Below are 72,089 nucleotides of genomic sequence, written 5' to 3'. Positions count from 1 at the left end.
TGATCCAACTTCATGGGGTCCCTTCTATAGGAGAAGTTGGGCAAGTAAGGAGGCAGGATGAGATCTCAAAGGAAGTACAGGCGTTTGTGGATACATATAAACAAGTAGCCCATGCAGAGGACATGTCAATCACCAAAGAGAATATCACACGCTATGTGGTAGAACCAGTGACGATCTACACCAAACTGGTAACCCTGAATAACCAGGTTCATGCCGAATAGACCACCCTCTTCCTAGATGCACTTGAGTTCCTACACAAACATGATGAATAGAACCACATATCGCTCCCATCGTAGTAGAATACAACCTATGGCACACCTATTTGACATAACAACTCGATCTAGACATCCAAAAACTTTCCATTGTTAAATTAATAAGCTAGGTTGATAGCTTATTTTTGTGATGTATGTACTTTGGTAGCATAGAATAGTTTATGAATACAAAAGGTCATGAGGGAGACCAAAAGTCATCAGGTAGATGAAGAGTCATGAGAAAGTTCAAGAGTCAAGGGTAGGCCATGAGTCACCCTCACTCTATAAATACACCCTCATGCCACATTTGTAAGGACCTTTTGCTGAGGACATTTTTGGAGATATTATATTCCTTAAGAGGACTTATGCTCTTCTAATTTATGCAAGGAGTGATTGTAAGATTCCACTATTGGATTCCTAAAATCTTTTATGTCGTAATACCATGAGTATTTTCTTCACTTTATGGATCAGATGTTCCTGAGAGTCCTGTGGTGTGCAGTCTCTTCATATGCTGTCTCATACTACAAACTTTATGTTGCTTCACATGGATGGTATTTGATTCATTAACTCTATGCTTGTGCTGATGAATTGTTTCGTTGGTATTGGTATAATCTATTTTGACTGCACGTTTATTTATTCTCATAGATGTTTGATCATTATGAGTTATTTTACAATTGTTAAGAACTTTATCTTGTCAAGCATGAGTTTTATTTTAAGCCTGCTAACAGTTACTTTACATAAGGTTTATGTTGTTAATAGTCTGGTTATTCATGGTTTGTACGTTATAAGATATTTGTATTAGTTCCTTGTGTTTATTGAAGTCCATGATTTCAATTGATCTCACATCCCACCTCTGTCTGAAGCAAGCTCAAAACACCTGAATGGTAGTCGGGCCTACATACTGAAAGGGATCCCTAACGCAAATGATGTAGGCTCTATTTGGGAATCTATACTGGGGATATCCCCTTTGCTGTTGCTGGAAAATTCCATCTTGTCAACACTGCGCAATGTATAGTGATTGATAGACAAGCTTAGTGAATTGCCTAGTTAATGAATTCAATGATAGAGAGATGATCGCTTGCTCCCTGGAACTGTATAATTCATAGTAGGAGGCTCACATGATGAAGGGAACAACACAATTAGGCAACTCAAAAATGAGGCATGATTACTTACTAGAATTACATAATGCATAGTGGCTAAGGGGAAGGCTTAGTAAAATACACAATTGGGTAAGTTAGTAACACAAAGAGGCCTAAATTCCCCACTGCAACTACGTAATGTGTAATCCAGGGAAAGAAAGAACAATAATTGCGTAGTTGACGAGGTCAAGAAGCTAAATTGATGACCTAGGTTTCAAGGTTGCTGAGTGTGCTGATGGAGGGAGACTACCCATTAGGACTATGCAGTGGACAGTTTCAAGAGATAGGAGATGATTCACTATGGATTGGGAATGCACAGTGCACGGTTCCAAGAGGGAGAAAGGTTAGTTGACGGTTGAGAAAGCTGCAAAGATAATGAAAGATCCAAAATAGAAAAGTGTGAGATTAGTGAGGCAAGAGAGAAAACATGCAATCCAATCCTGAAATGGTGGTCTCACACTTGAATAACATCAATACACACCAAAATACTCAAAATTGACATGCATACCTTGAAATGACAACAAAGCGACACTTATTTCTAATTGTGACAATTGAAATGTCACTTGTGACACTTAGAATACAAGTAACAACAAGAGTGTCGACTACAACAAAAAAAATGTGCTAAGCTATGGGAAAGTGTCTAACACATATTATTATGATATATAGCATTGACTATTGTATATTAAAGTGATAGGGTGGCCTCTAGTGGTGCATTAAAATGCGATACACGTAAGAGTGAAAAAAACCAAAATCAACAGTTGCAATAGTAAGAGAACATGAAAATGCCACTAAAAAAATCTAAATAAAGTGAAAGAGACACATGTTATAGCGAGGAGAACACAAAAATGCCACTTGTGAAAGTGAAAGCATGCAAAAATGATAGTTGCAAAAGTGAAAGTGACAATAATCAAAACCAAAGCACACAAAGGCGACAATTAAGAAGACTCACTCAAGAGATGATACAATTGGTACTAACAGTAAGAGAACTACCAACTTTGGGCTGTGAATTTACTTTCTACAAGGATGGCAGTCTATGACTCTATGAACTACAAAAGCACTATCTCTTGGGCTTGCGTAGTCATCATCCATAGAGAACTGCGTAGTCACTGTTCTCAACATTTGCACAGTCACTGTCCTCAGCATATGCATAGTCACTATCCTCAACATCTATGTAGTCACTATCAATGAATATTGCACAATTTTTGACTTTCTAAGGTAAACATTAACTGATAGGCTTGCTTGAAAGAAGAGCGCTTATAAATGCCTCAAAGGATGAGAATGTGTATGCAAGTGAATTTAACAATTAGAATCTTAGGAAACATCAATCGACCGTGGAATGAATATGTACAATAAGGGAACACTAGGTTATAGGATCACAAGTAGGCTCCAAAATTCAAGTGTAAGACAAATTTTCGAGGGTTTTTTTCGTAGTGACAACACTTGGCGACACACTAGTAGGACTCCGGCTTCTCTAGCCTAGATCTACTTTTAAGCCCAAAGTTTTAGTCCTTCAGATAGTATTGATTCATCATGTGGATTTCTTTGGATTCCCCATTTGACCTAGTTATAAATATAGGATCCTCTATTTTCTTTCTCAATTGAACCCATTAAAAAAGCTTACCATATTATCATTGTTTCAATCTAGGAGAAGGGTAATATGTAATTGCAATTTTAAGATAATCCAAGTCCTAGTTTTCATATTTGGTGTTTCTTTTCTTCCAGCGAGTCTATTTAGTACCCTGGAGGCATCACTATATGAACACAAACATTGCTTCACTTCTAGTGAGCCTGGTTAGTACCCTGGAGAGGTTGCTTGCTTCACCTCTCTGCGCACGAAGCCTTTCTATTCTTTCACCCTTTATTTTATTTTATTTCAATATGCTCATTGGAATTTTATCAACGTTTATATTTCCAAGGTGGAAGAGAGATCCTGACTTATTGAGAGCAGGAAATGTTGTTCCTTTAGAGACAATTATATATACCTTTAAAATTGATATGATTGCTATTGATTTTCCCCTTGCCCTTCTCTACTTGATTGGATTAGCATGAAAAACATCACTTAATTACCATATCGAGACAACAAATGAAGATCCTAAAATATATAGGGACATCATGGTTCTTCTTATAACTTTCCATTTGAATGAATCATATTTTCCATTCAAACATCATTGGCCTTAAAATATATGTAGGTTGAAAAAAAGAAACGGAAGAAAAATTAGCCAAGTGTTTCTCATCATCACAATTTCCCTTTTCAAAATTCACCACATTGTCTTTGAGCCCAAAAGGAACAACTCCATGCTGAGTCTTATTAAAAAAACATGAAAGAAAAATCATAACAAAACCATGAAACAAAATCAAAATAACAAAGCAAATTTGGAACTGAACTGAAAATTAGGATGTGAGAAAAAAGTAATAATACAAAAGAAAGGCTAGAGGAGAGAAAGTGTAGAATGAGTGAACAAGGGAAACTAGAATACAATTATACCTACTCCTAACCTAAATAGCTAGAAGGTTAGGGTTAAGTAATGAAATTTTCAATGTAGGCACCATAGTTGTTCTCGACCTGCAAACACAAATATATGAGAAATTAAAATATATATAAAAGGATGTGAAAAATAAAAGATAATAACTTGAATAGCTTGCACAAAATATTGAAGGTCTTTCCTGTCAGCAAAAAGATGTGCCATAACAACTAGCTTTAACCAACCTACAAGCTTACCTTTTAGAATAGAACAAGAGTCATACCAACCTCAAAAAATTCTTGTGAATGTACCTTCATTTGTGTTTTCATTCATAGCAAACAACATGAAAGATCAAAACTTATTGTGAGGGACATATATTTCTAAGTAGGATGTTTCCAGCTAATCATAGATTCAGTCATGAAATTCAAAACAATCCTTTTGAAATCCCTAAAATCCTTGAAAAAATAAATTTTTAATTAAATCCATGGAATTAGGATGAGAATATTGTGAAAAAAATTGATCTAGTCATGTTCAGAGGTTTTGTTCAAGATAGTGAGGACCTGACATAACCATCAACAAAGGATGAAGTGCCAAAAATACTTGATAAGTATTCAAATATTGAGATGATAAACCATAAAGATCAATAAAAGTAAAATAATTATGATCAAATATACTAGTGGGAAAATGATAATAAAAATGATAGTTATTAGACCCAATTTTATGATTAGGTTGGTGGCTTGAAATATAATATCCTTGATTCTCGATCGATTCCCTTTGTGTCGAATTCATACTAGACCAGTAATATGAAAGCTTGAGGAATTAAAAGCAATCACTAGCCTTGTAAATATGTGAAAACAATTAAAACAACATGGTGACATATGGTTATAAGTATATATAAAATCAAATCTAGTATTTATATTAGCATGGGGGGCCTTGATCTACTAAATGATTCAAGAAATTAATGCTACTCAAAAGGATTGATTGGGCTAGAAAAAAATTGATTAGATTCATCACATTCACAATAAGATTAAGAGATTATTGTTCACAAAATCACTTAACATATATGAATTCTTCGGCAAATGATGCTATTTATCATGGAAAACAGGAAGATATGCTTCATAGCTGTGTGCATCCATGAAAGGTGTACATTCAAATATTGAGTTTGATGCAAGAGGTTTACATGATTATGAATTAAATAAATCATGATCTTTTATTTGATTGGAAACCCAATCTTCAGAATTAGAAAAACTTTCCCAAAAAATCCTAAAATCCATCAAGAATGAGTTTGCGTCCAGTGAAATAATATGAAGGAAAGAGTTTAGCAAGGAAATCCATTTTAACATAGTTCGAGTATCTCATTAGTATTATGAGAACCTAACGCAACCATCAATGGAAGTTTAAGTGCCTTGATTCCTTGACAAGTTTCAGAACTTTGAAAAGATGGATAACTACATTTTGGGAATTGAGTCAGATCGAAAATTACATGTGGACACCTACTATTAGTTAAATGAACAATATCACTATTATCTAGATGGAAACCATCTACAGCACTAGTTTGATCATATTTTACAACCTAAAAAAATAGATTACTCAAGTCATAAGATTCTTTTTATTTCAAATTTGGAAATATATAAATCATAGAAATATCATGAGAAACCTGATTTGAAGAATTGTCCTCATGCAAAAGATGATATTGCAAGGAATTGGATGGATTCTCAATGATTTGATTTTTATCTTCTTCATTATGTGCAGTCTTACTACCTTGTGTCAATTAAATATCCTTCTATTTGAATTGTATATTTGAAGAGCATGGCATATCTTGATCACAAGTTAATTCTTTACAAGTAGTAGGACACAAGGAATGGTGGGTTGAGGAAGAGGTGTCCATAAGAAAATATTCTTGATAAATCAAAAGATTGGCCGATGTACCTAGGAAATATTCACCATGTATATTAATGGAATCATGATCATTAGGATGATAGTTTCGTGAGGCTTTCTCTTGGCTAAGAGTTTTTATTTCATTTGATTGGCTATTGAGGTGAATAGATTTCACATCAGCCAAGAATGAAGGAACACCATTTGGACATGGAGGATTTTGAAATAGGGAAGAGATATGAAAAGTATCTTCACCTTTCTTCTCCTCTACCTATAAAAATATGATCACTTTGTACTTGATCACAATATGAACCAACATATTGAAAATAAAAAATACCTGAGAGACTAGCTGGTGGAGTAGATTGATCAAGTAGATCAAGGCACAAAGGGTCATGAGGTGTAGATGATAGAGCCTAACAAATGTCCCTTGAAAAAATAACAATTTTAATGATCCCAGATTTTGGTTATGTTCATTAATTTGATCTAGGGGAATTAAGGGATCAACCTTCAAACTAGGTTCCATGAGATTAAGATAACATTCATAATTTTCCTGGATGAGACCTTGATCATATTAAGGAAATATAGTTAGGATAAATGGATCAAAAATTTGATTTTCAGGTTTCCTAATGCCAAAATTGAAAGTGGGAGGAAAGGGGATAAAAGGAGTGGTAGGTTCCTCCTCTGAAATTAAAGATGTGTCATGATCAACATAAGTTTGAAGAGAAAAATCATCTAGGGGTTTTGATTCAAATTGCTTAAAAGAGATTTGAACCAAATACTACAACTTTTCAACCATGAAATCACAATCCACATCTTCTTCTGAAAACTAATAACAAAGATGAAGAAACCAATCAAGAAAATTGTCTAATGTTTCATTAGATTTCATTCGAACTTGATTTATCATTTAATATATATCTTGATAATCATAACTGTCAAAGGCTTCACGAAGGAACTTAACAAGTTGTTCGAATGAATGGATGGAAGCAGTTTGTAATTTATGAAACCATTGTTTGATATGTACTTCAAAAGTGAGGATGACCAACCTTCTCTAAACATTTTTACAGTGAATTCGATTAGAGAGAAAAAAATGAATGAACCAAAAGAAGTGTCCAAGGATAGTTAGTTCACCCTCGCCATCAAACTTAAAATGATACAAGTTATTCATTATTCTTGCAAGGAATTTAAGATCTACTCTTTAGAAAAACACCCCAGAATTATGATTTGGGAATGAACCATTCAAGATAAGAGATTCAAAACAGGCTCAACTTTTCGTTTGTCCGTCCTAGTTCCAACTATTGACGATGTTGGAAATATTTCAACCAAGGGGGCAACTCAATGTGAAGTCCCACTTAGACATCACACCATTTGGAGTAGGATGTCCATCCAAAGTACTAACCCAACCACCATAACTCTAAGGTTTTCCTTAGCTGCAATGAATAACATAAGAGAGTATGCACATAACCTTTGAAATTAGCAAGTTGACACTATGAAACACCAATTGGAATGTGTAAAAGAAGGCTTTTAAAAGAGGCAAGTAAAGAATGAGTCTCTAGAAGGAAAGTAATAGCACTATCATAAGAGAGGCACACGAGAGCAAGGAAAGATTCATTAATTATATAGCGAAATAGTTCACATAGACACAATGATCATTAAAGAAAATACAACACATAGCACTATCATAAGAGAGGCACACGAGAGCAAGGAAAGATTCATTAATTATATAGCGAAATAGTTCACATAGACACAATGATCATTAAAGAAAATACAACACACATTCGACAAGATAAGCACCAAATCCAATGAAGTAGTTCACTTTCTTTAGTATATATGAACATAATATATACCACAAACATCCAAAGAATAGTTTTACAATATTGATGATACATGCATGAAAATGTGTTAGATCAATGAGATTTTGATAATTAAGTGAAAGATGTAAGTATGCAATTACAATGGTGAGACACTAACTCCAATAGTGGAACATTAAGTCACATATTTCTTCTCCAAAGAACAATCTTCTCTCCGATGCCAAGCTAGAGAAGCCAAGGTTAGCTCTCCAAAGTCTAAGCATATGAAATCCCTTTGCTTGAGTTATGAGGGTGTATTTATAACGAGAGGAATGACCTTTCATATACCCATGACTCTTGAACATCCCTCATGACTCTTTGATTTCCTAAGTGACCTTTAAACTTCTATTGACTCTTTGGTCCACATGTGACTTTTCATATTCCACATGTGACTCTTGGACTTCCACACCTTTACATTTTGTCATTTTCTTGAAAATACATAATTACATTCCACATCATGTGGCAAGACCCATTGACACATATGACATTTTGATGACACTTGTACAAGTCATAACTTGGCAATGATGACATGGAACTTCATGAGGATGTGGAAATTCCAAGCTACTCTCTTTGCTTCTTTTAATTTGACTCCTTCATGATAGATATTTGCTTGTTCTTTATTTTCACCCTCCAAAGGGTCTAGGTGAATGTTGAATCCTTCCAATTCACTTCTTTGTCTTGATCTAAGGTTCCTTTGTGTTCTTAATGATGGTTCTTCCTCTACTCCATCTTCACAAGTACTCTTTGGTAGCCTCTTCTCGATGGACTCTCCTTGATGACCTCTCCTTGATCACCTCTATTAATAATTACCTTGTTATTTTTTGATGATGATACTTACAAATGGTGACCAATCATGATAAGTCAACATCAGTCTAGAAAACACTTATTCTACCTCTTCTTACTCATGGAAGATGTTGATTGAGATGAGACAAGATGCAAGGGTTTTTAGAGTAGGAGGCTAGGAATTGTGTAGTTGAGGGCTATAGGAACTCAAGGATGCCTCATTGTTGACTGAAACTGTGCAATGCGTAGTGAGGGAGTCTAGGAGGTAAGGTACTGAGCTTGCTGACTGATGACGTACAATCATGAGTGCCCGATAAGGAAGAGACAAAGATTGCATAGTTGGGAATCACAGGCACTAAGGGAAGGCCTCATTGTCCACTGGAACTATGTAATGCACAACAAGGAGCAAGATAAGACAAGGCATTGCATAGTTATGGGTTTCGGTCAACAATACTAGTCATTGTAACTGGACAATGTGCAGTGATTGAGAGACAAGCTCAGTGAATTATGCAATTGAGGACTTCAATGACACATAGATGATCCCTCTCTCTCTGGAGCTATGCAATGCATAATAGAGGGCTCACCTGATCAAGGGAAATGCGCAATTAGGACACTTAGAGAGATAAGGAGGTAGGGTCACTTACAAGAATTTCACAATGCGTAGTACCCAAGGGGAAGGCTTAGGAAACTACATAGTTTGAAAATTTAGTGAAACAAAGTGGCTTGTCTTCCCACTGCAACTTTGCAATGTGCAATCCAGGAAAAGAGAAAATAAGAATTGCACAGTTGAAAAGGTGAGGTAGATGAATTTATGGGTTAGGTTTCAAGGTTGCTTAGTGTGCTGATTGAGGGAGACTATCCTTTAGACTGCACAATGCATAGTTTCAAGAGACAAGAGATGCTTCATCATGGCCTGGGAATGCACAATGCACAGTTCCAAGAGGGAGAAAGACCAGTAGAAGGTTGAGAAAGTTGCAAAGAAAGTGAAAAATCCAAAATGACTAAGTGTGGGATCAATGACACAAGAGAGAAGACATGCAATAAAATATTGAAATGGTGATATCATACTTGAATAAAATCAATACACACCACAAGAAGCAAAATCAACATGCATACCTTGAAACAACAACAAAGTGACACTTATTTCTAAGTGCGACATATAAAATATCACTTGACACTTAGAATACAAGTAACGAAAATAGTGTCGACTAAAACCAAATAATTTAATAAGTTATGGGAAAGTGTCTAGTGCATATTCTTATGATATATAGGATCAACTACTATAGAAGAATGCACTAGGGTGGCCTCTAGTGGTTCACTAAAATGCGACACATGCAGGAGTGAAAAAAATCAAAAGCAACAACTACGAAAATAAGAGAACATGAAAAGGACACTTGAAAAAGCTAAAGAAATTGAAAATGACACATGCTATAGTGAAGAGAACACAAAAATGCCACTTGGGAAAGTGAAAGCAAGAAAAAATGGCAGATGCAAATGGTGAAAGTGAAAGTAAGAAAAACGATAGTTGCAAAAGTAAAAGTGACACTAATGAAAACCAAAGCGCACAAAGGTGACAATTGATAAAAAACACTAGAGAGATGGTACAATTGCTACTAATAGTAAGAGAACTATCAACTTAGGGTTGTGCACTGACTGTATACAAGGACTATGCAGTCTCTGTCTCCAGGACTTGCGAAAGCACTGTCGCTTGGGACTACATAGTCATCATCCACAAAGAACTACACAGTCACTGTTCTCAACATTTGTGTAGTCATTATCGTCAGCATCTGTGCAGTCACTATCCTCAGCATCTACGCAGTCAATGTCCTCAACATATATGCAGTCACTGTTAATGAGGATTGTCTGGTTCTTGAATTTCTAAGGTACACATTAAATGCTAGGTTTTCTTGATAGAAGAGTGCTTGTAAATGCCTCAAATGCTGAAACATCAACTGACCATGAACCGATTATGAAAAATCAAGGAACAAAAGATCATAGAATCTCAAGTAGGCTCCAAAATTCAAGTGTAAGTAAAATTTTGGAGGTTGTTGTCACAATGAAAATAACATGTTGATTGGGTACCACGTGGCCTCTTATGGTGGTGCCACATGGCACTACCAGTGCCCCTTTTTTCCTATTTCCACAAAAATTCATATGAGCATAACTTATCATACAAACCTAGTTTGTGGTTTTGTTCACACTATTGGAATCGTTTTGAAGAGATGTATGACTTGGTGTTGGTTTTGTTGAGAATTTTGGAATTCAAATTTTGAGCCCTTTAGATCCTCCTGGATCAAGTAGTCATAATCTTCCTTCCTCTATGAGATTCCTCTTTCTCATTGTGATCTATAGTCAAGCCTTTGTAACAAGATATTTCAATCAAACTATTACCAAATACTTTACTAAGCTTCTCCATGGCTTAGTATCTTCTCCATGGCTTAGTATCCTTTTATATTTCCCTTGATTCCCTCCTCTGTAAGCTTCTCTTGAGTATTCCTTGCTCTTCTAGCTTCAACACTTTCCTTGCTCACTTCTTTGAGAACTTTTCTTGTCCTCTTCTTTGCAACCTTCAGCCAAAATAAGTTATTTTCTACAATCTTCAAGAACTTTATTTGGACTCGATTACAGTCCTCTTGTGGTAATGATTTCCATCATTGATACCTACAATTTCCTTCTCAAATTAGTTGAAAATAAAAATACCAAATTACCTCTTGTCCATTCTCATTTGAACATGTACTGTTGTTGTAGTTTTCTCCTAATCTTTCTATTGGCTTTATTGTTGTGGTCCTTCACTATTCTTTCTCATTTGAAGAACATTCTTCTCCAAATTTGATTTCAAAGCCAAATCGATTCTACTTTCCTCCCAAATTAATTTCCCTTTCTTTAACCTTGAAGAAATTTAGCTTTCTTTATCAACCTTCCTTTAAGAGGTTAATCCATGCAGTCATAAATTGTTTTTTACAATATAGATTACAAAGTAAAACAAATTCACCTAACTCAAAATTTCCAAATATGAGATGCTACAAGCTCTAAATCTCCTCCAAAGAGTGTATCCTTTCTCTAATTTCCTTTCCTAAAGGGCTTACTAGCTCTGATACAACTTAATACAAGAAAATTCACATTTCCTACAAAGTTAAGCTTATAAGGTCTATAATTTCAATTAATACCAAAATATAATATTAATTCTAGGATAAAGTGTATCAAAGGTTAGGGTAAAGTGTTGAATTATAAAAACACATTTTACTAACAAAATAACCAAACAAACTCTTCCATATCATTGATTGTATAGCCATCCAAAAATGGATATAAGATCTAGAGTGGACCCTTTGAAACACTAAACAAATCTAAACATACTTTTGAAGATTCAACACATACATCACTTAATTCCCTAAGTTAGAGACTTCAGAAAACACATTTCCTTTTCGATGTTGTGAACACATAACCAACCCAAACCATTAGTTAAAGGATTTGGAGCCTCATTTGCAAAATTGGAATGCATATTCATTGGATTGACTGGTGACAATTAGAAGCTTCAACCATGATTTCTCTTTACAATTAATCAATCACAAATTCTAGATTCAATTGGGTTGAATCCCAATTGAATTGGTTGTTGGATTTCTCAATCACGATTTCTTTCAATCATTCACTACAAGAATAAATCCTATGATTTTCTACTTCAACACTAGATCAAAGTTTCCCTCTCACCTTCATCAAAGGAAGATCTATTCTTGCACACATAAAGCCCTGATCTAGAACTATCGACTTCTCTTTATCTACATAGAATTTCTTCATCCTATGTTTAATGATCAATCAATAGAAAGAGTTCATTTCAAAATAATACCATTTAAGCACATAGAATTCATGTAGCCAATTTATATTGAAAAAAACCAATCAGTCATCAAAACTACCGCATATATATTTTATTACACAAATAGCTTATAATTGGTTTCCCACAAACATAGTATTTCATCACCTTGCTAAAACTACCTAAGATATATTCCTCGAATTACACATGCACTCACCACTATCTAACGAATTCCTCTTTCATTATCTCCAAGTTTTTCTCACATACAAAATCCTCTTCAAATTCCTAGTCTAAATTTCCTCCTTACTGTGGTTATACAAAATTCCTTTCTACCTGTCTAGCAAACAAACTTCCTAATGCATAGATTCTCCTATCCTTATTGTCTCAAATCCTTGGCATAGGATTCAATTCACTCTATAATATATTTTTCTCAATCTATCATCTATTCTAAATTGGCATATTCATCTTTGAGTCACACAACACAACACTGAGAAAATTACATAATCAACATTCCTTTCATTAACAAAATTGTACATACATATACTCAGAACTGCTCATTCCTCTTTATGGTCTGATTTCAAATTTTTTTGGCTATTTTGATGCCCTTAGAATTATAATATAATTTATAAGCAAAGCTTATTTGTCTAGATCCTAAAATCACTCCAACAGTTTCCAAGATCTTTAAGATCTTTTCTACCTTAACAACCCAACCCTATGCATAATTATTTTAGAACTATGACTCATACCTCCTACAACAAACAAATAGACTAAAATTATTTACCATAAGGAATTAAGAATTCCTTCTCAAATGTCAAAACATCATATTTGGAGTTTTTCCTTCTAAAAGCTTGATTTGTCAAAAGTAATTTGGAAGTTGGTATGATCTTGCATCATGAGACTACTCAAGTCACTAGTTAGGCATGCCAATCATCTCAAGAATCAAATTAACTAACAAAAAAAATGATGATGATGATGATGATTAACGTCCACTAAAGCCAATGTGGTCTATCAAACCTCAGGAAAAGAAAAATAATCTAATTTTGACTCTTCAAATATTGTTTCTATGATAAAAAGGAAGGGGAATAAGGGATCCAATATCGCTATAGTTGGGTTGGCTTAATAAGTCAAGAAGATTGGAAGTGTGGCACATTTTAGGGAATTGAGTGCAGATGTGAGTAAGAGTCGGGCTGTCTAAAAGGATCTGTTTTTCATCTTCCACCTTCTTAGTATTGAAAATTTGACACATTCTATCATCCCATGGAATCGTGGGATTAGACCACCACCCGATTTCACTTCAAAGCTCATGAGAATTAGTTCTTATCTAGCGATGTTCATTTTTTTCTTAGTGTTGGTCAACACAGAGAGAAAATTCTGGTTATTGAGGGTGGGGTTGATCCATCCTTATAGTATCTTAACTTTCTTTTATTGTCCATCTCCTTATCATCCCACAACTTGTCCTATATATATATATATATATATATATATATATATATATTTATGAATATATAAATTTATATAATTTAAGTATGTATGATATAATAAAATTTTAAAATATCTATATTCAAATATAATAAATGACAACAAAATTTAAAGATTAAAATGTATTTTTAATTTTCATATCTTTTTTTTACATATTTAACTTTTATATTTTTTTGAAATATTAAACTTCTATTGTAGTAAATATATATAATTTAAATGTGTGGGGTATATATATATATATATATATATATATATATATATATATATATATATATATATTCAAAAGTAATAAATGACAACACAATTTAAAGATTAACATATTTTTATATTTACATATGTTTTTTTAATTATATATTTAACTTTTATATTTTACTGGAATATTACACTTGTATTATAAGTCTTTATAAATATATCAATTTATATAATTTAACTTTGTATGGTATAAATAAAAAATTAACACACACATATAATTTCAAAATTAATAAAGGATAATGAATTTAAATATTAAAATAATTTATTATTTTATATATGTTGTTTTTTTTTTTAACTTTTATACTTTATTAAAGTATTACATTTTCTGTTATAATTCTTAATAAATAGATGAATTCATATATATATACATTTTTTTTCTTAGCTAATCTCTTACTTTCTTAAGGTCCAATAGACCATATTAATTTTAGTGGATGTTAATCATAATCTCACACAATATAAATAATGACAATATTTAAAATATGTTTTTTATTTTACATATGTTTCTTCGAAATTTTTAACTCTTGTATTTTATTGATGTATTAGACTTCTATTATAGTTGTTTATAAATATATAAATTTATTTAGATATTAGATTTCTATTATAACTATTTATAAATATATAAATTTATATAGTTTAAGTGTGTATTGTATAAATGAAAAACTAACATATCACAATTGTGAAGATAAAGATGAATAAATATAAATGATGCATATTATTAAAATTGTAATGAAAAATATTATTAAAAAAAATTCTATGTAAATTAACAAAATGACTTCCAACATAATCCCAAAATTAACTTAACCTATATTATTATCTCCCTCATTGTCGAGTTTGTTTGATATTTAGAGACACCATTCATTAGTTTAGTTTTTTTTTTTTTTAATAGGTTTTAGCCTTTAGGGTTTTATTGTCTTTTTAGTTTTTTGCATTGATGCTTTATGAGTCATTTAATTTATATGGCTATGCTAGTTTATATAGTTGATCTAGTTATGCTAATAGGCATGTCTATTTTGGAATAGAGCTTCGAAAATTTTAACTTAATAATAAATAACTATTAGGTGTATAGAGAGGTATAATATCCGTAGGATATTCTAGAATATTCTTAATGGTAAAGGAAAACCAAAAGTTTAGATTTACTTTCAAAGTAGTTATCTTTTTTTTATCATTTTAATTAAAGTCATTAATTAGAAAAATGTGATATTAACAAGTGTTATATGAAATGATTTATGGTTTGTTAAGCATATGGTATTGATAGGTCATGATATTGGTCCATGGTATTATAATAAAATATATATAAAAATTAAGAATCTCCAAAATAATAACAATAATAATTTAATTAATTTTTGTGATTTTTAAATTTTAATAAAAAACAAGGAGCCACTGCTGTGGCGGTAGTCCCTGCCGGGGTCTGCAGGGAAGTGCAGAACTTGGAAAAAATAAATGGAGTGAACCATAGATAAGTAATTCATATAATTTGTTGTTTTGACATTTACAGCAATAAAATGCCAGGGCCCTCCTGGACTCTCCTTCCTGCCCTTTGGAACTTGCTGGGAAGATTGAGCCCATGGATAAAGCAAAAGAAGCCATATTATTAACCTGATATGCAAGTGCGAGAGAGCGAAGTCCCCCATTTTCTTCCAGCGGGATAGATAGGTACTCAATTTGAATTTACAAGGGTTTTTTTTCAGAGAAAACCAGATTTTTGCAAGTCAAAATGGATATAAAATGTTAAAACTTGGCAGTTTTTTATATATTTTGGAGTGCCATCCCCTAAAATTTGGGGGATCTCTTCAACTGTGTCCAAAACTCGTTCGCTCAATCCCCAAATGGGAATGAAACATAATATAGATAAATATTCAAAACCCTATATTTATATTCTTGCCAAGTAATTCTGTCATTTAGGCAATTTTCACACCATTTTTTATAGTTGATTGGAATGCAGGCCTTGCTGGAAGAATGAACTCAAAATACAGAAAGCTAGTTTCCCTGTACTCTTTGAGACTGTTCTGAGTAGAAAAAGAATCAAATAATTGATCAGAGTACGTCTCGAGTCCTTAAAATTATGATTCTCCTCTATCATCTATATTGTATAAGTTACCTATGACTAGGCCAATATCAGAAAATTAACAGCATTCTAATCATAGATTCAATGAGATTCAAAACCGTAGGAGCCTAAAAGGAAACGATTCATGAATTGGAATAGCTTCCAGAATTGGAAGCGCTTACTAAATGATATTATAATCTTGAATAAAGGAATAATTTTGTTTCAAAGGTTTAGCCCATGAGCCAATACACATCCATGCTTGCTTCCAATAAGGCTTTTGCAAAACCACGTCGATCCATTCCATGGCATCACACACCGCTATGCCTTCACAAATCTGCCATTTTGAGATATGATCCACATAAATATATTAGAGCATCATCCATTGACATTGCATTCAAGCATGAATTGACCCTCTTGTTTTAAATACTTAGCGCAATATGGCTTGTATTTATTAATACCTATCTGTAACCACGGGTTCAAGTTGCCATTAAAATGAAAAACAGGAGATTTTTCTATATCAAGCTGATCAATTCCAAAGTCATGCCCTAAACCAACTGAAAGCCAAGAGTCTTGCAGGCTTTGGGTCATATTGTAGAATGTAATCAGACTTGCAGGCAATGTCCCAAATCTCCACGGAATATTATACCTATTTTGCTGTCGAACATGGAAAGAGCAACATTAAGATCAATAATATTCAATCCAGACATCCATGCACACACATTTCTATCAAAACCATTTGGGAAAAACTTTGAAGAGTTAAGGTACTTACTCAAGTGATGAAACCTTACTTCACAAATCACCATGGCACCATTTACCTTCCCATGCAAATTAATACTCCAAAGAGGTGACAGGTCCCTTTGCACGACCACATCATCATCTAGAAATAGCACTTTGTTCAGTCTTGGAAAAATTTCAGAAACCGAAAAGTGAGGATGATTGAAGGTAGACAAGTATTTACGTGTGTACCTCCTGAGAGTGGATGCTTGGTTAATAATATATCCATATTTCCATGAGTCGTGCCAGAGAAGTTGTAACCAGTGTTGGAGTCAGTATCTTTGGAAACTATATATGGCTTTGTCTAGGAAATAATAACCTAAAACCATTCATTGGAATGATGTAAATATCTGTGGGCAATCATTAAGGAAAGTACAAAGGATGGTACATTAATAGAAGTAAAGCAAGATAGTTTTTTTGCGTACATTTGTTGCAGAAAAATTTGAGGTCTTTGTTACAACTTCATCTTTGGAAACCTTTGATAGTTCAGACCCCAATTTGTTTAGATCATCGAGATGCCTAGAAAGATTTCTCTACAAAATGGAGACAACAAAATATTGCTTTAATCAGAAAATTCATTTTAAAATTTATAATTTAAAAGCCCAGTAATATCAAAATCCATTTCTTTCATAGATCACCGATGTCAACAAACCAACATAGTATGGAAACAAGGATATATTATTTAATAAAGCAGTGAAAATTTTACAAAAGAACTCTGGTAATTATGAGATGGGTTGTATTTATGATGGGGTCAGTGCCATATTGTGAAAGTACATTGTATAACATGGATTCATTAGAATTTGATCTTCTTACCACCAATTGGCAAAAGGCACGAAAGAAAATTGTATTTAATACATAGCTACTAGATCTTGGTGAAATCTTATGTAATAAACCTTACCTCTATTTGTTGTGAAGCATCATCGTGTTTAGACAGACTGACAGTCCTAGTAAAATCTGTTTGGTTTTGAACACACCAAATGTAGCAAGTAAAACATTAGAAAAATTTGATGACATCATTACAGAATTCAGTACATATACGACTTGCACAGAGGAAGAAGAAGGAAAATTGACTAAGTTATTGACTTTGGATGTCTTTCCTTCAAATTCTTAATGTGAAGTTAACAATATATTGATGTTACACAAGTTAACAGAATGTATACCAGCATTGGAGGGACTTCATCATTGATATATCCTACAAGAGAAACATACAAAAGGTTACAGAACAACCAAATGACTTCTTTGATGTTGAAGAGATAAAGAGGATTCAAAATTTCAGAATAAGATCAAGCTGCTCAAAGGTACTCTATCACATGCAAGTTCCTCATCGCAAAGCGTTTCTAGTGGCTACTGAAGATGCCAAATTAAGCAATCCTACTACTGGTTAGCAGTTGTCATCGCCTAGTCACCACTAAACCAAACTTACTCTATACTTCCATAAAAAAACGAATCCTCCTTCAGACTCACAAGACAGATCTATCATTATCAAATGACACAAGGTTGCACCAAGATGGGAATGACACAATGGGCATCAGATTGGGGACTACTACTTTCTCTCTGGCTCAGTTCTACTTAATAATTTTAGGAGCTTTAAAGAAGGGCAGCTTTTAAGAGTTCAGAAGAATAACTGTAAAACTAAGAAATTGTTCAGTTAGTATGCTCCTCAAGAAGCTGCATTTGGCATTTTTGTAAATATAATGAAAAAAACCCACAAACCTATTGATGAAATCCTTGAATGCACACAACAGGAATTGAAGTCCATTGGCATTTGTGTCTAAGCTCTAAGAAAATAGTCTTAAGATTGCGTGTGGGTTTTCCAAGGAAGATGCATTCCATTTCAGTATCCAAACATCAGGGTTTAAGGCCTCGGTGTTTTGAAGCCCTAATCCTGTGTTCTCTAATCTTTGGCATCTAATGTGCACAAATGCGATAGCCTTAAACTGTATCTGCCCTCAAACCTCATACTCACCCTAAGTAGCTAAACATGACAATGCAGAAGGAGAGATCAAAACCCTGAGCCTACAAACTCATAAAGTTCTGAAATAAGCCTCGCAGTGCTTGCTTTTCAATGAGATCTAATACAAACATTGGCCCAAAATATTCCACAGTGCTGAGGATCTAGGCAATCATCAAATGCCCATTGTCTTAGTATACAACAAAGGGGAAAAATGGTGCAAAAAAATGCAAACAACCGACTAATGAAAAGTCCATCACATCATAATGAAAATAAATTGACCTGGTACTTTTCCAAATATTGACCTGGGATGGTGTGAGAGCATTAGTTGCCAGACTGTAGTAGTTGCAACTGAGTATATGAGATAGTAGAGAGCCTCAAACTCCATACCTGTAACTGTTACGATATATATGAAAAAACCAAACCACCTTGTTAGATAGATAGATTGAATGACAAGTTCACTTATGAATTTTAAACATAACAAGAAAAACAATTACCTTCAGCAAGGACGGCGCTAGCATCTCTAGCATGACTGGAACGAAAGCCCTGAGTCGTATAAGAATTAAAATATGTTTCATCTAAACCTTTACCTTACAAGTAAACATGACTAAGCGTAGTAAAGAGGTAGAATAGGAAGAAATTGTGTATGCGTGAAGAAAATGGGCACCAAAATAATATTTGTGTGCACGACACATGCGCATACTGAACTAGTAGTCAAAAAAAGTTCTGGGTGAACTGTCCCCTACAGTCAAAGCATCAAGAATTAAAAGCTACAAAAATTAATGGATGGGCATAGCTATACCTCCATCAATAAAATCTGTAAGCAACACAATCTAGAACTGTGGGCACGATAAGATTTTTCGGCCTCCTGGCATAAATCACCAATAAAAATTCACCTCAGGATCATTGTAAAATCGAAACTAGTAAGTGGGAGGAAAAAGAGAGTACCAGAGGGTTGGGACGAAAACTCGTTACCCAAACAAACACAATAAAAGTTTCTCCTCTGCTGAAGAATCAACGAGGAAGATTAACCGTCTACAACAACAAAATTAGGGGTTAATCCATTGCTGTAGTAGATGATTTTAAACATGTGAATGATTACACGAGACCCTAATTGGAAGCATAAAAAACCATAGGGAACTCGGCTAAACCAACCAAATTTCAAAACTTACTAGTAAATCAACGTGGAGTTATGCAAATGGCGGTGCAAAAGAAAAACCATCCGAACGTATCTATCGTTCAGGAATTTGACTTCAGGGCACTATGTTGTCCTGTGTAGGCCATTACAAAAGATAAAGGACAGATCTACTCCATGTCCAGGTGGGTTTTTCGTCGATGCACACGGATTGAACCCTCTTAGTTAAACATGGATAACATAACTAATTTCCGTCACACAAATGACGAGAAGGAATTAAGTTAGGGTTTAGGATTGGAGGAATAGCTAGCAATCATTACATCACCTGGATCAGTCTGAACCATCCCCAAAACCCAAAGTGTGAAAAACATCCCCCTCCATCTGATATTCCGGTGATGATTCATGGCATGGTGAGAGAAGAGTGGCATGCTAGTCCCCAGGTGTACCATAGTAACATAAAACACTTGAGCCATAGGCATGCCATCTGGTACCAGCTACTAAATTCGTGACAGACGCATTCAATGACAAGGGTTTGGATTCGTGCCGATCACGCCTTACGACAACCCAACTTACCGTCCTTTGCATCGAACAATGTGAAGCTCGTAATAAGACTCCAATAATTTTCCACACCAAAACTTTGGTTAGACTTAGGTTAAAATGCTAATATAATAAAAAATACAACGGTCAACCTACGGTCAGCGATCGATTGATCGCAAATAGTCCCAGGCAGGGACTAATAAGTTACGATTTGTTAAGCATATGGTATTGATAGGTCATAATATTGGTCCATGGTATATATATATATATATCTATATATATATATATATATATATATATATATATATAATCTCCAAAATAATAATAATAATAATTTAATTAATTTTTATAATTTTTTTTTTAATTTTAACAAATTGAAATATATAAATAGTTTGATATATATTATAAACTAATATCTAACATTTAATTTATATATGACTCCATTAATTATTATATAACCATATCAAAATACATGTATGTAGAAAACCCTCCCTTTCACTACTCTAGAGTCCTCGAATATTGTTTCTGAAACAGAGTGAAAACATCATTCAGTTAAGCCAAAATAATAATTTATATGAAAAAAAGAAAAGAAAAAAAAACTACGGTAGATTCCACTCACATTGTAGAGAGAAAATGCAAAGACTTTCTATCACTTTTCGTATGGGACACATTGGAAATGATTTTGAAAACCTTTTCTAGTTTCATTTAATTTATTTTCTATTGAAATTTGTCATTTAATTTTAGATAAAAATGGTGGGTCAATTAAGGGTTTCTATCTGCAACTAATTTTGCATTTTTTTTAATCCTTTGAGTTTTGGGTTATGTTGGTAAGAAGAATGAGTGTTCTGGAAAGGGGTAACTAGAACCCTCTCTTTCAGGACTATAGTGGTAGGATCTACTACTAATTCAGATAAGGGGATAAGACAGAAGCATTTTCCTTGAAGTTTCCTGTTCTTGGTACGAAGTGACAAGTTAGTTTACGAGGGAAATGTATCCCTAAAGCCCTTAAATACATAACTTTTGTAATTCCACAATTGGAAGACTGCCAAAAAATATGAAATACCACACCATTATATGTAAATTCATAGGTGGTTGGCATACGGAGAAGGATTTGGAACGATGGATTCTATAGAAGTGGAAGCCTAAAGGAGAAATTGACTTAAGATTGGGGCCAAAGAGTTTTTTACTGTAATTTTCTCCAACTTACAAGATATAGCCCAATTTTTTTAAAGTGGTGCATATTTTTACAATAATGTAGGTTTATACATATGAAACTAGGAAGAATGGTTCAATCTAGACAAACAGGAGTTTCTATCGACACTTGTATGGGTAAGATTATACTCCTTACCTATTGAGTTTTGGATCCCAGAGATCCCTGAGGGAATTGGTAATGTACTGGGTTATTTTGTAAAAGTCTCGGAAGTAACAAAATGTGGTAGAAATATGTATTATGCTCACCTATGTGTCTACATGAATATTTCACAACCCCTACCAAAGTCAATTAACTTGAATTACCAAGGTCATTGGACTATGAACTTGTTCCTTTCTGTTGTCGCCTTTGTCATGAACATAGTCATTTATTTTGAGATTGAACAAGTCGAAAGAGAGAGCAGGTGAGCGCAGGGTCAGTGGGAAATGTGGGTTTCATGATAGTAACCTCCTGCAAATGAAATTCCATAGTGAGAAACATCATGAATCAGCAACCCCTTTAGGATAAAAATGCTCTTTAATCACTAGCAATAATGGAGGAAGACTCGACACCTACTATACCAAATGATGTATCTATGATAAAATAGCTTTATGAATTAAAACAAGAGAAACAACTTATAAAGTGGAAAACCCCAGAAGGTGAAGGAAAGGAGGTAGATGTCAAGAATTTTATTGATCTACCTTATATTGAAGAAGTTCTAATGTTAACCCATCAAAATTATGATTCTCTTTCAAAGGAAGAGGCTATTTTAGTTGATCTTCTAAATGAATGGGAAGAATGAGACCTAGCGGATCTGACTAAGGAACATCAAGAGAAATATGCAAAGGTTCTTATTGAATGGAAAACTAAAAAATGAAAACGTGTTTAAGCTAAACGTGGATGCATTCTATTCTAGAATTCCGAGAAAAAAACAAATATATATTGGTCAAAGATCCGGTAAAAGATTCAAAACAAAAAGGGTGTAAATAAAAATAGGATACATTGTGTGACGTGGGGGAGGAGTTGGTAAATTTGGGGCAAACCACAATAATTTCAGAGTTTTTCATCCTACTTCAAAAATTTCTCAATGGACATACTTTCTTGGAATATGAGAGGTCTAAACAACAACGACAAACAAATGTATCTGTGTGGCCAAATTAAAAAGGAGAAGCCAACAATGGTGATTTTGCAGGAAAAAAATTTGGCTTGGGATAAAGAGACCATTATTTTTGAATTTTGTTGGAAAGGTTGTCAATTCATGGCCTTAGATGGCCAAGGTTTTTCTTGAGGGTTGGTAATCATGTGGAATCCATTGGAGCTAGTTTTTCAAAATTGGTTGGAAAGCTCTCAAATACTAAATAGTTTTTTTTCTCAGTATCTTGGCACAAAAGATCTCGTTGCTTTAACAACAATGTAATTGGTCCTCTAGTTCTAAAGGAGAAATCACATTTTTTTGACAAAATTTTGACCCATAAAAGGTGTTTTTTCATAACTTCTGTGGATAGTAGGGGGGACTTTAACCTTATTCTCTCCCTATCTAAAAATAAAGGGAGCTTATGTAAGCTTGATCAAATCTCTCTCTTTTGATAGCCTCATTCAACAATTGAATCTAGTGGACATCCTTACATAAATGGTATTTTTACCTAGAATAACCAACATGGTGGAAGACATCAAATAACCGGTCATCTAGGTCATTTCCTAGTAGCGCCAAAAGTATTGCATAAAGACATTTTTATTGAATCAGCTATACTACCTTACCTTGGACCAGACCATTAGCTGATCCGACTAGAACTAGACCTCAAGGAAGCCCCAAAAATTCATCATTTTTGTTTCAAAAATTTTTGGTTACATGTTCTAGATTTCATTGATAAAGTTAAAGGCTAGTGGAAGGAACTTTCTATGACAAGTATGAATAAAAAGAATTCATTCTAGCTGAAATTGAATACCTTGAAAACAAAAATTAAAATATGGAATAAAACTAAATTTGGGAACATTGTTTAGGAGATATAAAAATTGGAAATGACGATGCACGATTTGCAAAATGCATGATCTTGGAAGGTAGAACTACGGATTTAATTGTTGAGGAACGTCTAAATCTACATCAGTTATAGTAAAGATAAAATCAAGAAGAATTCCTATGGAAAAAAAAATCTAGAGTTCAATAGCTAAAATCAGGTGAAATGGTCTCCAAGTTCTTTCATAATTCTATGTTGCAATGCCATCATAATAATAATATTTTTTCTCTAATTGGGTCAGATGGTGCTAGGAAAATCCTCCATTCCAATATTGAAAAGGAGTTGATCAAATATAATTAAATTATTTTATCTGGAAACCATTTCCACTGACAATATCATATTAACAAGATACTACAAGATATACCTTGCCTTATCACTAAAGATAAAAACTCTAGTTTGATGTGCCCTATCTCATTTTTATCAAGCATGTTGGTCTTTTCTTGGACACGAGATATATGAATTGGTTGAGGAATCCCGACAAACCCAATCATTATAGAAGTGACTCAATGTGACTTTAATTACTTTGGAGCCTAAAGCTGGCAGTTCATAGGATCCTAGTGGTTTTTCCCCAAAGCCTTATGCAATGTTATATACAAAGTGATATCCACTTTCATCGTACATCATTTGAAACCTTTACCTCCCATTCTTATTTCACTAGAACATACTGGCTTTGTGGGAGGAAAACAAATTACAAATGATATTTTTACATCCCAAGAAATTATCCATTCACTCAAAATATTGAAGAAACCAAGTATGTTGATTAAATTGGACCTATTTAAAGCCCATGACTACCTCAATTGGATTATTTTTTTCAAGTTCTTGATTCCTTTGGTTTTTCCTGGCATTGGATTTCTCAGATATTTTCACACATATCATCACCTTTTTTCTCCATCCTAGTTAATGTATCCTCGTATTCTACTCTCAACCCATCTTGAGGATTGTGTCAAGGTGACCCTTTATCACCCTTTTTGATCATTTTGAATATGGAAGGCTTTGGTAGATTTTTATTATAGTCTTGATTACAGGGTTCTATCAAAGATCTCAAGCTATGGGGAGGATTTGTTGATCACACATCAATAATATGTTGATGATATATGTTTTTTTGGTACACCCACTCATTAGAGAAATTTTGAGGTCTAAAATTGGTCTCCTAAGGAATATTATAAAATAATAGTGGAAACAATAAAATAAGATTAGATTACATCATCAAAATTTAGAGGGAAAAAGGAAAAACTTTTTTTTCAACTCATGTTTTCAATTATCTCCCTATTTTGTCACTCAAATTTTGAGCGGGAGCAATCAATGGATGACGAATTTAATTCCTCATCCAGGAAGTACCCATATTTCATACTTTCGATGGTTCTTGGTACACGAAAAAATGAGAAATACATGGAAAATGTGATTACAATCACATTTTCATGTATTTCTCATTTTTCGTGTACCGAGGTCCACTGAAAGTATGCAACATGGGTACTCCTTGGATGAGGAATTAAATTCCACATCCAATGAGTTCTCTCACTTGAAATTTGAGTAAAAACATAGGGAGATAAGTTGAAAATACGAGTTGAAAAAGTAGTTTTTTTTTTTTTGTAATTTTTTTTTATCTTTTTGCCTTTTTACTCCAAAAATGATGAATCATCCCCCATGGTTGACATCATAATCTTGAATCCTATTGGTTCTTATAAAGTTGATTTTGGTTGTACATTTTTGTTTTGAGTCTTATTGTAGACCTCAAAATTTCTCTAATGCTTCGAGAAGTCAAAGGGATCCAATCGATCTTACAAAACTTTGTACCTGCCTCTAGCATTATTATTAAAAAAGAGAAAACACAAATATTTTTCATTAACTGTAAATAATCTATTCAAACCCACTTAACTTGTGTTCCAGAATTTTGCAGAGGGAAGTTCTGAGCTAAATACTTGGGAGTTCCACTCGTGTAATAGCCAAATCGAATTACATGTTCGAAAGACACTTATTGACCAAACTATCTACCAAGATTCAAAGTTGCAATTTTAGAGCTCTAAATTTCACAACCATGTTGGTTCTTACAAAGCCATCCCTATCTATCAATTGGTGACAATCCCACTTTAAAAAATCATTGGTTGCCAACTTAGATCTTTGTGGGGTGATTTTATTTGGCGAGGCTCAAATAAAGCCAAGTGTTTATTGTCAGTAGATCATGGAGTCTCATCAATAGAGAATTTAATAATCCAATCATCAATAGAGTATGGAGTCTCATCTTTGGTTTTATATTATGGAACTCATGGAAGGATCAAATAAAATTATTTTTAGGAAGAAGGAACGAAGCTCTCAGGTGCTCAAGGATCTAATTCTCTCAAATTTAAGAGAGAAAATTCTTATCTTCTAATGGTCCTTGGTTGATTAGGATGTGGATGAGACTTATGCTATGATTCTACAAAACCTCCAATTGCAAAAAGAAATGTTCCCTTGTCTTATTGAGTCTACACAAAACTGATCTTTAAGTGCGAACTCATGTTATCTTCCTCCACCTTTGAATTTTGCAAATTAAATTTTGATGGTGCCTCCAAGGGAAACCCAGGTCCGATGGGATTTGGCCACGTTTTTAGGGATGAAAAATCTATCCCCTTATGATTTTATGCAATGGATTGTGCTATCGTAAGAAGAAATTTGGCAAAGTTCCTGACTTTAGAGAAAGGTTTTCAAATACCTATCCAGGAAGGTATCAAGCTACTACAAATTGATGGTGACTCTTTACTAGTTATTCAATGTGTCTAGAAAATTTTACATGGCCAAACTTCTTCCAATGCCATACATAGCTAGTAATTAGAGGGAGTGGTGACTAATATCTATGAATTATTGGGTCATCTTGAGTATGTCCTTATGCAGTACACATAAAGATATGGAAATAGTGTAGTAGATTATTTGGCTAATATGGATTGTTGTTTTCAAGAGATGACTCTGAATGCACCTTGGTTCCTTCAAGATTGGGAGGAAGAGAGGAAGAGCATTTAGAATTTTCTTGAGATGGATACAACCCTTGAGGTTGAAGAATCCCCTATGAGGGTGTGAGATTAGAGTTGGAAGTAGAGTTTTAAAACGTATTTCATTCCAAACATCTATCCATCCCTCATCCTCACATATCAAGAAAACCATTCCTATGGTTGAGATCACCAACTCATTCCCCTTCAATATAAATACTCGGAATTAGTTGAAATTTGGAGGAGGTACGATGATGCTTTCTCACATTGTCACTTATCAATTTTCATTTGAAATGCACCAGGTATATCTGGGTGAATTGGATCTGGCCTTTAGAGAACTTGATAGAGGGTTCTGTGAGCTCATTGATGACTGCATGAGCTATGGGAGGAATGTTTGTTTTAGAATGTGTGTCGTTTTTAACACATGTCCCTTCCCAAGCTTGATGTGTTATAGAAAATGATCTCTTGCTTTAGGTCATAAATCAAGTAGTCTCATTATAAATGTATGGGATTGTTAGAAGGGTGGTGACAATGCGACACTATCTGGGGTGGAGGGGAGGAGGTCTTATCACTTGGGTGTTTTTGGTTCTTAGTTTTGGTACTTTCTAGCTATCTAGGATGTTTCTTTCTTCCCCTTAGTCAATTTTATAATAGTTCTTATTCTAGTGGCAAGACGACATATATTTAATCCTTTTTCTTCAATTCTAGTTCTAGTGGCAAGATGACATACATTTAGTCCTTTTTCTTCAGTTCTAGGAGCACTGGAGTGGGTTAATATTTTTCATTTTGTTTTTAAACAACACAACGATTGGATCGACCTTCGAATTGGTGGTTGTTCTACCCAACTCAATGCTCCAATGGATTGATTATGGAGGTATTCATTTTAATTGTTCGGTCTTGTTTTGTGACATATGGTATCTAGAAAATTTCTTTATATGGTTTTAACTTCTGCAATTTATCTTCCACTTTGGTAATGTATTTTGGGTTTCAAGTTTCCTTTTTTTCATGTATTTGTCAATTTGGGTTTTTTTCCTATATTGGGAAACTGGAGTGTCTCACATGTATAGGGTCAATCTTTTGGTTATACCCCTCTATAGATCTTAGGCACCGTTTTTGTGGTTTTCTTTACATTGAAGTGGGATTTTCACCTTATAGTGCTACTAGACTCAGTCTATGTAGAGGGGATTCTAATTGTAGTATGTCGGGCTTGTCCACCCCATATTGGTATTGGGTTCAAATTGTATAGTTTAAGAGATAACCTTCTTGTGCTTAGGCCTAGATTCGTAGAGCCTGATGTTCGTTCTTTTATTTGTCTTGTTTGTTATTGTGTTACCCATCTTTGTGTGAGATACTTGTTTTCCTTCAAAAATATGCCTCCTCGACAAAGAATGGAAAGTTGTAAATGGGGTGTGAGTACTTCTACCTCTCATCATCATAAATTGTTTGGTTGGGTGTCAATGGAAAATTATTTTGATTTCATTCTTCTCGAAGTCAACAGGAAAATCCTCCACCTTGAATCAAAGCAGTTTGGCCACTGCTCGTACTTCTCTAATTATGAGGTGGGAGGAGATAGCCTCAAATGGATCCCTGACCTCGGGAAATTCTGAAAATGAAGACTTCACTTTCTACATTTGCTGGAAGTGCACTAACAGATGGATACCTTCTAATGCATGGTTCTTAGAGATAAAAAAGTGGATAATTACAAACTTTTTGCAGGGCAAGATGATATTAAGAGACTTCTCTGGATTGTATGTTTATGCTTGGATGATATTGTGTCATGTTTGAGCAGGGTTGAAAAATATGTGGTCTCCAAGTATGAGTCTGAGATGGATGAGCTCAATGACCTTGCTGTCATAAACACACCTCTTGTTATTGCCTCTCCACTTGCTAATTCCTCTCCTTTTTCTCCAATTATTATATCAGACTGATGAGGGATGGGATGGCTCAATTTTTTATGTTTACCTCTAGTGACATTGCTTCCTGGAACTCTTGGAGGTGTCATCGGTAACATGATGATCATCATCAAGGTTTTTTCTCAAATGGCATGAACTTTGGTCTCATTGTTTTACATAGGGATGGCGAATGCTGGCTTCTCTCCTTATTTGCAAATTTTTAAAATGATTTTTTTTGTTATAAAGATGCAAGTCAATAGTTTTGGTCTGCTTATGGACTACATCTTGGTATGGTCTTTTTATAGTGGTATGATCTTCGTCAAACAAAATTGGAAGTGGTTTATGGAAATATTATGCTATCAATTCCTCGATCTTATATTTTGTCCCTCATTTCTATAGCACCCCAGTCTTCGAACATAATTTAGATAGAAATAGTTCTTAGTTTGTTGTACTTGATTGGAGGTAGGCACCGAGTTATTTTTGAAATGCCAAGTGACTACATACACTCAATATAATACTCCTTTTTATTAATAAAAAGATTTTGTATTAACTTAAATATATATATATATATATATATAGATATATAGATATATATATAATAAAATTATTAAAATATTTTTATTTATTTATTAAATAATTATAAATAATATAATTTAATAATTTATTAAAATTATAACTTTCTTAATTTCTTAAAATAAAATGTGGCAAAAACACCAAACAATCACCTCGTTAGAATACTGAGAAGTTTCCACATCAACCTATATGCATCATTTGTCAATATCATGATTGGTAAATACCACCACTTTTTATATTTTAAAAAGTATTTAATATTCAACCTTGCTTACAAAAAGGATGTGCTAATCATGTTTGATTTGTCTTTAGTGAGAATTTTTGGAAGCTTTTTCGATTGGTTTTCCCGGTCTAATTTCTCTAAAATCCAGCAGGAATTTATTAAAATCACAAGCTTGATGGGTAACCTCTACACAATCGAAGTGTCCTAGGGGTTTTTCAAGGTGTTGAATCCATATATATAGTCAAAAAACCAATTTAAATAATACATATCAAGAGTTCACCTCAAACTTTTCCGCCGGATTCTGACACCAAAAAGTCCAAAAAGTAGCACTAAAGACAACTCCAATCATATTTGTTGATGCCCTGACTGTATACATGACGCGGTGGAACATATTTTTCTTCCATATTTTCAACAAAATTTTCCAATCCACTTCTTTATGTGATGTATAACAATAAAATTTAAAATGTTTTATTAATTCGGGTTTGTTAATATATATATATATATATATATATATATATATATATATATATATATATATATATATATATATATCTATATATATATATATATATATATATATATATATCTATATATATATATATATATATATATATATATATATATATATATATATATATATATATATATATCTATATATATATATATATATATATATATATATATATATATATATATTATATATATATATATATATATATATATATATATATATATATATATATATATATAGATGAAAGAGTCTCTCACATGATGCTCTGCAACTAGGGTTACTGACAGTTAACCTGCGCCATAGCAATCAAGAACGGCTCTGCAGCCTGTGAGGGTCTGACCTCCAGCGTCAGCCAAAGAGCCTCAGAACTTAAGCAGACGCACATGGATCTGCCCCAGGGGGGGGCCCCGATGCCCTCCCCTCAGACAAATCTCGCGCCGCCAGAGCATACGGGCTCCATAGTTTTTGGATCGCTCCGCGCAGACAAGGAGGCCGAGTCGGCACTGCAACAGAACAAAAAGAAAGATAAAACAACACCGACTGACAAGAAGGATGTAAACCCAGAAGGAGAAGACAAGACAGAGAAACAAACCAAGGTTACTTCAAAAACCTGCAAGCCAATCGCAGAGGAAAGACCCAAGATAGAACTGCCCAGTCAAAAGATCAATGAGAGAATACAGTACATGACAGATCATGCTCTCATAGGAAAATTCATAGGAATGTGGCCAACCGAAAAAGCGTTGCATGGATGGATCTCGGCAAAGTGGAAACCCAAGGGCGACATCACTCTGCAGCTAGGACCGAAGGGTTTTTTTATTGTTATCTTCTTTTTCTTAGAAGATAAGTTTAGAATCCTAACTCAAGGCCCCTATTTCTTTAACTCAGCGGGCTTGTACCTGAGAGAATGGATCGCAAGATTCAATCCGGACAAGGAAGACCTCACCTGGGCCCCTGTCTGGATCAGAATGTACTCACTGCCAGAAGAATACTGGGATGAAGGAATACTCAAGGACATTGGTAGCGGATTGGGGGAATTCATAAAAGTGGTGGAAGAAACAAAGTTACGAAGATACACTTCATATGCCCGCATCTGCGTCTTCATGCGATTAGACAAAGCGCTCCCTGACTCAGTAAGTCTATCTCATGACGACTATGAATGGATTCAACCTCTAGATTACGAACATGTTCCATTTAGATGTCGCAAGTGCCATGCTCACGGGCACCTTTTCAGGGATTGTCCGCTAAATGTCTTAGCCCCTTCATCCAACCCCTCTGACCCTTCTGATAAGTCTGCCCAAGATGGCTTTACCAAAGTCTCTACCCGAAAACGAGCTTACAAAAAGCCTGCACCCGGGAAGAAACCACATCAAAACCCTGCATCCACTCCTTCCACGAGTAACAGTTATCAAATTCTGGCTAATATTTCAGAAGAACTTCCCTCAATCTCAAAGCCAAATGCGACACCGCAATCCACTCCCGTCATCCTTAATCCCTCCATCTCAACCCCTACTTCTTCTAACCCAAAGGAAAAAATGGCATCCCCCATGGATAATCAAAATGACAGTTCAGGAAAGGAGACTGAAATGGAAGTAGACAGACCTTTGAACCAACTCATCCTCCTTGCAGAAACAACTGAAGAGAAAAGTCAAACGCAAATCATGGTTGAAGATCCTAAAAATTTTGACATGGAAGGACTAGACCTGCTTGAGCTCGAGCAAGCATGCAAAAAGAAAAACTATGATCAAATCCCAGAGATGCAACTCAAAAAACTGGAAATAGTATTATCGAAGGTATATCAGCAGAAACAATTAGGCATCCAACCAAGTAGTACCTGGGATGGAAGCCTCCCCCCAAGAGACTTCAAAAAGAGAGGGAGAAGAACGGATCTCCAGAGAACAATTGAAGTAGGAAAGATTCTGGTGGACTCAGGCAGGTATGCAAAATTGACGAAGTACTACAAACCCTTCATCAATAGTGAAACATGAAGCTCACCTCATGGAATTTAAGGGGGCTCAATAGCCCAGGGAAACTTAGAACTCTAAAAAACATGATAAAGATGGAGAAACCTCAAATGTGCTTTCTTCAAGAAACTAAATGCAACAGCAATACGCTAGGAAGCATCCTCAACAGAGCTTGGCCAGGATGCCAATCAGTAGCAGTAGTCAAAGAAGGAGCTTCAGGGGGACTAGCTATAGTTTGGAACCCACAGCTGATCTCTCTCCAGAATTTCCACGCCTCCCACAACATAATACAGGCTACCTTCCACATCATAGGTACTAATATTCACGGCAACCTCACTAATGTCTATTTCCCACAGGACGCTGGAAGCAAAATAGCATTGCTCAATACAATAGAAGCTCTCAGCTTAAGCAGAATGCATCCTCTTTGGATCATCGGAGGGGATTTTAATATGATCACCAAGCTGGAGGAAAAACAGGGAGGACGAAACAGGCTGGATCAGGAAAATGTCCACTTCAAAGACTTCATACAAAACAACTCTCTCATCGACTTACAATACTACAATGGCATACACACTTGGAGCAACCGCAGAGCCGGAAAGTATCAAATCGCCTCAAAGTTAGATAGATTCCTCATCACCGATAATTCGATTCATCTGGGAGGGGATATTGCAACCGTAATACTCCCTTACTCTGGATCAGACCATTGGCCCATCTCCCTCCAATGGCAAAGGCCCGACAACACAATCAAGCGACCCTTTCGCTTTGAGGAGTGTTGGCTCGCTCATCCTGCTTTCAAGGACTTCGTCAAAACAGTGTGGAGAAACTTCTACCCACCGGAAGGATCCAAAATGTTCCAATTTCAACAGAAACTCAAATATCTAAAAATTCAAATCAAGAAATGGAACCAAGAGATATTTGGTAACATCTTCAAGGAGCAACAAACTCTAAATAAGGAAATGGCAGATCTTCAGCAACAAATCATAGACAAGGGACATACCAATTGGACCTTAGAACAGGAGCAGCGCATAAATACTCAATTGGAGGAGCGAAGAAAGCAAGAGGAAATTTTATGGAGGAAAAAATCTAGGATAAGATGGTTAAAAGAGGGGGAAAGGAACACTAAATTCTTCCATAGAACTACGGTCCAAAGACGAATGCACAACAACATAACCTTCATTCAGAACCAGGAAGGGATAAGAATGGAAAAGCATGAAGAAATTGAGGAGGAACTTCTTCAACACTTCAAACAGGTGCTAAGCGAGCCTAAGGTAAACAGAAATCCAGCCATTGAAAAAATCATACAAAAGATTCCTAAAATAATCACTGAGGAACATAATGAGCTCCTCCTTCGCCCAATTCTTCCTCAGGAGGTGGACATTGCCATGCACCAGCTCAAAGAGGGAAAAGCACCGGGACCTGATGGTTTTTCAACCACCTTCTATCACAAGTTCTGGGAGATAATAAAAGAGGAGGTCTGGCAAGTTGTGGAGGAATCCCGAGCTATGCACTGGCTCCTACCTGCCCTCAACGCAACCTTCATTATGCTAATCCCAAAGGAAGAGATATCCAATACTCCGAACAAATTCTGCCCGATAGCACTATGCAATGTCATTTACAAAGTTATCTCCAAAGTTGTTGCGAACAGGCTAAAACCTCTTCTGCCTCTATTAATATCACTGGAACAGTCAGGCTATGTAGAAGGGAGGCAGATCCTCGATGGAATCATCCTCACGCATGAAGTAATCCATACCCTCAAGAATCACAAACAGGCAGGTATGCTACTGAAGCTTGATCTCTCAAAAGCATTTGATAAAATAAGTTGGACTTTTATGGAAAAAATGTTAAATGCTTATGGTTTCTCCTCCATGTGGGTGTGGTGGATAATGAGTCTTATTTCTTCCTCCTTCTTCTCCATACTGGTGAATGGCATTCCCTCAAAACCCTTCAGTCCCTCCAGAGGAATTAGGCAGGGTGATCCTCTTTCCCCCTTCCTCTTTGTCTTAATGGCTGAAGGTTTAGGCCGGCATATTAAATCTGCTCTTGACTCACATCAGCTCAAAGGACTCTCCATCCATGGTTTACCAGCCATATCCCATCAGCAATTTGTAGATGATAATATGTTGTTTGGATACCCATCAGTTCAGGAAGCCTCCCTCTTCAAATCTCTTCTCAACGACTTCTCTGAAGCTTCGGGCACAAGTGTTAATAATGCCAAATCTCAAATATTCTTCTTTCACACAGCTCCTGTGGTGCAGCGTGCAATAGCTCGCATACTGGGATTCCCCATTGATTCTCTCCCCTCAAAATATCTTGGAGCCCCCCTCATAGCCTCAGCCATCAAACACTCCTCTTGGCGTACCTTAATTGAGAAGCTGGATTCTCGTCTAAATTTGTGGATGCATCGAACTCTTAACATTGCTAGCAGGGTGGTGCTCATAAAAGCCGTGCTTCAGGCTATGCCGCTCTACCTGTTTTCAATTCTTGCAGCGCCAAAATGGGTCATAAAGAGAATAAAGGATCTTCAACGCAACTTCTTATGGGGGAGCACAACTACTAACCGTAAATGGGCTCTGATAAACTAGACAACGGTTTGCATGCCTAAAGACAAGGGAGGCATTGGATTGCGGGATCCCAATCAAAGTAATGCAATAATGGGTGCCAAACTCTGGTGGCAGTGGCTCTCCAACACTGACAAACCTTGGGCCACAATCTGGACAGCTAAATACGCAAATCACAGACCACAACAGGAGCTTATAAGACTTATTCCCAATGCAAACGGCTCCCTCATATGGAAAGCAGCCAAACAACATTACAGGTTGATACAAAACCACAGCTTTTGGGAAGTAAGGAACGGCGAAACAGCACGCTTCTGGACAGACGCCTGGAATCAAATGCCAAAGCTCAGTAGCACTCTCCACCCTCTTCCATCTCACTTCAGGGAGGAACACCAGCAGCAAACAGTTCGACAACACTGGACCCAGGAGAATGAGCAAGGATACAGGCAATGGATTCAAAGTGACAGGATAATAAGGAATACGGATTGCCTCCTCAGGGAGAATCTGGAACGGGAGCTCCAAAATCGATGCATATGACATTCAGAAGACAAAGACATTCTAAGATGGGGATACAGGCCAAAAGGAACCTTTACAACATCCGAAGCTTACAAATTAATCAACTCCAATCCATCCCCCCTTGATCCACTATGGGGAAAAATCTGGGATTCCGGCTTATGGCCTAAAGTTTCTCTTTTTCTCTGGATGGTTGGACATAAAAAAATCCTAACATGGGATAGGCTAAGAAAAAGAAACTATCATGGTCCATCGATGTGTGTCATTTGTAAAGCCCAGGAGGAAACCCTTCAGCACTTGTTTGACTCCTGTGCTCTAGCCAATCAGTTATGGAAGAAGATAAGCTTCAGATGTCAGAAAAGAGGTCGAGTAGCTGAGGACATCATAAACACTCTACGTCTATGGCATAAGAAACCATTCAAGAGTGGAATTCTCAACCATATGTGGAAAATAATTCCAGGTTTGATAGTTTGGGGAATATGGAAAGAAAGGAACAAACGAATATTCAAAGATCAAAGCTCTCCCTTAGAGAACATATGGAGCAGATTCTGCTCAAATCTCAAAGAAACATTGCTGATACATACCTGGACTAAGGAGGACCTCCCCACACTCGACAACGAGAGAGCCATTTGGGAAAACTGGAATATTCAACTCCCTAGTGTAGATCTCAACAATGCCCCTCGAAACTTCAATTCAAACAAAGTTTCTTGGATTGCTCCTCCAGAGCATACATTCAAGCTAAATTTTGATGGTGCCTCAAAGGGCATCCCGGGGAAGGCAGGTTATGGTGGAATATTCAGGAATCATGCAGGAAAGCCTCAACTGATCTACTTTGGAAATATTGGTTGGGATACCAACAACTCAGCGGAGATGGAAGGCTTATGGCAAGGTCTCCTCTTAGCAAGAACACACAACTACCTCCCTCTGGAGGTAGAGGGAGACTCTCATCTCCTTATCAATATGGTCAAACAACTCCTCAATGGCTCTCATGCAAGCAAGATAGCGACGAGTTGGAGACTGGAAGCCAGATTAGAAGCTATAGAACTTGAGCTTCTTAACAACAGAGCAATAATCTTCAGTCACGTTAAGAGGGATGGCAATAAAGTGGCTGACATCCTAGCCAATGTGGGGGTTGAAAGCAATCATACCTTACTCACAGGATCAATAAACATAATACCAAATAATGATAAAATTCAGGAATGCTACCAGCTGGTCCAAGAAGAAGCTACACCCCCGGATGCGGGTGATCTGTAAGTTATTAACCATGATGGGACGGCTGAGGGAGGCGCATGGCTGGCACATGTCCAGCATGCTCGCCGGACAGGAAATCAGGTGGAAGGTTAATAGAGAGCAGGTGAATAACACTGCGGATGATCAACCGTTCGGTCCTGGCATTAAAGCGAGGTCCAATTACGTCTGTTCGGGAGGATTTCGACCTGCTGCGAATTTGATTGCCATAGTTATGGCGGGTGAGGATCGAGGGAATGGCACCTGCATTTTAAATGACCTCACTGCCAGTAATCTGAATCTGTGCTTCATTCTGTTCGGAAAGATCCAGAGCTGTGAGAAAGAATGGGTCTGGGGATGGTCTGACGTCGGAGGCTGGTTTCGAATTGAGCCTGAGGCTACGCTCTGGTGGTGTAATTCCCTCACAGAGACAAGCAACAACCCCTGTGGTGTCAATACAGGTCAAGGTAGCTCCACTGTTGGCGACATTTTTACTGCTGTTCGAGTTTGTCATTACGCGATGCCGAGACCCCGCCAGCGTATGCTGAGTCGCAGAGGATCTGGACGAGGCACCCCTTCACGGCCTCCTGCTGAGTCGGGATCCTTGGGGTTTTCTTCTCATCATCGGGGAACAGAGCGCATTCTGACCCCTAGCCATTACCTGGACCCAAATTCTCCAGACTCTGCCAATTCGTCTTCATTTGGATCAGCCACTTTCTCGTTCAACTGCTCTCTCACGCGCCCTCGAATAACGGCTCATGTCTCTGTTCTCTTCATCGAGGAAGCTCAGAACGAGGGAGATTCCAGCGCTCCAATTCCACATAATGAGGAAGTCCATAATCCCAGTTCTCCAAAGCCTACCTCGGAAATGCATCAGAGGCAGCCCCAGCCAGCCAGCGCCATCAGCTTTATGCCGGAGGCCCATGCTCAGCCGGACATGCAGGAACCGGAAGTGGGTTGGTGTAGGATAGTAGAGGAGAAGCCCGATGAGTAATCCAGGTTCCAGCTCTCACCATTTTTGGATGCCCAGTGAAAAGGAGGAAAGGTTATCTATGGTTCTGTCTGTCAATCTTTCTTCATGTTTTTTGTACCGATTCTATTGTCTAGTGTCTGATGTGGCGATACTACTTGTGTCTGTATACCCTTCACAGGGAATGTCTAGTGTCGGATATGTGCATCACTCTGTTTCCCCTGCGCGGGATATAAGGTTCAATCTCTCTGTTTCTGAATCTGGCATGTACAAACGGCCTAACTCACAGGCTTGATGGCTCTCTGTTCTCCAAGGATGTAATTGTTCTCTTTTTTTGTATATAATAGATTAAACTTACTTAGCAATATATATATATATATATATATATATATATATATATATATATATATATATTATTTATACCATGCACACTTAAATTATATAATTTAAGTGTGTATGGTATATATATATCTATATATATATATATATATATATATATATATATATATATATAATTTTTATCTTTTATATTTTAATATTAGGTTGTTCATAAATTTATATAATTTAAAAGTATATGGTATAAATAAAAAAATAACAATTAAAGTTATGAAAATAAATATAATCAAATAGAAATGATAAATATAATAAAAATGGAAATGAAAAATATTATTAAAAAAAAAGTTGTATTCTATGTTAGTTAACAATATTACTCTTAGCATACTCCCAAAACTAACTTAACATTTTTAAATTTCTTGTTGTTAGTCCTTACCATGGCAGGACTCTAGAAATTGACCACTATTAGTTTAGCATTGACCATTCCAAGTTATAATGTTTAACATTGAAAAACAAATATTTATTTTTCAATATTATTTTTTTAAACATTTGATTGCTCATATTTTTTTCCATAATTTATGGTTATAGTTTCAATATTTATGCCATGATTTTTTATGACCCACCATAATTTAAGCACGTATTTGTATAAAAAATGAATAGAGACAAGATGGAAATAAATATACCTAGAGAGTGTTACAACCTACCATTATTTATGTTTTATTTAGTGCTTTAACATGTAGGAGTAAAAGTGTAAATGTGTCAAATTAGTAGTGGTTGCTACCCACAAAAAATTCATGCAAGTCCTTATCCCTTAGTAGGCAATTACTTTTTCTACTTCATATATCAATATGCAATTTTGGTCAATTTACTATATGAAATTTTGGTCAATTTACTAATTTAATCAATTTTGTTCACCAAACTCAATGACTTCTCTTATAGTTTTGTTAATTCTTATGAATTTTTCTCAATTTGTATGATGAAGTAAGTACTTTGATGCTTATTATGGATTGATGTCTATCAACATTTACTAGCCATTTAATTTATATGGTTGGGCTATTTACACATACAAACATGTCTATTTTAGAATACAATTTCTATAATTTTAATTTAGTTATCAATAGTTATTAGATGAATAGTAGGGATTTAAGATCCATAAGATATTTTATAATTTTTTGTAGTGATATAATCACGCTAAATGTTTAAATTTACTTCCAAAGTAGTTATGTCTTTTTTGTCATTTTAATTAAATTCATTAATTAAAAAACTGTGATATGAACATTTGTCTTATGAAATGAGTTATGGGTTTTTGGGCATGTGGTAATGATAAGTCATGGTATTGACATATGATATTGTAATGAATCCTATTTACAAATTAGGAATATCCATGATAAGGTGCATGTGAATCTTGATGGTTAAGAATCTTAGTACATGATTTTTTAAATGTATATATTTTTAACTTATATATTAATTCATTTTATATAATAATACAAATAATAATTTAGTTAATTCTTATAATTTTTTTAATTTTAATAAATTGAGATGTATATATGCTTTCTAGGATGTATGAAGCCCTGTGAATCCTTGTGGCATCTAGGGTTTCTCCCTAACCGATCATTCTATGCTTGTGAATTCCAATGATTCGGTGAAAAAGGAAGTTTCTTTTCCAAGTATGGTTGTTAGTATAGTAATATCTTCTTCGATTTTGTATAGTTCCATGTTGAAATTTGGTTTTGGTCCTTTTGTGGTTCAAAAAATTCCTTCCCTCAATGTTCTTATGGATGAGGAAGTTATCAGTTGTGATTTTTTTTCCGAAGCAAGGTTTGGTTTGTTGGTTTAATGGTTTTTGGTTGCGGTTGGCTAATCTGCACAAATAGATCTCTGATACATGGAAGCCCCTTTTGACAGATGAATTAAATATTTACTCTTTGGCTCAAAGTTTTTTCGTTGTGGATTTTGATAATATAGAGGACAAGAAGGCCATTTGCGAAGCTGGGTTGTGGTTTTGGGGTAGTGTTGGTCTCTTCCGGTAGCCCTAGAATCCCACTTTTGATTTGGTAATGACATCAATCTATACAAATCTAGTTTAGGTAAGGTTTCTGAACCTTCCCTTGCAATTTCAGAATCTTCCATCGCTTTCCCCTATTGGGGATGCATTGGGAAAGTTTTATCCCCATTATATCGAAACTGTAAAAGTTTTCAAGACTAATTTCCAAATATGTGTAAAGATGGAATTCAATAAGGGTTTTCCAATGAAGATTAATCTAACGGGTCCGAACTATATTTGGCTCCAAAAAATCGACTATGCTAATCTTTATTTTTAGTAACCTAGCATGTAATTAAAAATTACCCCAAGAGATTACAAAAACAAAAAGACCGGAAGAAAACCCAAAGCCCCAAATGGTGGGAAGGAACTAAGGGCATTCACTATATAGTATTTATAGAGGAAGTGCTTTAGGATAAGAAAGGACTAGAAGAAAATACAAAAGTAGATATGGCTAAAGAAATTGCATTAGCAGAAACACAATCCAAGTAGGAAATAACGAATTCCAATGACGATCCTCTAGAGTAAAAAATAATAAAAAAGAAACAAACCCTCATGGAAATCAATCCCTTCCTAAATCCACACAGATTCTTTATGGAAAAGCATCTTCTTGGGCAGTTCAGGCAGATGAGGTAGAATCCAAATTTCACTTGACGAAGAATGATATGTCAGAAATAGAATAAAAGACAAGATGGGCTCAAGTTTGGCAGAAAGGAAAAGGCATTTACCTAAGGATAACAAAGAAGCCAAACTAAGTCAAAATAAAAGTAGTGAATAATGGAATGTAAATGTATCTGGATGTTGGGACTTTTTTGGGGAATTTTGAATTGAAAAGGGACTAAAATTTATGTGTGAAGGGGAACTTGTTTAAGGGTTTGGATTGAGCCCCCATGCTCAATTTCAAACCTTCAAGAAGATTGGAATATGTAAAGGTTCTGTCCTAGTAACCATTTTTTTTAAATACAAATTCCTACCTATTTCATTGAAAAATAAATAAATTGAGATGTATAATGAAATAAGTGTTTTGATGCTTATTTCAAACTCTATTTTTTTTTTAATTTTTAATTTTTTAATTTTTAATTTTTTTATTTAAGTTTTATATTTTCTCGAGATATTACATCTCTATTATAACTCTTTATAAACATATACATTTATATAATTTAAGTGTGTAAGATATAAATGAAAAAAACTGCCAACACACACATATTCAACAAAAATTAATGATTATAATATATATATATATATATATATATATATATATATATATATATATATATATATATATATATATATATATATTAAAATCTATTTATGTTTCTTTTAGCTTTTATATTTTATTAAATTATTACACTTCTATTATAACTCTTTATAAATATATAAATTTATATAATTTAAGTGTGTAGGTGTCAGGTCAATTTACTAAGTAAACTAACGCAGATGTTTTACTTGCCAATCTGGGTTTGTAGACTTGGAAGCACATCCAAAATATATGAATTAAAGGTCAAATCAATTTCAGAAGGAAAGGCTCAAAGGTTAAAGGAAGTGTATATTACAAATAAGTTCTACATTTAAAGAAACTAAAAAATTTCTGATTCAAGATGCAGTAAGAAAATGAGGATGCTCCTAACATAGGAGATCCTCGTTGTCCTTCCCCACAGTACTGTCCCCAAGAAGAGAAACTAAAGAGAAATAGTTTGTGATGTGTAGAAAGCAAGAGATGAGGCTCCTAACTTAGGAGGTCTTGGTTGTCCTTCCTCACAGCTCTACTCCAAAAACATTTCCATTGCATCAAATCATAAACTAGAATACAAGAAACAATTCAAGAAATGCAAAAGGATGATTTTTAGTTGTGATTGATAACTTGATAGAAAGAGAATTTAACTTAAATTATTGGTTGTCATTTTGTATGCAAATTAGATTTTAAACTAAAATCATCAAAAACCATACAAAAATCATAACACATCTAAGTAATTGAATCATAAAACTAAAACAAGAAATACTAAATCAAAACTATGCTAATTTATACAAAATTTAACCAAAGTGTACTTAGCTTGGTATGGGGACCCTACAACCTTGCCTTGTACACCTGAAGAACTCTTCATTTACAACTAACTTGATAAAAAACTCATAGCATGAAAAATAATAGAACAATAGAACTGATTCTTCAAATTATCTCAAAAGTTTCCAATAGTCTCAAAACAAAACTACACACTTGAATGGTTCATAAATTGTGTTTAAATAGGCAAATCATAAAGAAATTTTTCTATAATGGATCTAACATCCTTATCCATCCTAATCCATCCATACAGGTCGAACTCATCAAGTCTGGCTAACAAAATTAGGAAAAATCCCACAAAATAAAAAATCTACCCTTTTTACTAGGGATTTATGAATGATAGGTCAAGTTTGACTAGTTTTCACTGGGCCTGTGTTTGCTCAGTTTGACTGAAAAATAGGTGTTAGTTCATTCGTGGTTCCCAAGATTTCAAAATATGCGCTCAGATCTCGCCCAGGTACTATCCTGCACATATGACTTTAATGGAGTTATTAGGAGAATTTTTAATGTAGTCCAAATTTATTCTTAAAACCCAATTTTTACAAAAAAATATAAAAATTTGAAAAACTTAATTTAGTTACTTGAATATTCAAAATAAGACTAAAATTAAGCATATTTAAGTGAAATAGGATGGAATATGGTGGTAATTGAATGGATTTAGGATATAAACAAATGACCAAAATTGAGGGCCAACATCTCCCCCTTGTTGGTGTTCAAGCATGTCCTCGTGATTGCTTCCTCCATTTGGATCTCTTCAGTGATGATGCCCCTACTGTTCCTGATCCTGTAGCTTCTTCTTGTGCAGCCTGAAGGAGAATTTCAATACCCTCATGTTTCCCTTCTCTGTAAATGGCATTCTTTACTTTTTGTTTATCATACTTGTACTGCCATAATTTTTTCTCCTTTAGCCATCGGTAGGCTTGTTTGGAGATGAGGATATTTTGAGTCTCAAGATTTTTAATATGCTTACTCAAATTCTTGTTCTTCTTGGTTATATTGTTTTTATTTTATTTGTACATTTTATTCTCGTTTTTCAAATGTCTCTCCATGATCTTGCTATCTTCTAGCTCACTTGTCAGCTCTGCTATTTTCTTAAGATATTCTTCACTTTGCAGCTCTTTAGATTCTTCCCATGTCTCTTTGGCATATGAGTGAGATCAGGTGGCTCCTACCCAAGCATCCTTAAAGTAGGAGTCTTTCTCAATGGGATCTTCTCGAACTTCCTTGTAACAACCTTTGGGGTAAATGTGCATATAAACAACATAATAGGAATAGGAGTACAATAAACATATCAACCATCAAAATCCATATATACATCAGTACAATTGCACATGAAAATCAAGGGAATTAATTTTTTCATTAATAAATGCAATGAACAAACCGGTGATGGGATTACCACGTTCCATCGGACCATAGATTGGCTGAGCCATGTCTCTCTTCAGCCAATCACCTCTGTGCCATATTCCAAGCATGAATGTGGGATCTCAGAGAACACATCAATCAAAACTCATCCAGGGCTTCCAGAGGCCACCCAACTCACCCATCAAACAGTGATTCCACCTCATGGTTGGACATCACCAAAAACCATCATCAGATTGGTCTCCATCCAAGCCTTCCAGGGATTCTAGAGCGTTTTTCCAACCAAAGCTTCGAGAACTAGTAACTCAACCCACAACTTATACAGGGCTTCCAGAGCATTTGTCCAACCAAGGCTTCCAGGACTAGTAAATCAACCCACCAAGGGCTTCTAGAGCATTTTTCTAACCAGGGCTTCTAGGACTAGTAACCCAACCCAAGTTGTTACAGGGCTTCCAGAGCATTTGTTCAACCAGGGCTTCTAGGACTAGTAACTCAACCCAAGCTGTTACAGGGCTTCCAGAGCGTTTGTTCAACCAGGGCTTCCAGGACTAGTAACTCAACCCAAGTTATGGAAAAATGAGAACCAACCAAAAAAAGCAATGAAAGTAAACCCACAATCACCATGGCTATCCACGAAAGGACAAGGCTAGGCAATCCACTGTCAATCCCGACCATCGTCCATGCGAATGATAGATCATAACCAAGAAACCACATGCATGTGCCATGCATGCCAAAACTTGTGAAGAAATCATACATGCAAGTTGGTACTTGCAAGAAAAGTTGATGTAGTTGCTAATGCCGATGCCTTCTTGCATTTTCCTGCTCTTCCATTTCCTTCTTGCTCCAAGAATCCAAGTATGCCACAGCCTCCAAGAGTGCTCCAAGAAAACTCTAAGTATCCAAGAGTATGAGAGAGAGAGAGAGAATAATGAGAGAGCTCCAAAATTGAACTGACCAATTCTTCACACTGAAAGGAAGAAGCTTGAGCCAAGAGCTTTCCAACTGATCCTTAGAAGCCTTTTTATTAATGAGGCCTCTATTTTCTTCATTTTCCATTATTTTCCTTCATTTTCCTCCTCACATACAACTTGTGACCTTTCAAATCCTTTTTCTCCTAATTTCCATTAATTTTCTTCATTTTCCCCCTCACATGCAACCTGTGACCTTTAACCTCCTCGTTCTCCTAATTTACATTATTTTCATAAATAAATCTGCCAAAATGCCTTTTTTTCCTCTTTAATGCCTTAGCTATTTCCTTTGCCAATTTATTTAGCCATAAACAATCAAATGAATGCCCCCTAGGATGTCTTGCCCATTATTCAGCTTGGAATACGTGTCCTAGTCATCCGTGTTTATTGTTTTTAACATTTATTATATGGAATTTTCACCAGGGCTATTACAGAACCGTCCCCCTTGGGGGACATCGTCGTTGGTGTTCAATCACACATATACCTCAACAACCTGCTGACAGAAGACATATTGTTCATGGAGCTTTATAACCCAGCTCAATGCAGTATTTACAATGAAAGATCTACTCAAGACATAACATCATGAAAACATGACAACATACTGCATAGTGGAGCTTTATAACATAGCTCATTATGGTATTTACAATGATCATCCTGCTTAAAAACTCATATGACATCATAACATCATGATAACATAACCACATGATAACATAATAACATAACACCCATACCGCATAGTGGAGCCTTATAACACAACTCGTTACGGTATTTACATCCATACACGAGTGTACATATAACAACCTCATCAAAATATATATACCAAAACATATGCCAAATCATATACCAAACATATATCAATCATACACTAATCATCATATAGCATCTATCAAAACATCATAAGGCATATATCAAAACATCATATAGCATGTATCAACCAACATAAAGCATATATCAAATCATCATAAAGCATAGATCAACTATCATAAAGCATATATCAATCACCATAAAGCATATACTAAACCAACATCAATCAAATACTAAACCATCATAAAGAAATATCAAACCACCATAAGCAACCACCAACCACAATTTCAAGCTACTAATTCTTGTAGTTGATTTCAACTACCCAATCAGGCATGTTCATGATTCCTGTACTACGCACATAAATTCCATTAGTTTTAAAATAAATTCACATCATACCTCATTGGTAGCTCATCAATAAGGTATATTTGCAATCAGGTTCACTTCCTGTCATAAGAAGTCAAACTAGCATATTTGACCAAATCAACATGTATAAAAATATCACATTAGGTTAGCTCAAAACATAACCATCAAAATCATAAATGACATGTAACCATCATAAATCAAAATCATAGATCACATGTAATCATCATAGACCATAATCATAAATCACATGCATACTAAAACCAAAATACAATATCGATACTTATCCTTTCATCAATCCTTAGCTTCTACCTTCGTCTTTATTCCATACGCACTCCAGATCAGTTGCTACACCCAACAAAAACCCAGTGCCTTCTCCTCAACCATGTACATAGACACATAGTGTGCACACACACATGCAACCACATGACATATCACACCATGCAATACATGCATCTACACCTGACATACAACACATACACCTACAGCCAGTATATACAATACAATGCATCCATCTATACCTGATGTGCAATACCACCTAATACAGAGTACAACACAACAAGTACAAATGTTGCAATTCCATGACTACATGATGCACATACATAATACCATATGCCCATAACACAACATGGATGACATGCACACAATACCACACATACACCACTACCATATGTAAAACATGTACACAGTATCACTGGTACACCACACCACCTACACAACGTGTGCACAACATCACATGTACATGGCACCACCTGCATAATGTGTACACAATGCCACATGTACACTACACTATACAATGTGTACACAATACCACATGTACACAGTACCACACGCATGACATGTATGCGACACCACATGCACGACATGTACATAGAACCACATGCACACAACGCCACTTGTACAATATGTACACAGCGCAAAAGATGATCCTTGCGGTTGGAAAGATGAAGATATTACGATTATAGATGTTTGAGAAGGAGATGTGGAAGTTCCAGTGGACTGGTGGACAATAATCTGAAGTGGAGGGGTGGATGGTTGACTTCCCGATGGAGAGGTTGAGATGGATGATGATGACAAAAGAGTCTCGCTATCAGACTCTTTAGGTGATTTCCTTGCTCTCTTCCTTGTAGGTAGAGGTAACTCGGTTGGTTGAACACCAAAATTTTCGCTCTTTAATCTAGTGAGAGGATGAGCAGGGTTATATTGCGAAGTCACACTGCCTTGAGATTTATCAGATCTTTGAGGTGATATAGAAAATCGCTGAAGTTTATGGATTAAAGATTCAACTTCAGGAGGTTTAATAGTAGATTTCTTTGAAATGTCAGGGTTTGTGGTAGTGGCTGTTGTTATTTCGACTTCTTGTTCAGGTTTTAAAGATTCTAAGTGCGATGGAGAAGTCGGGGGAGATGTATTTAGATTTAGACTTACTTGCCATTCACAGTTCATGGCCCCTCCTTCTAGTGCCAAATATCTTGAAGCCCCAAAAATCGGGTCTACAACAAGGGGGATACCCATCCGGTCTGGACCTTGGTTAGCAGCTCCTTTTTTGTTTGGTATAGTGGGTCCAATTGGGGATATGGGACCAATTTCCCAATATATGTGTGTGTGTTGAGAATTGATATTTCCTTTATAAAAATTCCTAAGTGAAATGCTTTTATTCTAAATTTAATCTAATAACATGCAATTGTATTCTAATAAACAGAAATATTTAATTCTAAACTAACTCGGGATGTAATATTTTTGTTATGCGATCTAAAATGATTTCAAATAGCAATTGGTAATAAAGATCATTCAACTGCTATGAGAAAAGAATTCAATGAATATAAACCACTTGTATAAGAAGTTAGACGAAACAGTTGTGAAAAACATATCACATAATAAGCTACTCATATATTAAGCATAAATAAATAGCTATCACCGTACAGAAGTGCCAAATGATAACTCAAGCATTCACGCATCCATACATAAATAACCGAACATGAATATCACCTTGACACATAGGCATAAATAGTTAAGAGATAAAAGTACCATTTATAACTAGTTCTACTCATGAGCTTCAAGCAATAATGATTTATCTCTTCTTAATCCAACATCCACTAAGAGTACAAAAGTGAAACATTAGTAGTAGATATTAAATGTAGATACCAATAAATCTTGTTCCATTCATTCATCAAAACCTCCTCGGAGGGTGAAAAAGTGCATGTTCTGAGGACAAGTTTTGGAAAATTTCAGGACCCTTCTCTAAATGCATGAGAAGGGTTTAAATACCACTAACTAAATCTAAAACTAATTTATTACAAAAATGTAAGATGCGGTTTAAATGACAGTCCTCATTTCAAGCAAAAATAAAGCAAAATTAACACTAAAACTGAATCTAAAACTAAAACTAACAACTAACTATTTGTGTATCTATTCCTTGAAATCATAAGTGTTCAGCATTTGCTTGAGGAGAGTTGGGAGACCGACTTCCAACTTTAGCTATCTTGCGAAAATGGAATCGTCAAGTGTTGGTGCTATCTTCTCGGCAGAATTGATGATACATTTGAGAGTCATGCACTGGCTGTGTGGTTTTACCAAGTACATCCAGTAAGAATCCCAATTCAACTTAGTTAACCTTTTAATTGATTCTGCCTTTTCTTGAGCATTCTATCTTCAGCCTGTCTGCAGATGCTGTACTTTTGGTAGATATCCTGGAGTGGTCTTTGAGATCCGATTTTCCCTGTGTAAATTTTCATTGATGCAGTCAATGACGTTGTTTTCTGCTGAGGCTACTTCTTCTTCTGCTTGTTCTACTTTCCTGATCTGTGCATCCCACTGAGACTGATACTGGGAGTTGGTTCCCTTACGGGTTCCAAGCGTAATTTATCCAAAGGGATATTAGCTAACCTCCTTTCTTTGTATATTTTGAGCTCTTGAAATTTTGCTGGAGGAATTCGCATTTGGGCTGAATGCAGAACTTCTTTAAATGTTCTTTTCTGTTGGAAAATATCATCAAAAAGATCATCTTCTTTAGAAAACACCTTTATTTTGACTGCAATAGTGAAATTTTTAACAATAACAGAAGGGTCAAATGGTCTTCCTGGAAATTTGAACAATTGTAAACATGTCATGTTGTTCACTTCTTTGAATGCATGGCCTACATCAAATAGTGAAAAGGCCCCACAGGCCATAGGAAATTGCGGCCAAATGGCCTTCTTCTTGTCCTTCAAATCTTTAGTCCCACCTCCTTCTCCGCAGGTCTAATAAGCAATTTCTTGTGCCAACAGTTTATCAGGAACATATAAAGGTAAGACATGAGGGGAAGCAAAACTTCCGAATACCCTGACATATGTAAAAAGTTCTTCCCCAAACCATCTCGCGACAGGGAGTATGTTGACCTCCGCTTTGGGAGAAAATATTGGAGCGTCTTTATCATACAACATTTTGTACAGAGGTAACATGATTCCATGACAAATCTTGTAGAAATACGGAGTGAACTTGGAATCCCACAATTATTTGTGATAAATATGAATGGGTAAGGGATCTTGAGTCGTCCATTTCCAACCCATTAGAGGAAACTTGGAAATATAACAGATTTCATCCATCAAATATGCAGATAAGTAGAAAGGGGGATAAATTCTCTGAGAAATAGTTCTTTTAGATCGATAATTCAAAATAGCTATGGCTAAGTTGTCAGACAATATCTTAGCCCAATCCACAATAGTAACATTGATGGTGGCATCCAATAATGGTAACCATTCAGATGAAAATTTGTTAATGTCCGGCTTCCCAAAAAGTCTACAGAGCATAGCAGTAGCAAAGCAATACGAGGAGGTAAGAGAACCAATACTATAAATACCATGCTTATTATTTTTTAGTGGTTCGTCCCTTCTTGACCTGTCCTTGGTGCATTCTGCCAAATCTTCATTTTCTTTAGCGAACTTCTCCATGAACTGTTTGTTATAAGTCGCCTGTGGCTCTGGTAGATGATACATGAGCTTCAAATCTTGTGGAGTGAACGAGCCAATGAGTCCTTGACCTTGAGCCTTCAATTGTCTATTTGTAATGTCAGCGCTATCTAGTACCCATTTAACCATGTTCGTGTATGGAAAAATTTTGGGCCTCGCCGCTATCCGATTCAAGAACGAGCAATCTAGCTCTGTAATAGATGCCTCAGAAGACCCATGTGAGGCTGCAGTAGCCGTAACCTCCATCATTTTGGGATCTTCTTCCTCAAGTAGACTATACATGCCTTACTAGGTAGTAATACCGACATCTTTGTTACAGGTGGTGTCTGTATATAAGGGCATCATTTCTTGTCTTCAAAGCTTGGAGCTTTACCCTGCTTTCCCATAATGTCCTGAACACTACTATGTATAGTTCTCTACTCTTCGTTCCTGCAGTTTACAAATGAGGTGAGAATAATGATAAGAAAAAGGTGACGGGAAAGCTTTAAATGCCCAAAACATATAAAATATACCACCTTACGTGAAATAGCTCTTCGATCAGATCAAAATCTATGCCTCATTAATGATTGCCAACTAACTCATTGATTAACATTAGTGTGCATAATTGGGTCTTGGATTATGGAAAAAGCTTTTTCGAACCATGAGACCTAAAAATCTGCGATAAGACGATTTACGATTTGCTTGGCAATATCGCAAATCGTAGTATCACAGATCGCAATATCGCAGGTTCGTAGTGTATGACAATCATCCATTCATGTGTTTTAAGTGAAATTCGATTTGTGATATGCGCCATCGCATATCGATGCTTTGAGGTATTTCAGCATAAGTGATGTTTGAGGCATGCGATGCGATGAATGTTTTTAGTGCGTAGTTTCACATTGCAATTTCGCAATCTTAGAATTCCTCTTGCAGGGAGGTATCCATTACCCTTTTTGCGATGCGATATTTTTTAAGGAATTATTTTATCCTAACTTATCATAAAACTTAAGCTTTTTGGATTTTTCCGTGGTATTCTCCTAAGTTTATGATAGTAAGTTTTATTAACGAAGGAAATACAAGCATTAATCGATTTTTTTGAATTTCTAATAAGGGTCCCCACTTATTTAGTATTAGTGATAAAACTAAATAGGAAGGGGGGTTGTTGCTAGCCACAACAAGCTGCAACACACCCTACAGTTCAGTTCGCCTACAATGGTTGCAATTTTCATAATTGAGCAACTGCACTGATCAAAGCAGGTTGCTTTTCTATGTAGGTGCGATTATTCTATAATTTTGGGAAAAATAAAATAATATTTTCGAATATTCTCCTTCCAAAAGCTTCTAAAGTGGATTTAACCATTTACCCTCAACAGAGATCTCAAATTCCTACTCTAGAGGTCCTATCTCTTATCCCTAGAGCTTATCCTCCTTCATATGTGGATCTCAAGCCTAGATTAATAAATCCTAAACTACCATTTTTACCCTATAAATTCATTTCCTCCCATAGAGTCATCGTTGGATTTTAGTGATTGCTAGTACCCTCATGTTGTTACTTTGATCTTAAAGAGTCATCAAATTAATGTAATAGGATTGATGTTGAAGGTTTTCTTTGTGGAAAGGAAGGACAAGTCAATTGAAGAGACGTCTTCAAAGTCAAGCATCTATAAATGGTTGTAACTCTCTCCTTCATTTATTAATACAAAAGGAACTTTGTTTTCCTTTACTTGTGTCATGTTGATGCTTATGTATTTCAATGCCATTCTCATCATTGATTAGAGATATTGGATGATGTTATATGGATTTTGTAGTTTCTTTTATTGTTTTAGTCACTTGTGTATGTTCTAATTATAGCACTTGGATCTAGAGTTGGATCTTACAAGCACAGGGGAGAGGAAGGCTTACTACAAATTCTAGGTAGGTCTCTTTTCCGTATTATAATATCTCTAGGGAAAACAATGATCATTTTTCCCTCTGTCATTCTAGATTAGACCACTTGATCTAGGGAGTTCATTTTTGTCCGTAGATGTGAATTTTCCTCATAAAAACTTGGTGACCATACTGGGGAATGAGATTTCCATTTAGTGGTTTCCTTGACCTAGTCATTTTTGACTCTTAAAAGCGACTTGAATCAACTTATTCAAACAATAATTGACCTTAAGAAAATATAATTCTAAGCTTGGTAGGTTTTTTGTATCGTATTTTCAAAAAAATTAGCCCCAACGCACTCTTTGTTATGAGATAGAGAACCCTAGCACACATGTACCTTCTCTATAAGTGCGATGCATTTCACTAGTTTCTGTGTTTGACCTACGATGATTCTTGTAGAATGCAAGTGTTTTACATTTATTTACCTTGCTCTAAGTTTTTATTTGATCCATAAATTTTTCTTGAGTCCCTTAACTTGTATGTGTCTTTGTGAAGCCATCATTGTGTTTTCATTTGAATTTGAATGCCTTTGATGAGAGTTTGTTTGATTTTTTCTTTCTTCTTATCAATTAGGTTTTGTAAACACTTAGCTTGATTATTGATTGATTGAAAGGAATTTTCATATTGTAGTCCTAGTCTGCATGGATTATTTGATCAACGATCTAGTTGCATTTTATTTTCATTTCATTTGAAAATTGAAAAAGGAAAGAAAAGAAAAGGTTTAATTATTTTCATTACATTTAGGGTTTTTAATAAATTTGGAGAGGTTTCATTAAAAGATATGATTAGGAAGTTTTTTTGTATGCATAATTGATTGTTGCATTATTGTTTGTCTCTTTCTTCTCGTAAATAGATCTTCATCAAAAATGAAAAGAGTTCTTGTTGTCATGCTAGTTGCATCATATGGAATTCAGGTGAAATCATAATTGTGAGCCTTGAAACTGAAACACAGTTTAAGATCAAATTTAAAATTTACTCAATCAACCTAAGGATAATTTAGAACATTAATGACACACATAGAGGTCTAGGCTAGAGACATGTTTTGGTGTCTTTAAACATAGGATCTATCATTACTTGTCCACGCTACATTTTGGGGGTAGTAGGTATTCCATGTACAAAAGTATATCACATAATTCTCCATGTACCTTAGGGTATAAGAGATGGTGCTCCACGTACGAAACATACATCATAATACTTCCTATGGTACAATATGCATTAAAAAAACACTACTATAGAGTACACTTCCACATACCTCTGGGTATATTTTGGAAGTCCCCTATATGTTGCTATCCCAAATAGGTAACCGAGTTGGCCACCTTGTATATTGTGATAGAACGAACATACATTTTAGGAATATTTCTTGCACGTACTAGAATGATATTCTGCAGTTTACAATTACTTGGTAAAACATTTTTCCTCATTATCCATATTTTGATTTGTTTATGTTTTTAATTTCTAAAATTTATTGACCCATCATGGAAGAAAAAATTAAAAAACACCGTCGTTCATGTAAGATATAAATATTCCCTCCTTTACCTCCAGAGGCAACACCTTGACATAACAAGAGTAAAAATATGCAAACTAACGAAATTGGTACTTCTAAAGCATCCCCTTTTAGAACTACATCTGAAGTCAATCAACCAAAGTTGTCACTTTTTGTAAGTACTGAGCCCGAATTTACATCTTTTCCAATTGGCGAGTCAGACACAATCGAAACTGAAGCCCTTGAAGCATTACAACCTAATGTCATTGAACCTGAATTTTAATATTTAGAGAATTTACAATCTAAGGTCATACAACCCGAAAAAACTTATTTAACTAAACCAATTCCTCCAAGGCCTTCTTCACCTCTTCTCCTACCTTTGTCTCAACCACAACTTTTAGATTTTGATCCTAACGGAGAATAACTTCCACCCTATCTTTTGAGTATTGAATACATTATTGAAGAAGAGTCTCAACCCTCATCTCCTATTCATTTAAGAGTGACTCCTACTTATCAAGCTCATCTTTTCCTTAATCCTCATACTCAAATACAATCTCCTTCATGCAAGAATCCTCATTTCAATTCAATTTTAAAATTATCTTGGCAAACCCCTTTAAGAATTTTAACCATGACTAAGTCGACAATGGTTTCTCATCTTGTGTATGTTATCATGAGTGAGTTAACCAAAGTTATAGCCACTTCCATGTTTGTAAGTTCTCTAAAAAACCCATTTATATGGTGGTTCATCAGTATCGCCTAACTACCAGTCATTATATGGAACCTTTTCTAGCACAATGACCAGTCCATGGACTTCTCCCTCCTCATATTCATCGGGAATGTTATCTGATACCTCTGTAATGAGAATCTCACAACCTGTTTCACCTATTTCACTCCAACCATCTTTGGAGCAACAATATAGTTCATTTTTTAGTGGATTAGGATATCTACAACAACCTACCCCATCCTATACTAGGTACCCTCCTCCTAGTGAAAAATTACCTCCATATACTCTTTATCCCCCACCATGGGGGAAACATGTTGGTGGAATGTTCCCATCTTTTAATGAAATTCAACAAGTCTGTGGTCCTTCCTATTTGAGTCCTCCTCCCACCTGTCCTCCATTTCTAAGGATGGATGCTAATGCTTGGAATCCTATGTTTCCATTCAAATTGGTTTGGTTTTAAATAAGTTACTAACTTCTCAACCTGTCTCAACTCCACCTCGGGTCCCTACTTGCCAACCTATTCAATCTATACCTCAACTTGTCCAAGTTTCACCTCAAATAAGTCTACCTGCCCAGGTTGCATCTCAAACACAACCTATTCAACCACTTGGTCAGTATATACCTAAAATGCAAGTAAAATAGCATGTACATGTCATGATACAAGTACTAGCAAATCAGCCTAATGTAGGGTTGATGCAAAATCCTCTAGGAAACCATTCCAAGTTATCTCGCAAGCACTTGTTGGTCAAAATCCTATTCTGCAAATGCCTTATCAAGGCCAACAAATTTAAACACATTCGTTTCAATATTATCAATATTTTTATGGAACTGGAAAACTTGGTTACACCTATCCTAGTTATCAAAACCCTACTTTTCCTAGAATCAAAATACTCATGGCTCAATCTATTCCATCATACCTAGGATATCCCCCACAATAGGTTAATATTTACTCTCAAGGTTAACCTTCCTAGGTGGACTTTAATAGGCAACTACTATTTGTTGCAACTCTTGAGTTCCCATATTTAACTTAGTTAACAAATGATCCCATTTCTCACTCTCCTTAGTGGTCGACCATTCCTACAAAATTTCCGACTAACATTCCCAACTTTAACGAGAATCCTTGAGAAGACCCATTTACTCATGTTATGAAATATCATTTATGGTGTTCATCCAACTATTAAATGATGATTCCATCTTTTTATGGATTTTCCAGAGAACACTTACTGGTACGAAAGTTAAGTGGTATGTTGAATTTCTACAAGCTTCATTTAACAACTTCAATGTCTTAGCAACTGCGTTTCTAACTCACTATCAATTACCTATTCGTTATGAAACTAGGTCCAAACTTTTGACTTCTTTGAAACAATATGATTCCACTCATATATCTGACCATATTCATGAGTGGAGACATCGACGTCGCTTGGTCAAAACCTTCATTCTCGATCAATTATTCGCCGGATGGTTTATTAAATATTAGCTTCCATCCATAACTGAAGATTTTTCTAAATGCAAAGTTGTTACTGAAGAGCAAGTTATTTCTCATGCCCAATATCTTGATCTTATTTATACTCAATCCAACATGCTTTATGATAATATAACCAATTCTCTGAGACCTCAACATATTGTTCCACCCACTCCTACTAAAGAATCACATACGCTGATGGTGTGATTGATTATGCTAGTCAACAGACAACAAGTAAACTATCTGGTTCATCTCTTGCTGTGACTATTCAAAACCCGTTCTCTACTACTCCTACAACTAATTTCGATATTAATGTCATTCAATCCATGAAAGTAAAGTATCAATAACCTAGAAGTAAGAAAAAAATGAAAAGGAAATCAGAAGAAAGATATTTTGTCACAAGAAAAATAAAACAATTAATCTTCTGATGAAAAACATAAACCTCATTATCCATGTCTTATTTGTAATGAGAAACATTTTTCTAGGGACTGTCCACATCATGTATAAGTTAATCAATTTTTAAAGTCTTCATCTAATGCTCCTGCCATATTAATAAATCCCTTTCCAAACCAAGACGCATATTGTTATGCAAGATCAAGCTTAGCCTTCCTAGGTAATGATTTTATCTTCCACCAAATAAAATAATGATGTTTTGGTGGCCACAAGAAATAAATACTATGGTAATTCGAATACTCAGAATGGTAAGGCTAATGATCAACCTTCGAGCTCTGCTCCACCTACTTCGGATCCTCCTCCTAATGCAATACCCACTGAATTAACTATTAATCCTCGTAAAGGAGTCCTTCATAAATCAACCTTTAATCCTTGTGCAAGAGCTACCCAAAATTGTAACATAGTTGAGGACATAGCTCAAGATCCTTCTCCTATGTCAACTCTTGAGGTATTACATAATTGTCTTGCTCAAAAGAGGTACTTACTTCAACTATTGGATAGATAGATCTTTTGGATTCCAACCTTGTCATCTTTAATCAACAGAGTCATACTCTTAAATTTCCACCCCAACTGGAATTCATGATCTAAGTTATTGTTCGAGGTAAAACTATCCATTGAACGATTGCAGATGAAGGAGCCTTGACTTGTATCATGTCTATTTGGTGTTTGAAAGTTGTTGGTTCTCCACAACTTAATAAGTAACCCACCACTCTATTGTGCTATTCAACAAACCCCATTTATTTATATATAAATCTCTTAGGAATTGGAGGGATAGATTTTTCAGATTCCAACCTTGTCATCTTTAATCAAGAGAATCATACTCCGAAATTTCCACGTCAACTAGTATTCATGATCTAAGTTATCATTAGAGGTAAAATTATCCACCGAACAATTGTAGATGAAGGATCCTTGACTTGTATCATGTCTATTTCATGTTCAAAAGTTGTTGGTTCTCCACAACTTAATAAATAACCCACCACTATGTTGTGATATTCAACAAACCCCCATTTATTTATATATAAATCTCTTAGGAAATTATTATATAAATAATGGGAACCCTTTAAATTTTAAAGCATAGATAAATTAAAACATTTTATTGTTTTAAAAGGACAAATTAGAACTTATTTGAATAAAAAAATCCAAATTTTATTGGCCCAAACAACTCAAATGAGATGGCCTCAATGAAATCCCGACATTATCGCACTTCACAAGTCCTAATGAGAAACTCCCCATTTTATCTTTTTGAAATGATGCAATGCAATAAAGTATATTGCAATCACATATCCCAATGCGTATAGCCCTCAAGAACAAAAACATACTTAAGCTTTAAAAGCCTTAAGTATTGTTAAATATCCGCTCTATATTAGAGCTTACCTGCATCACAAAACTTATAACGAGCGCGATTTAAAAAAGACATGAGGACCACTCCGATTGCGATATGCGATAAACCTTCCAGGCCCGATATAACAATTAATGCAACCCTATAAATATGTCGCGTCTAGATGAATCACAAATTGGCAAAAGGTAGGCTGCTCCATTCACTCCTGATCTCTCGATTGTGATAACAATATTTATTAAAGTGCGACTTTAATAAAATCATAAGAATGAACAAAACAAAGGAAAATCATGTTAAAATATAATAGTAAGTCATTGGTCGAGCTTGCTCCACTGCCACATCATTCCTTGTGATTTTGCAATCATAAAAGGATTTTGGTCATTTCCATTGTCCTCCTCTCTAAACCCCTGATTGAAATATTATGATCATGGCATCACGGACATCCAATACCCAAACCAATGATATAATGGTATCGCAATCACATATCAGGAAAACACATTGAGACATGTTTACGATTACTATTTGAAATATTTTTGCGATGAAATCTATGAATGGAATAATAAATTATCATGTGAAGCCATGATTTCAGTTATTAAGGACTTGTAATGGTATTTATGATTTAAAGCCCCAAGGTGATTTGATGGTCTGTATGTAGATATTTCATATTTTTTCACATTTAAAATATATGTGCCATCATTTCAAACCTTGTATGTACAATGCTTCCGCATTTCAAACCTGTTATTCTTCATAACTCTATGTTTCCAATTGCAGGCTAATCCCAAAAAGTAGCAGTGTAACAGAATGACCAAGGAAAATAAAGGAAAGAAAACCATGGCAGCTTCACAACACCTCTTGTTTCCAAAGTAACATAAATGTCCCAACTTTTCTTGGACACTACGTACACAATAGATAATGGACCATCCTCATGGGAATCTATGTATCAACTACTTTAAGTGAAGGACCAAGGTAATTCAAAGAGTGGTAACAACGAATGATACTTCATCTTCTGAAGCCTCAAACTATGAAGTTGCCAAATCTTTTCATCACAGGATCATTGCTCGACCCAAGATCCTTCCTTATACTGATATGATGAAATGGATAATTGAGAACATCAATATCACTGATAGGAAATTCTTGACTTCAAGAAAAATAGTCATCGGTTCTTTTACAACTCAAGATTTGAAGAAAATGTACCATATACCTGACCCATAGAAGGTATGTGGCAAAGATTTCCTCAAATAGTTTTCAAGCAAGAATAAGGTGGAATCAAATCCAATTAGATGATGGAGATCCTACCCAAACAAACACAAACATGAAAGTTCGGGTATGTACTCTTTATCTTCTCTCGCCTCTCCCTATTATTATGTCGCAATTATGATGTGTAGGCTATTCAGGTACACTAATATAGCTAAATTCTCAGTTGAATGGGTTCCTCTTATTGATGGAGGATCTGATTATTTATAATGGATGGGGCACTATCCTTTCAAATAATATTGCGTCCCAAATTTGAGAATATAGAAAAATCGGTATGTTACTACTAGAGTAGTTCCACCATTCTTTATGACCGCATATATCATGGATGAAGTATGTTTCACTTCAGATTTCCAAATCATGGGATGGAAATGGACCATTCAAGACCCCACTCATATCCATGTATATCATAAAATCCTGCAGGAGTCTAATTTCCATGCCCATTTTTATAAAATTTGCCACAGAGTCATTCTGCCAATACACCAAGCCGTTTTTGATAAAAGAGCCCCAAAACTGTCTAAAGAGGTCAAAATTGATTTCATACCTATAGGTAGGTGGTTTTATGAGGAACTATTTACCTATGTTAGAGTCTATGGAAGTCTAACAACTCCTCATGTTCTCCCATTATATTTCCTTGATAAACTACTGGCTAGGGAGATTGCCTATCAAACTATAGGGGATGGATTGACAAAAACCCTAAAGGAAGCCAAGATATATTTATTACGTTCATTCCCTATCCAATGTGCTGTATGTTCTGTACATGATTTCAAGCATTTGTTGCTTGAAATCGATAACATAAAATGTTTAAATCTTGCAATTGTGCCTATCAGACAGTTTGATCCAAACAAAGTAGCACATAATGTTACTGCTCAAGTAAAAATTAGGCAATTCAATCATAAGATGATGACTATGATGACCCATTTGAATCTTCAGAGATATTTTCACAAGCACAACATATGGCTACATTGAAACTTAATCTAGAAAATCTAGTACAATTCAAAGAATGCAGGGGAAAAAGACTACAGAACATCTTTTTTAGATCTATTGAGGATTTCTCAAATGATTTCCCAAGAAGAGAAAAACTTAAAGCATAATTCAAGACAAAACTTAGAACATGACTTAGATCAGGTTTCTAAAGATATTGAAGTGGAAGATAAATCCACAAAAATCCATACTGATAAAACACCCTTCAATAATGAACTAGATGAAGCCTGGAAACAGTTTGATCAACAGTTAAAAGGACAACAAGGGGCAGAGAATATTGAGCTAGAGAAAATAGTTAGCACACCCTAGAACACTGGACAAAGCTTGTTTAGTGAAATGGATTCTCATAAAATTGTTAGTACATATGAAATTGAAATCATCCTGGCATTCCCTTCATCCGAAATTGTCCTTAAAGTGGAAGAAATCTCTCCTCTCGATGTCTTTTATAGTCCCAAACATCGGGTTGTGGTTAAAAAAAAAAGGAAAAGGAGAAGAATGAAGCAATCATCAGCAATCATTCTCAATGATATACCAATCGCCATAGTGTGGAAGGATACACAAACTGATCCCTCAGATAATTTAACAAAGTTGTCACAGTTTGTAGGTTCTTATGCATCTGCCATGATTGATAAAGAAGGAGAAGTTCAAAAACTAATCAGGGAAAGGATGAAAGGATTCAACAGTTGGTAGAGGAAAAACAAAGTATTAATCAACAACTGAAGACACAGTTGTCCCAAATCCAGCAGAGATTTGATCAATTAAAGCTCCAACATCAGGCAAAGATCAGTAGTAAGGATACTCAAATCTGATAGCTTCAATTTTCACTTGATCAGCTGAAGGAAAATCCTAAGGTGGAAGGATTCATAAAGGAAGAATTAGAGCTAAACACCCTAGTATCGCATCAACAAACGATATTCTATCATAATTTATCAATCATCAATCCACTATATGTCAAAAGTGGTTGACTGATGAATCAATCATCCGATCTGAAGGTGAATTTCGATGACATTGATAATAAAATCTCAGGATTTATAACATGGAAAGATACACTAGAAGGCAAAGTAGCAGACCTTCCCAAAATATAGGAGTCTCACAAGGAAATCCTCTTTATTGATTAGGACATTCAATTGAAACAGGCAAAAATAGTAGTCGTGAGGGCAAACAATGTTGCCAAAAACATCATTGGAACTATCAACATGATAACCTACATAATGCCAACCTGATTCAAGAATGCCCACCTGGTAATCTTCCTAATATTAACGTTCTAGAAAGGCAATGGAAAGAAATTTAAAAATAAAAGGAAGAAGCAATTAAAAAGTTGACAAAACTTGACTGGGAAATGTACTGGAAATATCTTGTGAAGTCACACAGTTAGTGGCTAATTCTCTATTGCTTTGCTAACTCATCCACTCATATGATTCTTGCGCTTTTAGATGTAGTGTACACCAGACAACTACACATGGGGACAGGTAAACCCCATGAAGTTAAGTCAATGTCAGGTATTTACAAGCTCAAACAGTGAATGGAAGAATAGACACAATTACATTCATGAGCTCATCATTTCATCAACTTCTATTTATGTCTGATTGTCTCTTATATTAAGGAGAATCGTTTCAACCTCCTCAACACTTTTTATGTATTTTTCTATTTTTACATTTTAGTTTTGTTATATAAACCCTTCCATGTCTACAAAGAAAGGGTCCCCAAATTTTATAAGGAAAGGCTTTGGAAGCTTGCACTTCTTTTCTTTCAAGATTATCTTAGTAGAATGACCAGATTAGTATCCTAAAGTTTTGCAGAGAAGGCTCTCAGAGCTTGCACTTTTGCATTCTTGAAACCATCTTAATGAGAAAGATTGGACCATAACTATTTCTTTCATGATTAGAGTAACATACGTCAGGTACTTTTATCATTATATTATGTTTTGTTTATAAATTGATAGTCATTACTCTTTATATTATTAATTATATGTATTTTCTATCGCAGTTCTGCATTAATTCATTTCTAAACATGCTAGAATTGTCATCTTTAATACATATATAAGAAATTTATTAAGTTAATTGATTGTGATATGAGTTTCATCAATTATTTTGATTAAGTATTTAATCAAAATAATTATCTTAAATGCTTTTCATTTATGCAAGTGTGTGATTAATCATTATTATCATGCATTAAGGAAAATTATTTTATATCGCATAAACATAAGTACTCCCAAGTTTAAGATAGATTAATACATGTATTTCAGTTTATAATCACTTCCATGTATCACCTAGTTTTGGTTATAATCACTCTACATCCATTCTATCACATTTTATTGGGAAACTAATCCCATTATATCTAGTCGGAGCCACTATTCTGAACAGAAAAGGGGTGGTATTAAAGTCCCTACCTGAGTGCTTATCCCCAATGTTGTTGCAGTGATTTTTGAGGCATCAACACAATATTAAAGCTTTTGATGTAAGAGGCTTCAAACCTTATGGGATTTTGAATTCATTGCAAGTAGACTTAGCTGGAAAAACAGTCTTGGTAGAAGTTAAAGTCGTAGATGGACCCTTGGATTACAACCTTCTACTAGGAAAAACATAGGTTTATGCCATGGGTGCTATGGTCTCAACCTATTTTAGAATGATTTCTTTCCATCACTAGGGAGGCATCATGGCCATAGATTAACTTGCATTTTTTGCTAGTAATTCTCATTCCAGTGGAAGCATTCCACTTGCAGGTGAATCCCCACAACCCTATTAGAATGTAAGAGTAGGATTGTTTAAGGATTATTCCTTAATTGAAAATTTTCACTCCCTCCTCTTGAAATTCCCAATTTGGTTGCTTTTGTTAATATTATTTCTTGTACTATTCCATCAGATCCATGGATAGTACCTGATGCTTTTAATGTTGGTACATTTATCGACCAAATGCCACTCAATCCTATTGAGCTTGAATATGAAGAAATTTATTCAACCCGTTCCACAAATTATGATATCAATTCCTCCATAAATTGGGTTGATCATTCCTAAAATTTCTGTTCATCCTCTGACCCTTTCGATAGTGCATTCCGCAACAATGAGATCATCATGGAAATCATGATGTTAGATGAAAAACCTTGGGATGATAATCATCATCAGTCCTCATTACTTGAATCTCTTGAGAATAATCTTGGAGATGTTTACTCACCCAATATTATTGAAACATTTAAGGATTCCATATCTATTCATGATGTAAATTCCAAGAATAGTTTATTGAATATTTAAGAGACCATTCCTCTTGATATTTTGATTTAGCACAACGTTATTGAAAATGTCCATATTGGTTGTTCTCCTTATGAGATCAATATTTATAAATCCCTTTTTCAATAATTTTGGGATGTTTTTTCTTAGACATATGAGGATATGTGAGGTATTGATCCAAATATTGTGGTACATGAGATTAAGAATTATCCGGATGCTAAGAAATTCAAACAACGGTTATGTCTGGTGCATCCTAAGAAAGTTGTCGCGATCAAAGTAGAAGTTGAAAAACTTTTGCATGATGGTTTTATTTAACTAATTTCTCTAACTGATTAGGTTTCAAACATAGTCCCTGTAATGAAAAAACAAGGAATGATTCAAGCATGTGTCAACTATCAGGATATTAACCATGTTTGTCCTAAAGAAAGCTACCTAACCCCATTTATCGATCAAATCATTGATGACTATGCTGTAAGTGAAATTTTTTCATTTATGGATGGTTTTTCCAGCTATAATCAAATGAACATACTCCCATTGGATCAACATAAAATTATTTTATTTGTCCTTGGGTCACGTTTTCTTATCACAAATTCCCTTTTAGTTTGAAGAATGTTGGTGCAATTTTCCAGAGAGTTATGAATTATTCTTTCCACGATATCAAGGACATAGTACAACCCTATTTGGATGATTTACTTGCTCACTCCAAACATCGTGAATCACTTGATACATCTTAGGGAATTTTTTCTACATTTTCGTCATTACAATATATGATTAAATCCACATTAGTGTATCTTTAGCATAGTAAGAGTAAGAGTATGTGCTCTAATCCTAAAACACTGTTCCTAGATATCCCAAGCTCTGACCAAATATTCGAATAACTCAAGTTGGGCTCTCATGCCTAGAATCCAAAAGAACTTAAGGAGCCAACAATTCCTTAAATATTATATTGTATTTGGGTCATTCACTGCATCCAAATATTGGGATTCATGTTCCCTCTCTCTCCAGCTTAGAGCCATTTTTGCTTTGGTAGATAGTTGCAAAATCATGAGAAAAATATTTAGAATCGTCCTTGTGTGAAAATTTGAGATAAATTTAGGTAAAAATTAGAAAACCCTTTTCTAAACTGTGCCATTGCACCTGCCTTTAAGTGGACAAAGTTCCTCAACACACTTTTCCTTCTTGGAAGGTGCGTTGTGTCACTCTTCCCAGTGTTGACCAAGTAGGACCAACGCACCTTTTGATACGGAGAGGGTGCAATGGGTCTAGGGAAAAAATATAAGACCTAAAATCACTTAAAACTCTCAAAATTTTGCATGAAATGAAAAATAAAAACAATGAAAAGAGAGAGAAAGGAAATATCTCCTACCTGGAGCTAACGATGCTAGAAATGGTCCACCAGATTGGCTGCAATTACTTGCTAAAGTTTGAGGGTAAAATGCACTCAAAGCTCACTCACACGAGGTAAAATGAAAATGGTAAAAAATGTTTTTACTTTTTCCTATTTATGGTCTATTAAATTATTATTTTAATATATTTTAACTTTTTTTGACCTAATATTTTTAATCTTTTTGCGATGTTCTGAGTAAGTTAAAGGCTGATTGAAGGATCTAATGAAAAATTTAAGCTAAATATGTGTCCTTTTGATGGAAGAGCATACTTTTATCACTTTTTTAGGCTATATAAACTTACAAAAAAGGAACCCCCTAGAGTTCTCTTTCATCACTTTTCAGACTCCATAAACATGAAAATATCATTGAGAACTTGTCTTGTCAAACTCATTAAAGTAAATGAAAATATGTCTGCCTAGTATACGTTTAACCCTTTTCCAGACTAGGATGGACTATTTACAAAAAAGGAATACTTTAGTCGAACATGACTAAAAGGTTCTCTTGAGTATTTTTTTTATGCATTTTCGAACTCAAGAGACTAAATTTACAAAAGGAACCTTTGGAGTTTTCTTTTTTACATCTTTTTCAAACTTTCTAAACATGAAAAAGAAGTTGAGTTACACCTTCGCTGGACTCGTAAAATAATCAAACAATGATGAACTCGTCAAACATGATGAGACAAAACCATTCCTTCTTAGGGTTCGTTAAAAATACTCAGAAGGATTCATCCAAAATATTAACTTATAGATCAAGTATATGTTATCCTCCTCAAGCTTGTTAAAAATAAAGAGGTATTGGCTAGAAATGATTTCGAAATTGGGAAAATAGGGTACTTAACCTGTTAATGGCAGTGAGTCATGACATTCTTTCACTTCATCTCCATGACTATTGGGTTGGGAAATATTCTTTCATTTTTGGTTAATCACACCATATCAAAAGCCTTCGTAATCGATTTTGAGTCAATGTTATCAAATTCACATAGTGTCACCAATATGTTCAAGATGAGTCCTTCAATTGACATATTCTATGATAATTTAAGCCTTATTTCATGTCTGTCAGTCCTGAACTAGCTCTGCATCAACATCATTCTATCTCAAATCTTGATACCTATTTCATGTCATTGATGAGGGATACATCAAGGCCCTCCTGCAATGAGTCACTTTGTTGACATCAAAACATTGTTCACGAAGTTGACTTAGAAACTCTTTTCAGTACCTTGGAAGTTGCATACCTCGATGGAAAGTTTCCTCACTTTTGACAAAAGCCTCTCATCATTAGCCTTCAATGAGAAGATTTTGTGTGGCATTTGACTTTAGCTCATTCATTCACACAACATATACTACAATAACTTGAGAGCCATTTTCATTATTAGTGGTTTCTCTCATGACTATTAACAACTTACATCATTGGACGATAATCAGATGGTGTCTGCCATGTTTGAATTTAGCTCATTTAATCACATGGTTATACTCGTACTATCGAGGGTTCGATGTAGAATACCTCGAATCTAGTTTCATCCATCTGGGTTGCATTTTCAAGGTTCATACTAGATCACAAAGTATGATGGTTATGATAATTCTGAAGGTCATCCAAGCATGAGTCCACTTTGTCTTTAGTAGATGAGACGACTTTTGATCATTGTACATGTATATTGGCTTATATGCTAAGGATGGGTATACCTCCCTCAGGAATGATATCATGATGATAATATGTATTGTAATGGATGAAGATATTGACCAATTGATTCTTGATCTAGACTTGTCACAAGGTAAATCACTTCAATCCTCAATCATTTCTTCTGAATTTGTAATTTAAGGGGCAATCTGTTACAAGTCATTTTGTTGCATCTACTCAAAATTCCTAAAAACCCAAATCAATTAACATTCTTGACACCTTTCCATTATCCCTTTGCAAATCCCTAAGAACAATCTCTCCAAAACATCTGAGTTTTTGGGTCAATTAGCTCAAAAACCATGTTTTTGGCACGAGTGCACCCTAAAATTCAGTTCACATACAATGGTTGCAAGTTGCATAACTAAGCACCTACACTGATCAGTTCAATTTTCTCTACTATTCAGGTGTAATGATTCTCGGATTTCGAGAAAAATAAAAAATAATTTCAAAATTTCTCTTTCCAAAAGATTTTAAAGTGGTTTTAAACATTTACATTTGATAGAGATATTGAATTCATACTCTAGAGGTCCTATCTCTTATCCCTAGATCTTATCCTCCTTCATATGTGGATCTCAAGCCTATGCTGGTAAATCCTAAACTACCATTTTTACCATATAAATTCACTATCTCCCATAGAGTCATGTTTGGCTTTTGGATATTGTTAGTACCCTCATACTACTTCTTTGAGCTTAAAGAGTCATCATATTCATGCATTAGGGTTGATGTTGAAGGTTTTCTTTGTGGCAAGGAAGGACAAGTCAATTGTGGAGACATCTACAAATTCAAGCATCTATAAATGGTTATAACTCTCTCCTTCATTTATTAATACAAAAGGAACTTCGTTTTCCTATACTTGTGTCATGTTAATGCTTATGTATTTCAATTCCATTTGACTCATTGATTAGAGATATTGGATTATGTTATGTGGATGTTGTAGTTCCTTTGCTTGTTTTAGTCATTTGTGCATGTTCTAATTATAGCACTTGGAGCTAGAGTTGGAGCTTACAAGCAAGGAGGAGAGGAAGGCTTACTACAGATTCCAGGTAGGTCTCTTTTACATATTCCAATCTCTCTAAGGAAAACACTGATATTTTTTTCCCTCTGTTGTTATATATCAAACCACTAGATCTAGGGAGTTCATTTTTGTCTGAAAAAGTGAATTTTCCTCATAACAATGCCTATTAACATTTACTAGCCATTTAAATTATATGGTTGCACATGTTTATTTTGGAATAATACTTCCATAATTTTAATTTAATTATTAATAATTATTAGGTGTAAGTAGGGATTTAATATCCATAGGACATTATATAATATTTTTAGTGGTCTATGCAGGTCGAAGCTTTAGATTTACTTCCAAAGTAGTTACATCATTGTTTTCATTTTAATTAAATTCATTAATTAAAAAAATTGTGATACAAATAAGTGTCATATGAAATGCGTTATGGATTTTTGGGCGTGTGGTATTGAAAAGTAATGGTATTGGCTCATGGTATTGCAATGACACCTCTTTATATATTAATGTTGAGAAATGGCAGCAAGAAATTCTAGTTTAATTTGTCCTTGAATTAAACAGTGAATTGAAATTGAATTCTATTCTCATAACAACTTGTAAATAGTTAATTAAGTTTAATTAACTTAATTATCTTAGGAATTTCAAGTTGGAAGTATTTTTGTAGTCATGTATATGTTCTCCCTAAGTTTTAGGGATCTAGGACAAGTTTATTTGAGTTGTGATTAGATAACTCAGTTTGACTCAGTTATGGTTAGTTAAACTAGTTCTAACAGTTTGTGGAACTAGTAGAGGTCTAGTAGTGAGTTGGATCACCAGTGCATCCTCAATGCTACTTCAACTAATTGAATATTCCCTCATGAGGAAATCATGCATGTCAGCTCAGAGAAAGGCCTAGTTGAGACTAGAGTGCAGGGACAATGTATGATCAGTTGTAGAGTGATCTCAGTTGTACAGATCATGCATGCAATCAAGAAGAGGACCTAGTTTGGACTGCGTAGTTTTGAGGAAGGATTTCCCATATTAAATATGGTTTGATTCTCACAATAATTGTGCAAAGAAATAGGGGCTCAACAGGCAGGAGAAATTGGATAAGTGTTGATCAGTGCGGGCTTGTGAGGTAGAGAGTTGATCATACTTGTGCAAAATTGTTCTTGTGAGAACAAGCTTTATATTATCACTCAAATTTTTGATTAATGAAATAGATAGTTAGGGTTTTGAGCAGTGGCTTTCCCCAAAGAATAAATTTTTTTATGTGTCCTTAATTATCTTCCTCTTGTCGATTATTATTTTCATCGATTCTTGCTTTCTATTGTTTAAAGAGTAGAGTAGATTCTTGTCTTGTGTTTTAGTACATTACATGAGTTGTGAATCTATAGGAAAATCTACATGGTACTAGAGCTGAAGACAATATACTAGAGGAGATTTTGAAGTTTTGAGTTTTGGGTTACAGGTGAATTTCGAATTTGTAATACATACTTTAGGATCGGCAAATGGCGTTCTATGGTTTGCAACTCGAGTATGCCTTGAAAGGAAGCTCAAATTAGATAACCTGGAAGGACAGAATGGAGGTTGTGCTAGAGGATAATGGCTTGAAGGAATTAGTTGATCAACACTTTCCTAAGCCAAAACTTTAGATGCAAAAAATTTGGCCGAATGGAAGAAGTGTGTGGTGAAGGCGAGGCAGATAATCCTTAAGGGAGTTTGAGACCACATTGTCTCAAGTCCCCATGGGAAGGAAACTCTATATGCTATGTGGAAAGCATTTTCAGACCTATTACAGAACAATAGTGACCTTAGGAAGTTGGAATTGAAATATAAACTTCGAAACATCAAGATGGAGAAAGGAAAGAGCATTCCAAAATACTTGACCAAGTTCACTCACTATCATGATGAGCTTGGAAGTGTTGGAATAACCATTGCTGAGGATGATATGGTCAGACTAGCTCTCCTAGGCCTTCTTAAGAGTTGGAATAGCTGTTAGGACTTTGTCAATGGGAGGGAGAAGCTTCTAGATTGGGAATGACTATGGTCAGATTTGATACAGGAGGAGATTAAAAGGAACACCTGAGATGTTTCCTCATCAAAGACTAATGATGAGGAAAATTGTGCCTTAGCAGGTAAGGTGCAAAAAGGGAAAGGGAAGGTGTCCCATTTGAAATCGAATTCTTACCATGGAAGTAAGAATAAATATATGATGAAAGTTAAGTGCTTTCATAGTAACAAGTTGGGCCATTTTGCTACAAATTTTCCGCTCAAGAAGTCCAAGAAGAAGTCCTTAGGAGGAGCGGTGGGTGAGGCTTTGGCCTCTCAATTCGAATTGGAATTTACTGTCATTGCATGCATGGTGTCATCAATGATGGGTAGTGTATGGTACCTTGAAAGTGGAGCTTCATTCCACATGACTGGTGACAAGGAGTTGTTCAGTGACCTGGAGGAGAAATATCTCCAGATGCATATCGAGATGGGTGACGATGGGAGGTATAGTGCTACTGGATTGGGCACGGTTACTTTTCAGAGGGAGCAGGGTGTTCCTATCACCTTGAGGGATGTTATGTATGTGCCCGGGCTAAAGAAGAACTTAGTATTGATTGCCATTCTTGAGGATAGAGGCTATGATGTGATCTTCTCGAAAGGAAAGGTGTTCCTTTGACACATAGCCACAGGTCAAGTAAAGAAGATAGGGATTCGAGTTAAGAATCTCTATAAGTTGGAGGTAGAGGACTGTGTTACTTTTAGCACAAAAGAAGAGAAGGTGCAAATCCGAGACATTGACAAGTTGTGGCATAGGTGATTGGGCCACTTGCATAATGGGGCTTTGAAAATCATGCAACAAATCTCTACTGGTCTTCCTAAAGGTATCCTAGAGCAAGTTGACACATGCAAGGGGTGTACTTTAGGAAAATACACCAAGGCTTCCTTTCACGGCAAAGACAATCGAGTAGAGGAGATTCTAGAGCGAGTCCACTTAGATGTGTGTGGACCATTCTCGACAACATCCATAACCAAACACAAGTATTATGTTATATTTGTTGACGATTTTTCTTGTAAATGCTGGATATTTTTCATCCAGAAGAAGGATCAAACTTTCACAAAGTTTTGTGAATTTAAAGCATTGGTTGTGAAATAGTCTGGCAAGAAAGTTAAAGCTCTGAGGAGTGATAACGGTGGTGAGTATGTCTCAAATGAGTTTAAGAACTTTTGTGTAGCAGAAGGGATTAAACGAGAGTTGACAACACCCCATAACCCACAACAGAATGGGGTGGACGAGAGGAAGAAAAAACCCATTGTAGGGGAAGCACGGGCAATGTTGAATGATCAGGGCCTACCACTACACTTGTGGGTTGAGGCATGCAACACAACGGTTTATTTGCAAAACCGTAGCCCGCATCGAATACTTGGGATGAAGACACTAGAGGAGGATTATTCCGGTAAGAGACCAGATGTTGGTCAGTTCAGGATTTTTGGGTCATTGGTATATTGCCATGTGACCAAAGATGCATGAAAGAAGCTTGAGCCGACAACAGAGTTGGTGATATTTGTGGGGTACACTAATACACCTCAAACTATCAAGTGTACTTGTTGATCAACAAGATGACAGTGGTTTGCAGGGATGTCAGATTCAATGAGGAGAAGGCCATGTGAGTTTCCCTTGAGAGGGAGCTTCAGCTACATGCAGTTGAGGAGCCTCAGATTAATGTGGAGCAGCCACATGCATAGGATCCTGGAGTGGAGACATCCACTCAGGTAGAGTCTTGCAGAGATGGGAGAAAGCACATCAAAAAGGCTAACATGTTATTGCATGATGCATAGGAGAATGTGGGTGTTGCGTTGTGTTATATTCTTTCCATGACTACCCCACGTGCGAGGTGTTGCTGGGGTGCATTAGCCCCTTGCATGGGGTCAGGGGAAACACCTCAGGAATTTTTTTTGGACCCTATATTAGGTGGGTGGACCTACCTATGGTTTGTGCATGGATTTTGCACATGGTTCTGGGCATGTTGGTTTTTTGTCCATGGTATTTTGTAGATCTAGTCAAGGGAACTACGATTACGTTCTAATCCAGGGTTAATGGATTGGGGTTTATGGATGCTTCAACATGTATATATATATGTATTGTAACATTGAGAGGAACATAATGAAAAATCAATCTGGTGGTCTTGTTTTTGGCATCTAGGGGAAAATCTTTGTGTGTATCTATTTTATGTTTTATGCTCTCACCATTGTTTATTTTCTGTTTTTAGAATTTGTATGCAGGTAATTTATGTATGGGGTTAAAACCTATAGTGGGAGCACCCACATCAAAGCATATTGATATCTAATATCATCATCTCAGAAATTGTGTATTGAGGCAAATTATGTTGTTGGAGTATGTTCCTACGGAGGAGAAAGATGCTAACATTTTGATAAAGGCATTGTCAAGATGTAAATTCGAGCTTCACTGAGATAGGATCGGGGTAGATGATAATCCCTTTCTTGTTGAGAGGGAGTGTTGGGAAATGGCAACAAGAAATTCCAGTTTAATTTTTCCTTGAATTAAAATGTGAATCAAAATCAAACTCTATTCTCGTAGCAACTTGTAAATAGTTAATTTAATTTTAATTAACTTAATTAGCTTAGGAATTTTGATTTGGAAGTATTTTTGTAGTCATGTACATGTTCTCCCTAAATTTTAGGGTTACAGGATGAGTTTATTTGAGTTGTAATTAGATAGCTCATTTTGACCGAGTTATGGTCAGTTAAACTAGTTCTAACTATTTGTGGAACTAGTAGAGGTCTAGTAGTGAGTTGGTGCACTGGTGCATCCTTAGTGCTACTCTAGCTAACTAAAGATTCCCTCATGAGAAACTCATGCATGTCAGTTCAGAGAAAGACCCAGTTGAGACTAGAGTGTAGGGACAATGTACTATTAGTTGTAGAGTGATCCGAGTTGTACAGATCATGCATGCAATCAAGAAGAGGACCTAGTTTGGATTGCATGATTTTGAGGAAGGATTTCCCACATTAAATATGGGTTTATTCTCATAGGAATTGTGTAAGGAAATAGGGGCTTAGTAGGCAACAAAAATTGGCTAAGTGTTGGTCAATGCGAGCTTGTGAGGTAGATAGTTGATCATACTTGTGAGGAATTGTTCTTGTGAGAACACGCTTTGTATTATCACTTAGATTTATGATTAATGAAATATATAGTCAGGGTTTTCAGTAGTGGCTTTCCCCAGAGAAACAATTGTGTTATGTGTCCTTGATTATCTTCCTCTTGTCAATTATTGTTTTCATCGATTCTTGGTTTCTGTTGCTTAAATAGTAGAGTAGATTCTTTTTTTGTGTTTAATACATTACATGAGCTGTGAATCTATAGGAAAATCTACGAAAACGAATCTCCATGATATAGTGTAGGTGAATCTTCAAGATGAAAAATCTTGGTATATATATATATATATATATATATATATATTTGTTTTTAACAGAACTAGGATATGGCCTAGAACCATTACAATTATTCTAAAAAAGAGTTGCTAAAATTTCTTGAGGATTTGAGATCGAGCATAGAGGTTCAATTCAAATACTCAATCGAGAAATCCATAGTAGAAAAAATTTGTTCCCATTCCAGTGAAAGATTTTCCAAAATATCCCTAAGATCCAAATACATTTGCATCCCATTTTTAACTATTTGTCACTTTAACTTTGGTTGGATTCTCGTTTCCATTGCGAGATTTTTATTTTTTATTTTTTTTGGTCCATTTCATGTTATCTGATGAATCTGGCAAGTCACCTGACTTGTGAAGATATCTACTAGTAGCTTCGTCCTTTTGGCTCCTTAATGGCTCTTCCTCATTTTCCTCGTTAGCCGAAGAAGTTACTTGTTCAAAGTTATGTTTTGAAGAAACAAGAGATAAGACATTGTTCTTTAGGTTGCATTGAGCAGTTCCTCTTCTAAACCTAGGTTTGACATGGTTTTTATGTCTCATGTGTCTTATTTCTCGTCTTTTTCCTCTTGCATGTCTAGTGCCTTATCCTGGGGTTATTCTTCCTTATAAAAGGTATAGGGTTCTCTTTGAGCACCTACACACCGTTTGGAACTCCAACTGCTTTTTTGAGCTGTCTGCATATTCCTAATTTTCATGGCTCTGGGAAAAAATTAGTTGTATGTCTTCTCTCATAACATGCTCTTCACCAAAAGGAGATATTCTCGTAGCCAAGCTTTTAAACCCACAAGTAATTTGTGCTAGTCAAGTTCAATTATGTAGAAAAACCCTTGTTGAAATATATCTACATACAAATTGAGGCATATGTTGGGTTGAGATAAGGTTTTGTTTCTAGGCTTCGGCAAAGGAAGACTCCAATTGCATCCCCAATTTCCTTAAGCGAAGATAGATTCCAAAGATGCAGGGACTAATTTGATAG

The sequence above is a fragment of the Pinus tabuliformis genome, chromosome 2_2, assembly GCF_031772625.1.
Source record: "Pinus tabuliformis cultivar Carrire ecotype Pingquan chromosome 2_2, CPIR1, whole genome shotgun sequence".
Taxonomy (NCBI): Eukaryota; Viridiplantae; Streptophyta; class Pinopsida; order Pinales; family Pinaceae; genus Pinus; species Pinus tabuliformis.
The sequence above is the reverse complement of the archived record's forward strand: the minus strand, read 5'-3'. Positions refer to the sequence as shown.